Below are 66605 nucleotides of genomic sequence, written 5' to 3'. Positions count from 1 at the left end.
CACGGAAATATTTCGAATCTATTTTTAATTACTTTTCGTCTAGCGCGAGAGAGAAGAAATATTTTAAATTAAAATTTTTTTTTTTTTTTTTTATGGTATGAAATATATTTTTTTTTATCTTTTTATTTTATAAAAATGTTTTTTATTTTTTATAAATAAGAAGATAAAAAAGAAGTTATTAAAAAATATTTCTTTAACTTCTTATTTATAAAAAATAAATTTTTTTTTATAAATATAAAAAAATAAAAAAAAAGTTATTAAAACAAGGCGAAAATTTGAATTTTACTTTTCAATATTTTTTCATTTTTACCTGAACTTTACTTTAATTTAATAAAATTTTTTTTGGACTTTTTTTCCAAAAGAATAATATTCCTATAAAAACGAAAGTATGAGGATATTTATTTTATAATCTAGAGATATCGTATTTATTATTTTTAACAAAATTTTTTTTTTGTTTTCTTGAAATTATCCAAAACGATTACCGAAAGAGATAAATATTTAAAAGATTATGTAATCGAAAGAAGATGAAGAAGAAGAAGAATTTTGAACAGAAAATTTTCCGCAATTAGCGCATGCCACTTTCGGATCGTTCTCGGGCTAGTTTAGTTATTTTTGATACGGTATGATTTCATCGCTTCGCGCGCAGCTCATTTCATAATTCTCTCTCCCTTTCCGGAAATGCTGGACTTACCACTAATTTCAATAATTTAGATCAGTTGTCAGATATAAAATTAGTATGTCCATTAAAAATTGAAATTATTAAATTTATTTTATATGTTGAATTTTGAAAATTTTTTTTAACTTTCAATATCGAGACGGAATAATTCGAAAAATGTTTCTTCTAAAATTCTTTTATATTTTATTTAAAAAGCATTTTAATTAGCAAATAGAAAATTAAAATTACAATTTTCTTTGTTTTTAGGAAAAGTTAAAAACTTTTTTTTCTTTAGGTTAAATTTAAAATAATTTAAAAGTTATTTATAATTATATTCTTAATTATAACTATATTATTATTGATATTGAATAAAAATTAATTATTAAATACATATTAGTAATAAAATTAATATTTTATATTATATTCATTATATTCATAAAATATTAATAATTGTGACGCGCTCAGCGCTCCCAAGAAAGGTACCTAAGAAGCAAATCACTATTAGGTTATGTTCTTGTAATAATCGTGTTATAATTTAAAATATTACGTTATTTTACCTTAATTAAATGTTTCTTTTTAATTATATAAATTTGAAATTAATTTTTTTCATGGTATTAATTTTTCAATAAACTACAATAAATAATAATTACTAAATAATTTTTTCTTTAGTTTCAATTATTTATTTTCAAAATAGTATATTAAATTAGTAAAAATTTTCAAATAAAAACGTTTTTCTTTCATTTTTTTTTTTTTTTTTTGTAACTTTGAACGTTTGTCGTACAGATCGCGTACATGATAGAAATTTGAAATATTAATTTTCTTTTGAAATTGATGAGCGTCTGACACCAAAAACGAGAGAAAAATTTAAGAGCACTTAAAGTATTGATAATGTACTTTAAAATTCATTCGCAAGCATATTCTTCATGCAATTCTCTGCGCATTTATTTCCTACGCTAAAAATAATTTGAAAAAAAATTTATTTAAGTAAAATTTTTATTTTATTAATTAAATAAAATTTTAAAAAAATTTTTTAAAAATGTTTTTTAAATTTATTTCTGCAAGAGATTTTCTTTTGAATTCTTTTTCTTTAAAAAAAAAAAATGTTTTTTTGAACTAAAAAAATAATAAAAATCACGAAAACGTAATTTCGAATATTTATATTTTCGGTCAAAAATTATATAGGTGAGAAAAAAAATCATTAAAGAAGAAGAAAAAATTAAAAAATAATAATTTTTTCTCTCACCTATATTTTTATTTTTATTATTATTATTATTTTAAATTCTTCATGGGGCTCCATTTACTTTATTGTTGATTTTTTCGGTTTTTTTATGGTAGTTCAAATGAACGAAAGGGAGGAAGGAAATGTCGTCTGTAAATGCATTTGAAACTGTTTCTATATATAGTTAAGAGAGTTACCATTGGAAAACATAGAATTGTCTAGAAGTCCAAAGAACCTCTTAATAGAATCGTCGGCGTCAGTGGGCTTTATTTTCGGCGTCTTTCCCTTCATCCTCGACATTTATTATGAAATTCTCAAATATCAAATATTTTTTTTCCTTCTCTTATTTATGTATATATTATTTAAAAAAAAATAATTATTCTCGAAAAAGATAAATTTTATAACTTTAAAGAAAAAAAAAGCAGAAATCACTATTTCTAACTCTTTTTCTTTAAAGAGTTATAAAATTTATCTTTCATCAAAAGAAGAAAAAATTACCTGTCATCAACAAAACAAAAAATTTGAATATAACTAAATTTAAAAAAAAATTCGCCTAATAAATTACGATCAAAAAAATTATATATTATATAAATAAAAACTATTAAATAAAGTTATATAGAAAAAAACGGAAACATTAAAGAAAGTGTTTGATTTTCAATTAAAACTTAAAACAGTTTTAATTCAAAGATTGAAAAAAAAAAAATTTTTTTTCTAAAAATAAACACAACTGTTTTATTAATAGAACTTTTTTTTCTCTTTTGGATTTCTTTCCCTCAGAGAACAGTATATTTTTACCATCACACTTTTAAAAGACGTGATGTAACACTTGGGCTATAAATTTTTTTTCTTCTTCAAAAAATGACAAAATTTTAAGAAAAGAAAAAAATTTGCCAAATATTATTTTTATATTTCGCATTTTAAAAAGAAATAACAAGAAAAACAATTCCCCCGAGTAACAATAATAAGTAATCAAAAAACATCTAGAAAAATTTAAAATCAAAGTTTTGCCACATTTTGAATTTTGAAAATCCGATATAGCGGATCCGTAGAATCATTTTAATCGAATCCAATGAATTTTTATAAATTCGTCCGCCATTTTGAATTTTTTTTTAAAAAGAACATCGGATTTGTAAACAGTGACCCTAAAAATCCCCGAGTAACAATTTTTAAGTAAATTTAATTAATATTAAAAAATTTAGCCGCCATATTGGATCCGCCATTTTGAATTTCGAAAATCTGACATTATATTCGTAATTAGCGACCCTTGAAACCTCGAGAAATCAAGTTTCATAAAAATCTATTAATTAAAAATAATATTTCCGCCATATTGGATCCGCCATTTTGAATTTTTTAAAAAGGACATAGGATTTGTAATCAGTGACCCGAAAAACACCCGAGTAGTAATTTTTAAGCAAATTCAATGAATATTAAAACATCGTTCGCCATTTTGAATTTTGAAAACCGATCCTTATAGGGTCAATGAAGAAAAAATAATTTTTTTAATTTATGAAAAAAATAAGATAAAAAAACAATTCAAAAATATCAGTAAAAAGTTTAACTAAATCTCAGATTTTAACACTGCTTAAAATATCTTATTGCCCTTCACTCGACAAATAAATCATTTAAATCTAATTTTTAAGAAATTAATTAATTAATTAATTAATTAATTAATTAATTAATTAATTAATTAATTAATTAATAATTAATTAATTATTAATTAATTATTAATTATTTTATTTATTTATTAATTTATTTATTTTTTTCATGGTATGTTTGTATTATTACATATATATGTATATAAATTGATGTGCGCATATCAATATGTTATCATATATATATACATAATGTGTACAATAAACGAATCGTTTTTCTAAAAATAAAAATTTAAGCACAGAAACTATTAATAGTCGATGAGTGTTCCTTAGCGCACAGTACGACTATGAATCTCCTCCCTTTCCATGATTATGTCTCTTCTCTTTCAGATGTTTATCTTTAACGACGCATATCTCACTTCTTCATGTCTGCACACGACAAGCGTATCTCTCACCCTCCTCCCCCCATTCCATCACTACACCTCTTCTCTAACCTCTCTCTCCAACTTGTTTTCATCACATTTTGTGTATTATATGTCTTGTGAATGTTTCATATAGCTACCAACTATTCTTCAATGTCGCTTATATCCCCCCCTCCCCTCTTCCCACTCTAGAATTTTAAAGTGTTAACTCACAACTATGTAAACAAATTTACCATAATGGTTCAAATTTTTATTTTCAACACATTTTATTTGTAGTCGAATTTTTTTTTAATCGTAGATTTTTCAATAGATTTTTTAATAGACTTTTTTAATAGATTTTTAATAGATTTTTAATAGACTTTTAATAGATTTTCAATAGATTTTCAATAGATTTTCAATAGATTTTCAATAGATTTTCAATAGATTTTCAATAGTTTCAATAGATTTTCAATTGAATCATAAGGTTGGTTTTTAAAATGAGCTCCTTGGGTTGTAAATATAAGGGAATTTAATTTTTTTTGTTATTTTAGATTGATAAGGAGTTCATTGTAGACACGGCCTAAGTCCTTTTGGTCTAACGGTATTTTCAAAAGTCGAGTCATTTCTATAAAATTTTTTTAGTTCATGACGTATGAATCAGCATTCGTACGTCACGAACTAAGAATATTTGATAGAAATGACACGACTTTTGAAAATTTCGTCAAATCGGAAGGACAGTATATACATATGCATTTCGGTGTACATATACATAAAAATGGTATGGGGCCGTCCATAAACTACGTCACGCCTTAGAGGGGGGGGGTGGAATTCATTTTTTGTGACGTTCTGTAGAAAAAATGGCGCTAAAGCAAGTAAAATTTGTGACGTTTGTAGGGGGGGGGGGTGGAAAAATTATGCAAAATAGTGTGACGTAGTTTATGAACGGCCCCTATAGGGACGGAAGGGACATGAAAATGGCGGTAAATTTATAAATTTTAAACACAAAATTTTTGTGGCAAAATATAAAAAAGTGAATTAAATTGTAATTTAGATATATTTGGTAATATTTCTAAAAAATAGAACCAAATTGGAGAAATTAAAAAAAAAAAGCAAATGAAAAAAAATTTTCTAGTTTATAGTAAATTTGATATATTGTGGCATGTAACCAGACAGGGGAACCCCCGACTATTTTACTATTATTGTTATTATTGGAATTTATGTCACGTTACCATATTCTTTCTTGTTCTACTTTTTATTATATTATTAAAAGAAATTTATTGAACTGTAAATATGAAATTTTGACAAATAGTTTTTTTTTTGAAGAAAATTAATGTCACGAATACATCAGACATTACTTCCTTTTTTAATGCCAAAATATTACGGAAAATCTACAAATACGTTGCGAGATTAGTCATCGCGAGTTTCGCTACAATAACAAGATGACTTTTTGGAATCTATCCAATTACACAATGTATTATCATATAATGAATTCGAGAAAATCTGTACTTTAATTAATAATACTAATTGAATTACACGATTAACAATACTTTTTGTATGTTTTATTATTTTTCGTTTGTTTTATTATTTTGAGAATATTAATATTTATTATAATTATAATATGGAAATAATTGGGAAAAATTCAATTATTTTGATAAATAAAGATTTTCACAAGAATTCAATTATTTAAAATAAAATTTTCATATAAGATTTATTATGTTTCAAAATAAAATTAATTATTTAAAAACAATGTTTATAAAATTCTTTTGAAGAATTCTATTATTTTCAAGAATATCAAAATTGTAATTATTCTTAAAAAATTAATTTCAATTTCTCGAAAAAATCAATTATTTAAAAAAGTGTTTTTTTTTTTAAATTCATTGGAAGAATTCAATTATTTTCAAATATTTAATTAAATAAAATTGTTCGAAGGTATAATCAATTATTTTAAATACAATTTTAATTAATTTTTTTTGAAATAATTCAATTATTCTTTTAGATTTTAATAAAATTCTTCTCAAGAATTTAATTATTTTCTATACAATTTTGATAAAATATTTCTAAAGAATTCAATTATTTTTATAAACAAAAGAAAATTTTTCGCAAGAATTCAATTATTTTCTTATGAAAATAGAATTCTTCTGAAAAATTCAATTATTTTCTTACAAAGTAAAATTTTCCTCTAAAGAATTCAATCATTTACAATAGAATTATCCACAAGAATTCAATTATTTTCATAAAACAAAATTGTCACAGAAATTCAATTATTTTCTTCAATCTTGAAAAAATTCTCCATAAAAATTCAATTATTTTCTCATAAAAATAGAATTCTTCTGAAAAATTCAATTATTTTCTTAAAAAGTAAAATTTTTTTGAAGAATTCAATTATTTTCATAACAAAAAAAAAATTGTCACAGAAATTCAATTATTTTCTTATAAAAATAGAATTCTTGTGAAAAATTCAATTATTTTCCTATAAAAATAGAATTCTTCTGAAAAATTCAATTATTTTCTTAAAAAGTAAAATTTTTTTGAAGAATTCAATTATTTTCATAACAAAAAAAAAATTGTCACAGAAATTCAATTATTTTCTTATAAAAATAGAATTCTTGTGAAAAATTCAATTATTTTCCTATAAAAATAGAATTCTTCTGAAAAATTCAATTATTTTCTTACAAAGTAAAATTTTTTTGAAGAATTCAATTATTTTCATAAAAAAAAATTGTCACAGAAAATCAATTAGTTTCTTACGAAGTAAAGTTTTTCTTGAAAAATTTAATTATTTCCATAAACAATAAAAATTAGCCACAAGAATTTAATAATTATTTTCATAAAAAAAATTATTTTCTTCAATTTTGAGAAAATTCCCCAAAAAAAAAAAAAAAATTCAATTATTTTCTTATAAAAATAGAATTCTTCTGAAAATAAATAATATTCTTTGATAAAATAATTCTTAAGAATTTAATAATTTTTAATACAATTTTAATTGAATTTCTCGAAAAATGTAATTATTTTTAATAATTTTTATTAAAATTCGTCGATACAATTAAATTATTAAAAAAATTTGTTGATTAAATTCTTTATGGGAATTGAATATTTTAAGAAAAAATTGAATATTACTTTTTTGAAATTATTTGAAGTTTTTATTTTCTAATTGTATATTTAATTGAAGAATTTACGAATAATTGAAATTTCGGTTATATTTTTGACAGTAATTGCCGTAATTGGTCAGTATTTTTTTATTTTTGTTCCTTACTCTCTAAATTTGAATTTGTAGAAAGGTTTACTAATTTAAATTAGTGACTGACTTTTTGCTTTTGAATTAGTGAATTTTACTAATAAATTCGTAGAAATGAATTATTTATTAGTAAAATTTACTAATTTAAAAGTAAAAAAGTCAGTCACTTTGAATTAGTGAATTTTACTAATAAATTAGTAGAAATGACTATTTATTAGGAAATACTAATTAGTAAATAGTATTTTACTAATAATACTAATTAATACTAATTAGTAATTAGTATTTTACTAATAATACTAATTAATACTAATTAGTAATTACTAATTTAAAAGCAAAAAATCAGTCACTAATTCAAATTAATAAAGATTTTAAAGTATTTTTACTAATTTCAAATTTAGATAGTGAAGTCCGTATTTTTAAATACTTTCACTGGTTGCGAGCCTTTTAATAATTAATTAGGTTAAAATTGTTACTAGGTTTAATTAATGTAACAAGAGGAAGAAGGAAGGAAGAAAGAAAGAAGGAAGAAGAAAGAGAGAAAAGAAGACTTGATTCATGACACGAGAGAGGTTGAGTTCAAAAGGGAAGTCCCCTTCCTCGAATATTTTCGTATGGAGTAAAGTACCAGTCGCCCACACGTAGCTTTCCCTATTACCAGCCGCACAGTTGCTCCTTTTTCTTCTTCTTCTTCTTCTTCTTCTTTGCGACGGGGAAATCCCCCCGAGGCCCCTCTACAATAAACCCACCTTGCCCCCCGTACTTCCCCTAAAATCCCCCATGAAAATCCATTGCAGAATGGCTGAGACGCATCTCCCCGCCATCGCCACCAACATCACTGACGTTCCGATGCACGTGCCGTGTGCAAACCTCTGTATGACTAGGACGTGCCCGCCACCGTGAGGGCCATTCGAATCCAGTATTAGTGCGGTGTAGATTGTGCGGTGTTTTCCCTTTAAAAGAAATCACCTTCTACGAGAACCACCCCGTCTCTTTTTTTCCGCCTTCGATCGATATACACACAATAAGTGGTGAGTACACCTGATCAATGGAGAAAAGTAAAAAAAAAAAAAGAGAAAAAAAAACTTTTTCATAGTGTCAAAAAAAAAAAATTGTGTCACATAATAAAAATGTTCGAAGTGATATTTTATATAATTTTGAAAAATGTGAATTGTGTGCCTCATTTACCGAGCGAGTGTGAAGCTGCGTCGCGCACTTATAATGAGGGATGGGTGGTTTTTTAATTCCCTTCTCGTCACTCTGGTTTACTCTGGTTTACTCTGGTCATTAAAACGAAAATACAAGTTTTTAACCTCCCTCGAGATTGAAATGTTCCAGTAATAAAATGTGCGAAATATTAACGCGAATGTTCGTCAGGCGGCAACGAAAATGCCAAGTGGAGGATAACCTCAAAAAAAAAAAAAAAATGGAAATCTTTAATGTGGGTACAAGTTTTCTGATCAAAATTCTTTCTGTTAAAAAAAAAGACAAAAGAATTATCAAATGTGCTGGATTTTAGTTCAAATACTTTTTCGAGTATTTTATCGGTAATAATTACCAAGTATTCTCCTCAAAAAACTCAAAAATACTGAACATGAGTTAAGTATTTTTAGGTTAAATATAAATACCTAACAAGAGTTAAATATTTTTGAGGTTAAATAATAATATTTAACAAGAGATAAGTATTTTTGAGGTTAGTTTTGTCAGACCTAGTTTTTCAGTTTGTTAAATATTTTACATATTTTCAAAAGTTTCGACTTAAAAATTGTAAACTTTTCCTGTTAATTTTCTAATTAAAAAAACAAATTAAAATTAATAAAAAAAATTTTTAAAGAAAGTTAACTAAATGAAACGATAGTTTTCAAATTTTGCCCCAATTTTCAAAAAGGCAAAAAAATTACCAAAAATTTTTCTACTTTAAAAATAATTTCCTCTCAAAAAAGTTAAAACTTTCTCTCTTGATATTTTTATATATAAAAAAAAAAAAATTAAATTTCCATATTTTGAACAATTTTTTTTCAAGTCTTGGAAATGTTTCTAAAAATTATAAAATATAAATGTTTAAGTATGTTGAGATACTTTTTGGCAAAAAATAAATATTTTTCAATTTTCTTTTTAAAATTTAAACAATTTCTCGAGTTCTGTAAATTTTGCTAATTTTGATTGGCTGAAAAAATACTAGAAAATTTTCTCTATTCTGATTGGCTAAAAAAAGTACTAGACAATTTTCTCTATTCTTATTGGCTAAAAAAAGTACCAGACAATTTTCTTTATTCTTATTGGCTAAAAAAAGTACCAGACAATTTTCTCTATTCTTATTGGCTAAAAAAAGTACCAGACAATTTCCTCTATTCTGATTGGCTAAAAAAAGTACTAGAAAATTTTCTCTATTCTGATTGGCTAAAAAAAAGTAACTAGAAAATTATGTTTCTTCTGATTGTTGGTGAAAAAGTACTAGAATTTTTTTTTTTTATTGGCTGAGAAAAAAAGTGGAAAAATTATTGGAAATTTTTGAATTTTTATCTTCTGATAGCAGAAATTTTTTTCATCCAAATTGTTAACAAGGCAAAATTAATTAAATGTGTCAATTTGATTGGATGTCGAGAATAAAACTAAAAAAAATACAGCAGATATTCTATTTTAAATTAGTTCTGGAAATGGAATTTTTTTAATAGAATTTGTATTCTTTTGTTGTTCACTAGTGATTTTTAATTTTTTTTACATAAAAAATTATATTTTTAAATTTAATTATTTTTTTTTCGTTAACTGCCCAACCTTGCTGAAGGATTTTTTAAATTTTTTTGCTAACTGCCCAACCATGTTGGATGCAGTTTTCAGAAATTTCAATAAGCAAGGTTGGGTAGTTCGCTAAAAAATGGCACATTTGTTAACTTAAGGCCTGAGCAGAATAAAACGGGAAGCGAACGCAAGCATGAGATAGAAAAGGACAGAAGTTGGTCTGTCCTTTTCTATCGCATGCTTACGTTCACGTTACTTTTTTATTCTGCGTTAGGCTTTAGCTGTTACAAGCAGGGTTGAGTAGTTCATTTAACTGGAAGGGTTGTGTAGATAAATTAACTAATAGAGTTGAGTGATTACCCGAGTTGAGAAGTTCATTTATCTGCAAGGGTTGAGTAGGTAAATTTACAGGCAATAGTCCTTCCCAACCCTGACATTTTCGTATGCAATTGTTTAAAAGTTTTTATAAAAGAAAATTTACTCAATTATTCAGTCAATTAAAATGATAATGATTAAATTATAAATATAATAATTAAATTGTAATTATTATAATTAAATTATAATAATTATAATTAAATTATAATTTTAAAATTCCTTTAATTTCGAATTATATAATGTTTACCAAGTGATACATTCTTTTAAATATATAATAATTTTAATTATAATTATTAAAAAAAGATAAAATGAATTCAAAATGATTTAAATTTTTTTCTCAAGAAAAAATTGTTTATTTTTAATCAATTTGTAAAGGAAATACTTTGTATTTTGTCAAGCAATGCCAATAGTGGTTCAAGGTTAGAATAGCAGGGCTGGGAATGTATCTGTAGTTAATAGCTTTTTCCATTTTAGTAAAACAAAAAATGTTTCAATTTTAGTATTTATTCGAATTGCAATATGTTTTACTCACCTTTTAGGTAGCGACCCAACCCTGTAGGGGAATCACATGTTCATAAGGTAGCGTTCATACGTTATGTGTAATAACCATTATTTTGTCTTTCTTTTTCTATTTTTCTTTTCGATTTCAAAATCGTCGAATATCAATCTCCAAATAATTTTTTATTTATTTAGTATTTAGTATTATTATTTATTATTATTTATTTACTATTTATTATTTTTATTTATTTAGTATTTAGTATTGTTATTATTATTATTTATTTACTATTTATTATTATTATTATTTATTTATTTACTATTTTTTATTATTGTTATTATTTTTATTATTTATTATCTTCTTGACAGAGAAAAAGTCTAAAGGTCCATCTACAATAATACAAATGCGATCCCTATACTTGTACTATTGCAAACGAACCTTAACATTTCTCCTCTATCAAGAAGCTGAAAACTTTCGAGAAAAAATATTTGTCGATTTTAAGCAAAAGAAAGAAAATAATTTTTATTTTTCAATCCTGATGATTTTGCCTTTATTGTAGAAGTTCCTTAAGAAAGAACTAAATCCATATTTTTTCCAATTTGTTTCCATTCGGCAGGTAATTTTTACACTTATTGTAGAAGTTCCTTAAAGACAGTCCATGTCACACAACCAAAAACTGTCAAAGATAGTTTTACCAAGTACCTTAGGCCCGTTTCACACTTCAAAATAACAATCCAACAAATTTTTAAAATTCCAAAGCACAGTAGGTAAATAAAAGTGAAATATAGTGGGACAATTAAAAAAGACAGTTTTTCATGTTCAACTACAAACATTCAAAATAAATTGAATGTTAATAAACAATTATTATTAACCCTCAATTCATTTTCAACAAATAAATTTTTTTAGACTCGAAAACGATTTTTTTTGTGTTAAAATATTTTTTTTCGATTTCTTCAGCTCATTATTAAGGGGATAGTAAAAGAAAAATTTTTTAAACTAAAAGTGTTAAGAATAGAATGTGTGGTTCAATTCGAGGAAGGTTAAAGTGCCGGTTCTTCTTTGGGTGTCGATGTTGAATGAGGTGGGAGGTGTGGGAGAGGCATAAGGGATAAGTTAGGGTGGGGGGGAGTGAGTGAGTGAAAGAGAGGGTGTTGAGAATGTATATATATATATATGTATTGAAGAAGGCGGAACGTGGAGAATGAAGGAGAGAAAGAGTGAGTGAGAGAGAGAAAAAAGAAGGGAGAGGAAAAGCGACGAGGCGCCTTCGTCTAGAACTTGCCTTTCCTAATACGGCGTCGCTGGGTTCCTGAAGATGAAGCGGCCTACGCCTGCACGGATATAGAACCTGTACTTCCCTCTTTTCCAGGCCTTCTCCATTTGCCACTTTTTCGACATTTGACCGCTGATTACGGAAATAGAATCCGGTTAACGACTAAGATGCCGATTCTGTTTACATTCTCCTCCCTGCCTCTCCCCCCTCTTATCACTAATCCTATTTTCTTGAAACTGACTTTTTTTTATTAATATTATAACAAAGCGGATCAATTTCCAATTGTTTTCAATGGAAATCCCCTAATAACATTAGGACCAATTCACATGTACAGCAAAATTTGCAGAAGTATTCTAAAGGTGTATTCACACGTCTAGTGGCAAAAAATCATAGTTTGCATTGTAATTAAACTTTTATTTAATAACTTCTGTTTTTAAGTGGGGGGGGGGGGTTGGAATTTAAATCAGTAAAACTAAAAAATAATAATTAAACTTAATTAATAATTAATATTAATATTATAATTTTATCTTATTTTTATAATTTTGTAATACAAATAAAAAATAAATAAAATTTAATAATAATTTAATAATTTATTTAATAATAATAAAATTGTTAATGAATATTGTTAATATTAATTAATATAATATTATAATTTTATCTTATTTTTATAATTTTTGTGATACGAATAATACAAATATTAATAATATTATTAATTTAAATGAAAAATATTTAAAAATAGGTACTTTTTAAATAAAAAGAATTTCCTCTTTCAAAAAAGTGAGGTTTAAAAATCTAACTTCAAAATTGGGAGTAAAAAGAAAATTTTTTTAAATAAACAAGCTCGGGAGGGGGGAATTAGAAAATACTTTTCAAATGCGTGCCGTTTAATTTTTAAATTTAAATTTCTAATTTTTAAGAAAAAATATAAATTTTTAAAATTAAAAAATTCGGTAAATGAAAATCGGTGCAATGACGCAGCTTCTTATATAAAAACTTATAAAAAGATTTTTTTTTCCTTTTTCTCCAAATTTAAATTTCATTGTAAATATATTTTTATTTTGTGAATTAATATAAAATTTTTCATATTTTCAGTATAAAACAAAATGCCTTTCAAACCAGTCGAACATCCAAAATGCCCGAAATGCGGCAAATCCGTTTACGCCGCGGAGGAACGTGTCGCTGGTGGACTCAAATGGCACAAAATGTGCTTCAAATGCGGTAAGTTTTATTCAAATTTTTTATTATTCGTAATTATTTTATTATTTTTTTTTTTAATTAAATTTTGTAATTAATTTAATTTAGTTAATTATTATTTATTAATTTATAAACGGGGCCAAGCCTCTTCGTATATAATTATATATTATTAATTTAAATAAATATTTAAAAATGTTGATATATAATTGAATATAATAATTGAAAATATTAAATTAATTTAAAAAAATTATTGATTAAGGAAAGAAATATTTTTTTATATAATATGAAAGTGAATAAATAATAATATAAATAATAATAATATTGTCCGTAAGTAGAATATAATTATGATTAAAAATAATAAAAAATAATTATTATAAAATTATTATAATTATTTTATTATTATTGTTATTGTTATTGTTAAGATTATTGTAATTATTATTATTATTATTTAAAGTTATTTCGTTAATTTTTTTTTTTTTTTTTTTTTAAACGGTTAAAAAAATTTTGATTGTTTCGTAAGAAGAATAATAAACTGTTACGCCAAATGTGTAATACTTTATGAATAGGGAAACTATTTTTAACATACACTTTTACTGTTCTACGTAAGAGTTTGAGGGAGAGAGGAGGGGGAGGGGGGAGGGCGATGCATTAATTTGAGACGCGTCTGACTCATTGCGGTATATTCCACTTGTAGACGTGAGAGAAAAGTGTAACAGACACTTGGCTGACTAAAAATTAACGTCACCACTGAGAAATTTCATATACTATATATATATATATATAAAAATAGAATCATTTTCTATTTTTTGTCTTTTGTCGGGAAAAAAAATTTTGCTTAAAATAAATCAGTACTTTTTATTTTTAAAGAATTTTTTTCCAATATTGTATTGTTATTTGTTTATTTTATTTAATAATTGAAAAAAAAATTTGTTAAATAATTAATTTATTATTTTATTTATTTATTAATTTATTTATTTATTTAAAAAAAATTTTAACGTTATTTATATGAACTTTTTTATTTTCTCTTCTTTATATTAGTTTTTTCATATAAAAATTCAAAAAAGGTCCAAAAAAATTTAAAAAAAAACAATTTTAAATAAATAAACAATTTATGAATGAAATAAAATAAAAAATGAAAAATTTAATAAATAAAATAAAATGAAAACAATTTATTTTAAAAAATTTTTCAACAATTTCTATAAATTATAAATTATTACTTAAATTATGAAACAGTAATTTATATAAATAACAAAAAATTTTTTTAATTATATTTATTTAAACAATCTTTTTTTAATATTTCTTCTTTATATTATTTTTTTTCGTTATAAAAATAATGAAAAAACTACAAAATTACTTTAAAAAAATGAAAAACGCAAGAGTTTCAATGACAGGGATGGGTCACTAAAGTTTATTAAAAATATTCCTGTAAGCAGAATTGTAGAAGTACCTTAAAGGAATTTTTAAAGTAAAAATACATAAAAGGAAGAAGTTTTTTTTATCGTCTCTTGACAAAATTGACAAAAATATAATTAAAAATTGATTTAATAAAATTAACTAAACGAAAATTACATAAAAATTTAAAAACTAAATTTATTAAAAAATATAAAATATTTCTGCCGTGATATTGTAATTAGACTCAAATTTAACGATTTTTTAGCATTATAAATAAAAAAATATTAAATAATTGAATTAAAAATAATTAGTGTGAATTATTTTATTATGTACATAATAAATTACTGTAAGATATTCAGATCGCAGGGAAATTTTAATTAAATCAAAATAATTATGCGCTTAATGAGATTGTTTTATAATTAAACATTGAATTCATGTAAAAAACAAATTAAAATTTTATAATAACTGTTTTCAAAGAGGTGACGAAATTACAAAATTAATATATTAAATTATCATATTTTATTTTATAATTTTTTTTTCTCTCATGTAGTAAAAATTGCGATTTAAGGTTATGTTAGTGCCAAATAAATAATATTTACTTGACAAAAATAAATATTCGTTGAAACCAAATAAATATTCGTTGAAACCAAATAAATATTCGTTGAAACCAAATAAATATTTGCTTGAAACAAATAAATAATCTTTGGAACAAAATAAATATATTTACTTGAAATAAATCAATATTTGCTTGAAACAAATATAAATATTCGTTGAAACCAAATAAATATTTTTCTTGAAAATAAATAAAATAAAATAAATGAAATTTTTGCTTAAAAAAAATAAATATTTATTAGAACTCAATAAATATATATTTAATTTTCTTTTCCAAGTAAATAAATATTTTTCTTTATTGTAAATAGGCCTTAAGACTTGTAATGATGAAATTTTAAAAAAAATTAAATTAAAAAAATAAAAAAAATAATTCTATTATGTAACATAAATTGTTAATTTAATTAACACCAAGAATTTACATTTCTATTTTTAATATTAGACAAACTAAATTTACTATTACTCGTCAATGTCTTCTTACATATAATATGATTGATGTTCGAATAGTTATAAAAAACGAATTTATTTTTAATACATATTCATGGAAACCAAATGAGAAAATTGATTGAATTTAATTATTAAAATTAGAATTATTATCTTTTATTGGAAAATTTTCTCTCCTCTCTTCATTTAATCATAAGTTTTCACAATTAATTTATTGTATATTTACCTTCAGTGCAAGAAAGTCGAGAGTCAGAAACTTCACTTTTCAAATAAACCAGAATAATTAAATATTATCGTAATATATTTTGTAACTGTTAAAAATATTATTTTTTTTTCCTTTTTCAATAAGAGAACTTTAATATTTTCCCTAAACCTCCCACCACTTTAGAATTTTCGAAATAATTTCTATGCACATTTCTGAATTTAACCTCCAAATTGGAAGTCGTATTTTTTACGTGCGAGAGAGAAAGGGATAGAAATATCGTTGGACTTTTTCTAGAAAAGGACCGAAGATATTTCTATCATTTTCTCTCTCATGTAATAAGAAATACAATTTAAGTTTTTCGGGTCTAATAGGAAACTTATTAAATTTTAAAATACAAATTTTTAAATTTTTAAATAAAAATAAAATAAATATTTAAAATAAAAAAATAAATTAAAATTAAATTAAATAAATTTTTTAAAATAAATTTTAAAAATTTTAATATTTTTTTTTTTTTTTTTTTTATAAATTTATTAAATACAAACAAAGACAAGATATTAAAAGTAATTTTCTGATTTTATCACTTTTTGTAGTCATAATTTTATGTGAATAAAACTTTGAGGTTAATGATCACTTCGAGTCAAATTGACAATTGAAAATTGTCAATTTGACTCGAAGTGATCATTAACCTCAAAGTTTTATTTATAAAATAAAAGTTTATTGACAATTGTCAATTGTCAATTTGACTCGAAGTGATCATTAACCTCAAAGTTTTATTTATAAAATAAAAGTTTATTTATAAAATAAGAGCTTATTTATAAAATAAAGCTTCTATAATAAAATGACCATATTCGATATTTATATAACAAAAAGTGAAAATGACTCATAATAATTGAAAAATAATGAAATTCAAATTTAGAGAAAATTTACTGGACCTAAATTTGTCTTTGAGAATTAAGGGACAGTTTGTTGCCAAGAAAATTTGTTTGCCTATATAAATATATATAGTTATACAGTTAGTGGGTCTCTAAAATTAGAGGCAATAGATTTCTCGATAGTTTAGAATGTGTGCTAGTTAAAGTTTCCTTAATCGCCGTCAGATGGAGAATAAGACGAACTCTCTGGGGCGTTGGTTTTCTCGACTTTCTTACATTGTGCAATTAGACACGCGATTGTTAACGTTCTTTTTTCTTAAACTGCAGTCATTATTGTTTTTTTTTTCTTTCACATTTTTTTCGCAGGTCTCTGCAGTAAACTTCTCGATTCAACGAACTGCTCCGAACACGAAGGTGAACTTTTCTGCAAAAATTGTCACGGACGTAAATTTGGACCCAAGGGATACGGTTTTGGCGGTGGAGCCGGTTGCCTGTCCATGGATCAAGGCGAGCACCTCAAGAGTTCCGAGTGAGTGCACCTGCGGTCGTGCCCCCCAACCCCTTTAAAAAAAACCCCCTTTTCACTATATTTATATATTTTACCCACACCACGACAAAACCCCTTTAAAAAAAATAGAAACGAACTTTTGTTAGCCGTGCATGATTCCTTCCTGGTATTTTTTTTAAAAATTAAATAATAACTGTAAAAACTGCGTTATTTAGTTACCAGGAAGCCATCTTGTGTTCAAATCTATAAATTCCTCTTCTCTTTTGTGTATTTGATATGGATTTTTTGTAATCATACCTTTTTTTGATACCCTAATCGGAAATGGGACTCACGTCGTTGGTAATCCAGTTCTTCCCTGTCCCGTTTAATCTCGGTCTTAATTGGCTGTCGGGGAATCCCTTCCACTAGTGACCCAACCCTGACACTACTACTCCATCGAATTTCAAACTCGGGTCGTTCTACAATAAAACTTTTTTCCCCATCCACTGTGAGAAAAAGTCCTTTTATTGTAAAAGTACCATTAGTGGAACCATTTTTCCGACCGTCAATCACTACTCGAGATTTCTCCTTTTTCTCTCTTACTCAGTGATCCTCAAAAAACATCTTTTTTTTTTGCTACATAACAATGATATTAATCCCATCAGCTCTTTTTTGTAATTATTATTATTGTTAAAGAAAATGCGAAAGATGATGCAAATGCATCGACATACAAAAAATGTGAAACGAGTCAAAATTTGATTTCAAAATTTGATTCGTGACAGAAAAAAAAAATGATCTTCGCTGTGTAAGCGTGCAAAAAAAAACACACACACACATTTTTTTTAGTTATAGGAAAAAAAAATATTTGTACCATCTGTATTAAGTGCTATACTTAAATGAGAAAAAAAATTATCTTAAATTAATAAATAACACAGTAAAATGTGAAAAAAAATACGCTGCCCATAATTAAATCGTTTTGTGGAAACCTTACACCCCCCACCACCACCAAAAAAAAAACACCTTTTCCCGCCAGCCCCGCCGAGTTCGAGCCATTGGAGGCCGATTGATAAATCTGATCACACACCCACACACAGAATTTCTCGAAAATAAACATGGTGAGCACCGAGTATTCCACCCGCGTGAAGTCGCTTCCTTGCGTATCCTGCACGGCCTCTCTTCGTTATAACATCTTAACCCTGCTAACTCCTAACCTAAAAAAATGGTACTGCAAGCTGTGTCCATTTTCTCGCAATAAAAAAAAATACTGAATAGTCTCGAGATTAAGAGAATACGATTGTCAAAAGGTTGAAAAAAAGGTCTTGATAATTATTTCTACAAAATTCCGTTGAGAAAAATTTAAAAATAAAATTGTAGAAGGACCTTTAGGGGTTAAAAAGGAAAAGTTGAATAATAATTGTAGAAGGACCTTTAGGGAATAAAAAGGAAAAAATAAAAAAAATTGTAGAAGGACCATTAGGGGATAAAAACGAAGAAATAAATAACAATTGTAGAAGGACCTTTAGGGGTTAAAAACGAAAAACTAAATAGTTGTAGAAAGACCTTTAGGAATTAAAAACTCTTCGTACAATTCTACATCACAAGTGTTTCATCATCCTTCCAAAACAGAAAGCAAAGAAAGCTACTTTTGCATTTTTTTTAGCGTTCCCAAAACAAGTAATTGTAGAAGTGCCTTTACGATTTAAAAAATTTTTACCACTTCTACTACTACTTTTTCTAAACAGAAGGCAATTACTGAAAATGCATTTCACATTTTGCATATTTTTGCGCTGAAAACAAGTATTGTAAAAGTACCTTTAAGAGTTAAATAATGCTAACCGTCCATAATGCTACTTTTACAATAAATTTTCAATCGACGCGAATAAAATGCAATCCAAGCTGAATATTGTTGCCTTCTGCATATTTTTTTCCATAAAAAAATAGTTGTAGAAGTACCTTTAAGAGTAAATTTTTTCCTATCTTGATACTTTCACCAATTTTTTTTTCATCGACTTGAACAAAATTTGAAACAAAAATATTAGTTTAATTCGGCATTTCGTATTTTTACGAAATTGGGAATTAAACTAAATATTTTTGTATAGAATTTTATTTCTCTTTTGCATTTCCTATATTTCGATACAAAAAAAAATTGTAGAAGTACCTTAAGGGGTCGAAATTTTTTTTTCGTAATGGTACTTCCACAAGTTTTTTTTCACCTAACCGTCAAAATCCCGCAGTGAGAACGTTGTGAACTAAAAATTCTTGTAAATGCAGGCCAATATACAATTAAAATCTTCGAACGTAATTTGTAAAATTTACAAGAAATAAATACTCTTTTCCATTTTATGTAAACTTTACAATTTACGTAGTAAGATTTTCAATTTTTTTTAACCCTTATGATCAAAATATTCATTTTTACAGCCCTTTAAGGTGCTTTTACAATTTTTATTGTAAAAGCACCTTAAAGGGCTATAAAAATACTGATTGTAGAAACACCATTAAAAATTAAAAATATTTATTGTAGAAGTACCAGAAAGTGATATAAAAATGGTTATTGTAGAATCACCATAAAGGCTAAAAAGCATTTTTCAGAACAGTCAAAATGAGGGGAAATCCCTTTTTATAGACAGGGTTGGGTTGCTATCGTAAATTTTGCACTATTTACAAAGGCACTTCTTTCCAATCGTAGAATTAGTGTAATTGATAGAAAAAACGAAATAAAAAAAGTCAATTATTTTTAACAATAATTAAAATAATAAATAATTAAAAAATAATTTTAATAAATGTTAACTAATTCAATTAATAATTAAATTATTACTATTAATGAATAATTTAATTAATAATAGTAATTTAATATTAGACAAAAAGTGTAAATTCCGAAAATAGTGACCTTAGTGAAATAGGGGGGGAGAACCTTGTGAAATTGGGCCACCTGCACTGTCAAGAGTCAATAAATTGGCAAATTGCGATTTAAATTTACAAGCAAGCGCTAAACTGGAATCGATCCAATTTTAGCAGAAGCTGCGTGAATTAAATGAGGTTCATGAACACATTTTGAAAATAACTCTCATGACATTTATATAATACGCAAAAAGAACTAAGAAAAAAAATTACTTTCTACTCATTAACATAACCTCAAAAAAAAAAATTGCTCGCTTTTTTATAAATTGTTTTTTTTTTGAAGTTTTTGTGAAATTTTGAGGTTATGCGAAATGAGTATAGAACTCAGAAAGGCAAAGCAAGAAATGGTACAAGAAAATTGCAAAAAATGTTTATCAATAAATAATATTTGACAATAGTTGAATTATTCTCGAGGCTCTCCAGCAATCGTTCATTCTTATCTATCTATCTGTTTCTTTTTTTTCTTTTTTTAATTGGACGTACCAATTATCTGCTTCTCGGCTCTCCTCTCTCGGGGCTCGGCGGAAGCCACTCGTGTGGTTGGGGATTACTAACCTTACTAACATGTGCCTAACCACTGTCTTATTTGATAACTCTATAGTGTCTATAGTGTCTCGACCCACTTTACTAGTGATTCTACGGGTCTTTTTTTTCTTAATTTCTCTACATTTTTTTTTTGTTTTGTTTTTTCTGTCTTTTTTGAGCCTATTTTTATTGTAGTGCACTTTTATTAAATGCTGAAGATGTACAAACGAAAATGGTGAAAAATTCCAATACGAGATATGTTCGTGAAAGTGATGCATGAGATAGTGAAGGACACAAGTACGTCGCTGTCCTTTTCTAACTCGTGTATTTTGTTCGCGAGAAACTATTGTGGAAAGGGTTTGATGTTAAGAATGCAGAACTGTGTGAATAGGGGAATACCATAATTTCATGAGTGAAGAAGGATGCAAGATGGCACTATCCTTCACACTCTCATGGAAAATTTTGACTTAGCTTACATATGTCTGCAGTCTTAATAGTTAAAACAAAATTTAATTTAGATTTTGAAATTATTTTTCGTTACCATAAAAAAATATCTGTTTTGAATTCATTTCTAAATCTAAGTTATGGAATTCCAAGTGGAATTGGAAACAAATTTCTTTGTCATCCAAAGCATCGTCTTTATTTGTGAAAGTCTGTCTAGTGTTTTCTATTGTATATTTTTTTTGAGAGAAAAAAACCAAAATACACGTGAACAGTGAGCAATAAACTTTTTACAATTTTAAAAATTTTTGGTTTTTAAACTTTTTTTAAAAAATTTTTTTAATTTTTCTTCTTCTGAATATGAAATTCAAGTGATTCTAATTCTACACAGTTCACGTGTGTTTTTTTTAAAAATATAAAAAATTAAAAATTTTACATTAATCCCGTATTTTCTAGTGAAAGAATATCGAATGCAGTGATGGAATCAAGAGCAATTGCAAAAGCTCCAGAGGGTCAGGGATGTCCCAGATGTGGAGGTTATGTCTACGCCGCTGAACAAATGCTGGCTCGTGGAAGGGTGAGTATTTTTAAGTCGCAAAAAAAAAATTACCGGATTCGCTCTAGTGTTCTAAAGACGGTAATTTACTTGAAATAAGTGGAAAATTACGGTAAATTACCGACTGATTTTTTTTTTTTAGAGAATTTATAAAAATTTCCAATAATTAGAATCTGTTAAAACCAAAATGTCGCATTCTGAAAAAAGGACTTTACTTTACGTGCAAAAAAAAAATATTTCTATTCTTTTTTATCTCACATAAATATTACTGATTTAGGATTTGGCAAACGAATTATAGGTTATGTTTGTGATATTTATTTCGATTAAAAATTTCTTTTTAATGTATAAATAAAATTTTGAGGTTAACGATCACTCCAAGTCATTTTGATTCGGAGTGATCGTTAACCTCAAAATTTTTATCATACATTATTATTATCATGACAAATAGTAGCAAATCGTAAAAAAGCTGATAAATACTTAAAAAAGTATCATTGCAGAATCACCATTAATTTAAAATACACAAAAAAAACCGTTAAACAAAAACTATACACGAAACAGAAGAGGACGAGTGATAATTCTATCCTTTTCTCTCTCACGTAAAGTGAGAGTTTACAATTTCATATAACTCCTCTTTGCGATATTTATTTTTAAACTGCATTTAAAAATAACATGAAAAACAAAAATTTTGCTATCGGTAATTTACCTTAATTTTCTTTCTTTTATACCTTTCTTCGGGTTTTTTTATTTTACCGGAAAATTTTAGAACACTAATTCGCTCTATTACATTTACCTTGATGCCACGATGAGAAATCACTTTTATTTTTTTTGCTTCATGTCCAGAAAAATATTTTCCAATATAATATAAATTATGATCATAGTTGAGAATTTCTAAAAATATTAATAACTAGTTTTATTGGATATCATATTCTAGGTAAAATTCCCTTTGACTTGATGCCAAGTGTGTGTGGTTCGTGACGCGACCGGTGATGAAATCCCTAATTTCATAACAATGGTGGCTTTAGTAGAGGGAGAGAGAGAGAGAGTGGGGAAAAAAGAAGAGAGAAAGATAGAGGGAGTGAGAGGGGGGGAGGGTAAAAAAGTAGAAATAGCCCCTTGTTGCCTTTGGTAGCGTCCCAAAAAGTAACCCGGCATTACACTTGGCACTCATGCCAACACCATTCTCGCCTTAAAGAAGTTATGATGTAAAATAAACTGTCCGCATATACTATGAAATTAATTTCAAAATGACGCTAATTACCGCACATATATAGCATCAGCTAACAAATTTCCTTCATTTTCCATCAATATAATGATGATTATTATTGGTATTATCATCAAAAGCGGAAAACTCTTGTCGCAATAAATGTCCCATAATTTAATAACAAAATAATTATTATTCAACTTTGGAAATAAACTCTTCTTATTCTATATTAGTTATGAAATTTAAAAATTCACAACCTTCCACGCTTTGCCGATTCTCAGGTTGGAGCGTTTATATAATTTTCGACATTATCTCTTTAGAACAGATTTACTAATCCAAGTTTAATTCAATTTTCCCCTCTAATTCAAGTTTCAATTTCCGTTACGAATGTCGGATTTATTCCCAAATTTAGTGTGAGATGTACGGATTCTTAGAGAAGGTGGTGGGAGAGAGAGAGAGAGAGAGAGAGAGAGAAAGTTACCTCCAAAAATAGTTATCTATTCCTCTATCTAATGTAATCCCCTTCCCCCTCTCTGAAGGGAGAGTGACTAATTTTATTTTTTGTCCAAAGTATTATAATTGTGGTACTAGTGGTTAATTTCTTTAGTTGGTAATAGTGGGGGAAAAAAACTAGATCGGAATTCTTAATTATGATCAAGGCGTTTTTTTCTATTTCTTTGGCGAGTTTTCACGAAAGTATTGTCCATTGGCCTTTACGTCTGAAATGCATATATGCTGTCCTTCCGGTTTGACGAAATTTTGAAGTCGTGTCATTTCTATCAATTTTCAGTTCGTGGCGTAACAAATGTTTACTTACTCTTATGTTTTGAACTAAAAAAATGCTTTGACAGAAACGACACGACTTTTGGAAATTACGACAAGCGATTTAGGTTAAAGTCTCCTCGAGCCTTTTCTTCTAAATTGGACTGCTGGCTACACACCCCTGATCGAAATTATAGAGGTCAATTATTACTTTTGGAGATATATACAGGTAACTGCATATATGCAATCCTTACAGTTTGCCAACGTCATTTCTACTATAATTTTTAGTTCATGGCTAAAATAATAAACAAGTTTGCCACGAACTAGTAACAGTAGAAATGACACGGTTTTTAAAAAAATGTATGCAAACCAAGAGGACAACATATAAGCAGTTACCTGTATTTTTTTTCTATGGAGACTATATTATATTCTTTAAGAGAAATTTTTCCTAATTCTCAAATGAAATGAAATAAAAATGAATAAATTAAAAAAATAAATATATGAATGAAAAATATACATGAATCGTGGCATCAGGGTTGGGAACGAAAAAAAGAAATCCGGTTTCCGTATTAGAAGGCAAAAAAAGAGGCAAGGCGATCAAAGCTGCCTGTAGTCATTGCTGCTTCTTATGATTAGGGTTACCATAAACAATGCTACAAGTGCAAACTTTGTCAGCGGACCCTGGACTCTACGCTTCATTGCGATGGTCCCGATAACCAAATATATTGTCGAGGTACCTTTCGTCTCAAAAATCTACCTTTAGTTTGTATTTTCAATGAAAATCCACCATAATTTCGTCCTTAACTCTTGTCTATCCCTTCTGATCCACTTTCTGACATTGTGGATTCATTTTGTTTCACCACTAAATTCTATATTCTCCCTGAAAGAAAAAAAAACAAAAACAGACTAGAAAACCTTAAAAATGATTCCTTTGGGAAAAAAAACCCCTAGTTCTTGTACTGCCATACACCTAGTGTGCCACAAGCGCAAAGTGTTTATTTTCGTATATATTTCGACGCCTTCCCTCATTTCCAGTAAAATTAACTTTTGTTGGTTATAAATTCAACTCTATGGATTCTAACTAGAACTATTAACTTCTTTTTGGTGTTAATAAATGTGTTTGGGGTTCAATCCACGATGGAGACTCTTTAGGTTATGTTGACCCGTTGACTAAAAGACTTCATTGTAGACTCAGCCTTAAAGGGATTCCACATTCATACGCCTATGCAGAATAAAGACCAATGCACAATAGCTTCGCGAAAATCGTTCGCGAACGAGTATGAGATAGAAAAGGACACAAATATACATCTGTCCTTTTCTGAATGCCTTGTCTTCGCGAACGTCATTCGTGTTGTGCGTTGGCCTTTAAACCTAGATTGTAATTTTTTCCATTGCAGGGAAAAGGAAAAGAGACAAATATCCTTTTCTCTCTCAAGTAAAAGTTTACGATTAGAGGTTATATTCTGCTTTGGCCTAATGGCAATTAAGTTAATTAATTTTTTTACAAAATCCCCTCCACTTAATTTTCAAAAATAATCAGATTGTTGATTAATTTTTTAATACCGGTATATGTTTCGTAATGATAGTAGGAGTTGTTTGATATTGATGATTGTACATTCCTAATATGTAGCATAAATTGAAAATTCATTCTGAACTGTTAATAAGTGGGTTAGAAATAAAAGAATGTTTATAAAAAAAAATTCCCTTCACGCCAATTTCCAAAAAAAGTTTCAGTGACTAACAAAATTACCCCTTTGTGTCTCGTGTAGCAATGGCACAAGGAATGTTTTAAATGTGGGAACTGCAACAAGCGATTAGACTCGGTTAACTGCTGCGAAGGGCCTGACAAGGATATCTATTGCAAAGGTGAGATCATCCTAAGGCTATTTTCCAGGAAGATGTGATATGCCGATTCAGTTATTTAACTTATTTTTTATTTATATATTATTATTAATATTATTATTATTATTATTATTATTATTACCTATTTAATAATATTTTTTCTTATTTTGATACTGGGTAAAGTTTAGAAATGACTATCGTCATCTATAGTCCCCCTAGAGTCATGAAAGTTACCATTACACCCAAATGTACATATTCTGTCCTTCCGGTCTGACGGAATTTTGAAAAGTCGTGTCATTTCTGTCTAAAGATTTTAGTTCATGACAAATGAGTAAACATTCGTACGCCACGAACTAAAAAGATTTGATAGAAGTGACACGACTTGAAAATTCCATTAAAACGAAAGGACAGCATATATGCACTTGCTTGTACATTAAGGGGTTGTCACACTTGTAAAAGTACAGGTAACTGCTTGTATGCCGCCCTTTCGGTTAGCGCCTTCTTTTCGTAGCATTTCGGTTACAAACTTATTAGTTCGTGGCGAATAGGCAAACACCTAAAACCACACCAAATTTGCCATGAACTAATAGGATTTTTATAGAAAGGCTACGCTTTTGAAATTGTAAAGCCAGAAAGACAGCATAACCGGAAGGACAGCATAACCTCAAAATGGGATATCACATCTTTGATGGCGTTGTAGCTGATGATAAGCGACGATTAGTTAATGTATATTCTCTGCAGTATGTTACGGAAAGAAGTTTGGACCTAAGGGTTACGGTTACGGCCAGGGTGGTGGCGCCTTGCAGAGCGATTGCTACGCCAATGGGTGGGTTTTTTTAAAAAGCTGAGAAATGGGCAAAAAAAAAAATGATGAGAAAAAGAAAATAAAACCCGTCTCTCGGCCTTTCTACGCTCTCACTATATGATGCGCTTATTTGCTTAACAGCTTGCTATCCAAAGAAATTCGGTCCGCGAGGTATTGGCCACGCCGGTGTCATGTTCATTGGGCTGCAGTGCGATATTGACGACGAGGGGTACGATCCCCTAATTAATCTTTATTACAAAAAACCTCTTTTTTTTCTCTCTTCTAATTCAGCATAACGCTTTGCGCTCTTACTCACCCACTCCTTATTAATCAGACATCCTATTTTAAAATTTTCGAACTGTTCCAATTTTTCTTATTTTTGAACACCCAATTTCGCATGTTTTGATTTTTTACAGTTTTCACAGTGGAACTATTGATCTTTTTTTTTTGTCAAAAACTTAGAAATTTTATTTTGGGATGAATTACTGTTTAGTTTCGTTTAATGGAGAGTTGACGATCGGATTTTTTGATTTTAATTAAATATCTAATCCCTAATGGTATGGTCATGACTCAGCATACAGGTTGCCATGGTAAGGTAGAAGAGGAAGAGAGATAAAAACAATTTCCTATATCTCTCCCTCTTGTAAGTTACCATGGTAACCTGCAAGCAGAGCTTTAACCGTAACCTAAAAGATGTGTTTGCATGCAGTGAGACTGTTTGGATTTTTACAATTTTGTTAATTTGGAAAAGTTCAGAAAAACTTTGGTCTCTTTGTACCGCTTGGTACGAGAGAAATTTTAGAATAATAGAGAAATTTTGTAGTCTTCTTGACCCAAAACCGAAATATGAAATGAGAGTGTTCATAAAAGTTTTGAACTTTTCTAAAATATTTTGATATTTTTTGTAACTTTTGGAAAAGGATAAAGATTATGGTATTAAATTGCTTGGAATTCTGCAGTGATGCTGCTCCTCATACGACTGTTGTCGATACTGCAAGTATCAAAGCCCCTCCTGGAAAAGGGTGCCCTCGGTGTGGAGGTGTAGTCTTTGCAGCTGAACAAGTCTTGGCAAAGAGCCGTGAATGGCACAGAAAATGCTTCAAGTGTCGGGACTGCAACAAAACACTAGACTCAATTATCGCTTGCGATGGTCCCGATAAAGATGTTTACTGCAAAACTTGTTACGGAAAGAAATGGGGACCTCATGGTTATGGATTTGCTTGCGGTTCTGGATTCTTGCAAACCGATGGACTCACGTGAGTTTTTATTTTAGTTTTGTTGTTGTTATACTTTAGGAGAAACCTTCTGGAATTCCAGTCCTTTTAGAAAACTTGCAAGTCTTCCAATCCTTTAGGAAAACCTGCAGGACTTCTATTCCATTAGGAAAACCAAGAAGACTTCTATTTTTATTGAAAGACCTGTAAGACTTCTATTCCTCCAGAACAACCTAGAGGACTTCTATTCCTTCAGCAAAACCTAGAGGACTTCTAATCCTTTAGAAGAACTTGCGGGTCTTCCAATCCTTTAATAAAACCTGCAGGACTCCTATTCCTTAAGGAAATCCTAGAGGTCTTCTAATATTCTAGGAAACCCTGTAGGACTTCTATTCTTTTAGAAAAACCTAGCGGACTTTTGTCGCTTTTGAAAAACCTAGAGTACTTCTAATCCTTTTGATAAACCCGCACGATTCTAATTCTTTAGAGGAACCTAATGGAATTCCAGTCCTTTTAACAAACCTGCTGGTCTTCCAATCCTTTAGGAAAACCTGTAGGACTTCTATACCTTTAAGAAATCCTAGAGGACTTCTATTTCTTTAGGGTAGCCTAAAGGACTCCTAATCTTTTAGAATAATCTGTAGGGCTATTATTCCTTTTGGAAATCCCAGAGGACTCCTATTCTTTTTGAAAAACCTGCAGGACAAACCTAGCAGAACTCTAGGTTTTTCAAAAGCAATAGTAGTCCAGAGGACTCCTATTACTTTCAAAAAACCTAGAGTTCTGATATTCTTTTAGTAAAACGTGTCATAAGTGGAATCTAATGTTTTTGAAATTCGCCTTGCAGTGAAGATGAAATTTCGTCCAGCCGCCCATTCTGCAATCCCGACACGACATCCATCAAAGCACCAGCTGGTCAGGGATGTCCACGATGTGGCGGTATGGTATTCGCCGCAGAACAGCAACTCGCCAAAGGCACAATGTGGCACAAGAAATGTTTCAATTGCGCCGAATGTCATCGACCATTGGACTCAATGCTAGCCTGCGATGGTCCAGACAAAGAGATCCACTGCCGTGCCTGTTATGGTAAATTGTTTGGACCCAAAGGTTTCGGATTCGGTCACGCTCCGACTCTTGTCTCAACAAACGGTGATCAATGTCCCTCATAGTGAGTATTTGCCAATCCTCCTCTGATAAAAATATATTTCCTAAAAAATACTATACTTTCTCTATCACAGAAGCAAAAGAGAAAAAAAATTCAAAGATGAACGTAACATTTTCTTTTAGTATCGACTCAAAACCACAACTCGGTCAGAAGCGAAACGATGGTCATGGATGTTCTCGCTGTGGCTATCCAGTTTACGCCGCTGAGCAAATGATCTCTAAAAATAGAGTTTGGCACAAGAGATGCTTTAGCTGTGGCGATTGTCATCGTTCACTTGACTCGACGAATCTCAACGATGGACCCGATGGCGATATTTACTGTCGCGGCTGTTATGGCAAACATTTCGGTCCAAAGGGAGTTGGATTTGGAATGGGAGCGGGTACACTAACGATGGCCTAGTTATTAAGCTACACTGTAAGATTAGATTAGACCACCAAACAACGGTCTATTCAGACGACGAAACATTAATTAACTTCATCAACTTTAATCATTTCGACAAGCGTCAAAAAGAATGAAAAATCTACCAAACTTATGCTTACGAAAGACGAAAACAAAACGAATAACAAATTCCTTCTTTCATAATTCTATTTTATTCTGCAGAATATGACGCAGTAATTTTTAGAAAATAATGTAAAACTTCTAAAACTTTTTGAAGTTTCTGAAAACTAGTAGTTTTGCATTATTCTCATATTCAGGTAAATACGATTTTTGGTATCGCGAATTATTTCATTGTTTCACTAATAGGTATGGTGTATATCGGAAATTTTCTGATTCAAAATTTCTGATTTCGCGTATTTTCACTGTACCACTTATTTTAAATTCTTTCACAGGGAATAGAATTCGCGATTCAAAAGTACGAGATCAAATTTACTTATTCAAGATATAGGATACTATCATGTAACTACGTAACGAGAGCGATATTATTTTAAATAAATATATCATTAAATAAAATCTAAATGACTGACAATCCCGTCGAAAATATGCGAATCCTGCTTTTGATAATTAACTTTTTTTCCAATTTAATTTTAATCTTCCGCAACAATATATTTGTTTTGGACATCAATGGAACACGAAAATGATAAACATTTGGTATTTTGAGTTTAATTGCTTGTTGGACGTTGCAAATTGTTTATAGTTTCTAGAGGTCCTCGTCTACAAATCCGATACTTTCTTCAAAATTCAAAATGACGGATCCAATATGGCGGAGGAGTTTCAACAGAAATACAGCATGCGCCAGAGTTGAGATAGTGTCGTTTGGAACCATGGATTGCTTGCTTGCTTTTCAGAAATAAAAATTTTAATTTTCTAAAATAATCGATTTTTAAAAAATCTTTTGTAACGAAAAAGCAAAATAAAAAACTAAAATTTAATAAAGGAGGAACAATAAATACAGTTATGATGTAAAACACTAATTTTATATATTTATAGCAACAACTGTACAAGTTTCGGTCACACACAATGATATACTTAATCATAGGTAACCTTATTCGGTTTATCATCAACGGGGGAGTAATTCAGCGAATTGTTAATTTTCTGATTTTAATTAACAATCTTAATGATTTTAATTTCCAACTGTCGCGCCATTGAAGCAGTAATGTTTGTGATAAATTATATCTAGATTATAAAATTATTTTTCTTTGGTTATACGTCCTTTAGCATAGTAACCGAACATTATAAATAAATAATAATAATTAATGATACTTTTTGCCTTGCGGAAAAAAGTGACTTACAATTACCTGTTTTAGTGATTTTTATTTCGCCGAATACTCCACCTTTGATGGTACAAAATGGATAAAATTTAACTAAACAAAATTTTCTGATGCTTGCTGGTTTTCAAAATATTGTATTCGATGATAAAAAAATCAGTTGGGAGTGTAACAAAACATTTGACTAGTCGAAGTTTCTTTGGAGTCACTGATATTCACGAATTTGATATTTGACTTTAGGATTTCAAAATGGCGGACTCTCTAAAGGTCTGAACACAATAAGTTCGCAAAAGTCTAAAGGCCAACGCACAATAGACTTGCGAATACGATGCATGAAATAGAAAAGGACACAAATATATGTCTGTCCTTGTTTGACTTATTGCTCACGTGCGCGAACCATTGTGCATTGGCCTTAATTCTTGGTAATTACAGGTAACTGTATAAATGCTATCCTTTCGGTTAGTACGTCTTTCTGAAAACCGCGTGTCATTTCTATCAGAATCTTCTTAGTTCGTGACTAAAATTATAAATTCTGCCATGAACTAATAACATAATGTTAGAAATGCCACAGTTTTCATAAAAGTATGCAAGGAAGGACAACAGGAAGCAGTTACCTGTGTCCCCTGTATCTTTAAACCCGTTTCTAAAGTAACAAAATTCGTCGAGTTAAATTCCATTCACAGCAACCAACCATACACAGTATTCTATTTACACAATGGGTTTAAAATCGTCGGGTCGATATTTTAATATAAATTCGCAGTTTTTAGGGGTATGGGATCGAGTAAGTAGGACGGCAAGGCAGCGGAAAATGGTCTTGGACTGCATGAGCCCCATGCAACTCCGCCGCCAGTGCTGACGATCCCCCTGCCATTAGGTGAACTACCCTCACCATGTCCATCTGAATGTTTTATATTAACTAAACTATGACTTGTGATTGGTTTGACCTCTGTCGAGGAGAGAACACTATTTGAGCCACCTGGCGGCGTCTCTGGACTTCTCGGTGAGCGTCCCTCAGTCTTCACATTACCCGCAACTGGACTCGAAGCGCCACTGTCCACTCCCACTCCGCCATGCGACGTCGATTTCTGCTGGGCAAGTCTCTCCTGTTTCCTGAATTTCGCTCGACGATTTTGAAACCACACCTGCAAACAACAAATAATTATAATAACAAACTAATTTTAATATCAAACAAATGTCTAACAACAATTGAGAAATTCAATAAAATTGTAAACTTTTTAAAAAAATAAAAGCTTCAGGTTATGTTTAAAGAGGTAATAGTATTTATCTTGATAGCAGTCAGTGTCATCATGCGATAAACTATTAATAAGAAATTAAAAAATTACTGTCAGATATTTCTACAGAAATACTAAATAAGTGTAGATGAAGCTGGTTATTAATAGTAATAAATTTTTTAGAATCAAAAAATTTATCGATTAATCTTATTGTCAAGTAATAAAATAATTCGCAGCCTGTTAGATATTTCTACCGAAATACTAAATCTGGTTATTATTAGTAATAAATTTTTTAGAATCAAAAAATTTATCGATTAATCTTATTGTCAAGTAATAAAATAATTCGCAGCCTATTAGATATTTCTACCGAAATACTCACATTACATGACAAATAATAATAGTTGAGACTATAAAAACAATAAAAGAGAGGAAATTAATTCTGAAATAACAGAAATTGTAGATTATTGAATGCAGAATGTTTAAAATATAAGTAACGTCAGAAAAATTGCTCCATTATTTATTCGATCGAATAATTCGTGTGTTTAAAATTCGCTTTCCGTTTTGTATGTATATAAATATATTTATAAATGGAAAGCGATATACAGATATGAAGTTCGATTTCTGTTCGTTAGTTTGTGATCAAACAGATAGTTACATAATTTTGCGCATCGCTTCGATAAATTGCAACGAGCTGTGTGTAATTTATTATCAAATTCGAATATATACTTTCGCGTAAATTAATTTTCAATGGATAGAGGGAAAAAATAGAAATTTTCGATTTGAAAAAAGTATTTAAATTTTTTCTACAAGTTATAAAATTAATTTTTCTTTTAACTGCTGGTCCTAAATGTTAATTATCCGAATATTCACATAGGCTAAAGTTCGTTGCTGAAATTGTTTTTTGGCGGACAATTTGATTTCGAAATCTTACGTCGCATAGAGGACAATAATCAGGAAACTTGCAATACAAGCTTCTCGAGAGCCCAGATTTTTAATTGGACGATTAAATCGGAAATATATTTAAAATTAGCTATATCAACCGGAACTTGTTATATATTTAACTCGAAAATGAAGCAAAGGGCGTTTATTTTCCATCCAAATAAAATAAAACCTTTATATCAATTTCAGTGCTAATGAGGCAATTTGTGAAAATTTAAACGTGAATCAGGTCCGATCTTTTTTTTCCCTCTCATTTTGTTTGCTTTTCGTGTTTTCACTATATTTTGAACCAAAATACCATGTCCAATCACTTGTCGTCCTTCTTTCTCTCTCTCTCTCGCTCACTCTATTTTATCTTTTTTCCGCTATATAGGGCTCTCGTCAGAGCGTAAAATCTGCGATCGTAATTGGCTGAAGCCGGCAAATGAAATATTTAACAAATAAAACAAACGGAAGCGTGGTGACCTGCATGTTAAAGTAGCGGATTTATTTGCTTTAACGTTTGTCTGACCAGTGGCGTATTTGCACGTGAATTCTCCCGACCCACCCTCTGCAGCACATGGGCGGCTACAGAGTTCAACTCTGTCGACTATGGAATCGAGAGGAGGAATCGAGGGCCAAAGGGATAGAGAGGGATGCTTTCAAGGTGGAAGGGGGGGTTTAGAACGTAGGACTCCATGATGAACGTGATTGCCCTTTCCGGACGACAAACACGGCTATTGGATTTTTATCAGCTGCCACACTGCTGCCGTTGCCTCTGCTCTTGCCGTACACACACACACATCACGGATCAGAGCCAACAAAATTTTTATCGAAATTCTTTTTTTTTTACGCTAGACTAAATTTTTTACAATTTTTATAATTCACACGCCTTGGGAATATTCATTCAGAAGTTGAAAGAGGTGATTTTCTGTTTTTGGATATAGAATTGTCATTTAATATATAATAAGATTTTTTTCTCTAAAGCCGCAAAAGCCTCTAGACATCAAAATTTTTCAAATGCCTATTTTTTGAAAGACGGAAAAATTAATTCACCAAAAAAGAAGAATTGAATTCACTTGTGCGAATCGATCCAGCCAATTTAGAAAGCTGACAATATAAGGGTCTTGTGAAACGAACAATTTCCTTCTCCCTCTGGAATTGAGATTCACTTGCCATAAAGAAAAAGATCCTGTTTGACATGAAGACAAATTTTTCAACCACCTAAAAGAATTGACTAATATTGCAAATCTAAATGCGAAATTATTTATGGAACCTAGAAGTATTTCTATACGATTTCTATTTTCTATACGATTATGAAAAATTGTATCACGGATAAAAATAAGGTTTACAAGTAACACTATACCCAAGTTGTGATCACCAATTGTTATAAAACTTGGTATACCGAAATTCTAGATAAATTAAAAATTGCTTGTTAAATTGAAAAATTTGATTCAAGGAAAGGTATAGATAAAATAACAAATTTATAAAAAAGAAATAGAAAAAAAATGTTTATAAATAAATTCCCTTGAATTATAAACTCGGAGGTTTTTGAGATCGCTGATTACGAATTCGTAGTCAGTTTTTCAAAATTCAAAATGTCGGATCCAATATGGCGGACGATTTTTTAAAAACTTTTTGCTCGGGGGTTTTTGGGGTCGCTGATTATGAATCCGGAATTAGTTTTTCAAAATTCAAAATGTCGGAACCAAAATTTTCGAATTGAAAAAAAAGCCGAGGAAGAAGAGGAATAGCAAGCGAATAAGGTATGAAAATAGAAAAAAAAATCAAAAGATAAGTTATAAAAGTGGAAAAAGAAAAAGAGCATGGAGTGGAAGTGTGTTTAATGTGTAACTAAAGGAAAGCGAGGAAATTTTTGGCGGATTGCTATACTAATACCGTCGTATTGTAGTAGAAATATGAAACGAAGATGATTTTCGACGACTCTATATAGCAACAGTTTCAGTTTATTCTCGGTTCTGGAGAGGCGCATGCGGCAGTTGGAGATGATGCTCAGCAGGACAGTTTTTAATCACTGTAAGTGGATCTACATAGAGCTCGCAATTACCAGAGCATACACGACCATGGGCCCCTTGTGTATCAACCAACCTCCCCCTCCCCCCTCAAACCAGTTTCACTCACCAGCCACTGTTTTCCCCATTTTCATCTCCCCTTTCCTCACAAAGTCTCTCATACCACCCTTCAGAAAATAGAATTGTATATATAAACTATAGTGTACACACACATACACATAGGAACCTGTTTCCGAAAATTTCTCTTCAAACCTCTCTTCGAATATATTCTTCTAATTATTTTGCGCATTCTCTGTTAGGTGGTAAGATTATTTCCTAAATTTCAATTATATTTATATACTTTTCATTTAACGAAATTGTTATAGAATTAAAGTGTTTAATATATATATAATAAAATAATCAAGTTTTTAAAGAATTTTAATTGCAAATATGAAAATTCATGATTCTGCGAAAAAGTTGAATTTTTTAATATAATTTAAAATTTTTAAATAATTTTTATATTTTTATTATCTTTATATTATATTAATTACATTTATAATTTATAACTTTAATTTGTAATGTAATAGAACTATCCAAGGCCTGTACGCGAAAATTTACATAATTTATAGATGTATATAAAAAATAAATTTCATTTTCAATGAATAGAAACGATTTTGAGTGACATGTTTTATAAGAAGTATTTAGCAATAGGAAATATTCATGTGTGGGACGTTCGTATATAGATATAATAGTGTTGCTTGTCAGCTTTCGACATTTAATACCAGGACTATAGAGGGTGAACAAATTCCTGATGGCTAATTCCCTGAACAAACATAAACACGCCTAAACTCCTTTTCTGCTCAGGGGTTAAATACAGTTTTTCAAATGAAAATGAGACATGTTGACAAGGTTAAAAAAATCCACCCTTAAAAAGCACTTGTTACGTAGAAAAATATACACTTTCTTAATTTCCCAAAGTTTTCTTTATAGCCCTCTCTTCGTATTCACATGAAGTTAAAATAAACTAAAGAACATTTTTCTTTATTTATGTTTCTTTCAAATTTCTGTAGTTGTTGTCATTACAATACTTTTAGTAGTCTCTAAATTTGAATTATAGTAAAAATATTTACTAATTTGATTTAGTGACTGACTTTTTGCTTTTGAGTTAGTAAATTTTATTAACACATTGTAATTTCTACGCATTTTATTAGTAAAATTTACTAATTTAAAAACAAAAAGCGAGCCAAAAAGTCAGTCACTATTAATTACAGTTAAAAATAATAAATTTTATCAAAATCAAAAGAATTTTTTCTAATTAATTTAAAAGAATTGCAGATAATATAACTCTCGTTTGGTAAACAGATTCATTTAATTCCATTACAATTTCTTTAATTGAAAAGTTTCACCCGAGTTTGAGAAAAGTGCATTTCGACGATTGCACTTTAACGAGTAATCAGGGAACCAACACATTAAAGGCAAATGGAACATAGACATGGAAACCTTGTTGTTTTAATTGGATTGATCGTTTTCATTGCGATTCGTTGCTGAACTGGGGGGTTCGAGAAAGAGAGAGGTCAATCCAAATCTATTATCAACGAAAGAGAAATTAATAAGATCAAGGCTATTTGTTAATATAATTTAATCAAAATTAATTCAATCTCTTTTACACCCCCAACCTCCTTCTCTCTCGATGAGTATTACTACTCAAATCTAACTTAAATAAAATTTAAGTAAACCTAAAAATCTCTTAAATATTCAACCTAAAAAATTAATTACTAATAATCAAATTCATTTACGCCTATTTAGTATTTTGGTAGAAGTATCTAATAGATTGCCGATTATTTCATTACTTGACAATTTGTATTTTTTTTAATTATTAATTCTAAAAAATTTATTACTATTATTCAAATTCATCTACGCCTATTTAGTATTTCGGAAGAAATATCTAATAGACTGCGAATTATTTTATTACTTGACAATAAGATTAATCGATAAATTTTTTAATTATTGATTCTAAAAAATTTATTACTAATAATAACCAGATTCGTCTAGACCTATTTAGTATTTTGGTAGAAATATCTACACTGTAAAAAATTTGGGGATTTTTCCCTGAGGTTCCTTGTGGAATATTCCACAAATTCACGGGGAAAAGTATTTTCACTACGATTTTGGGGAATTTTCCACAAATTAGTGAAATTTTGAACAAACTTGGGGAAAAGTGATAAAATATTAGGGAATTTTCTACAAAGCGAAGGGGAAAAAATTTTTCACTACAATTTTGTGCAATTTTCCACATAATAGTGAAAATTTCAACAATATTATAGGGAAATTTGTATATAATTTTAGGGAATTTTCCACATATTAGTAAGAAAATGTCATTTTATGAAAGCTTTGTGGAATTTTCCCAAATTTAATAAAAATTTCCACAAAGTTGAAAAAACTTTTTTAAATTTTATAAAATGGGTTAATTTTTACTAAATTGCATGTACAAAATTATTAACATTTTTACAAAATGTATGATTTAGGGGCTAAAAAATTAATATTTATATTACAGTGAAATGTTTTTTTATAATACTTCATTAAATTAATGTTTTAAACAAATGAGCTTTGTCTAATTTATAATTTAAATAACAATTTTTACTAGAAAAAGCATTTAGAAGAAATGAAATTAATTAAACTTTACAATTATTATAATTTTAATAATTTAATAATTATATAATAAAAAATACTTTCACTATGAACTACATAAATTTTTTGTTCTACTTATAGTAAAAATTTTATCTTAAAAATACAATTAATACTTTGGTAAAAAATTTTTTAATAAAGCATGTTTAACAAACAATTATAAACTATTTTTCACTTAAAAAAGCATTGCCATAAATAGTTAGGTTTATTGAAAGATATATACTATGGGGGGCCTTAAAATTTTTTTGCTCTTAGTCAAAAGTATAAAATGTTTTGAAGCATTTTCTCATTTTGAAAGATTTGGCACATCTGGTTTGTCTTTGGATGACCAACAATACCTAAGGGTTTCTCGTTGCAAGGGGACGTATTTTATGAGTTTCTCGCAGGACCCGTTTTTTTCTTATAAATTTATTTAGCTAGAATGTTTGAGAAATTCTCAAGAAGTCTTCTTCGAAAAGTCTTTCAAGATGATTTTACATGTTAGTTGCTTTTCAGCCTTCGTAAGAGTAAAACCTTGAGTGAAAAAAATATTCAAAGTTATTAAATATATAGTGATGGTTATATGTATAATAGTAAAGTGGACAATTCGACAATATTTAATAATATTCTAGAACGATATTTAAGGATTATTTAAAAATTATTAAAAAGGTAAATAATATTTAAAGATATATTATAATTATATTGTAAGTGTAACATATTGTATTGTAAAGTTTTTTAAAACTATTTTTGGTTTTATCAAAAAATTTAGTTAGTTATTCATATTTTGCCATATAATGTTAATTTAACAATTGACTTATAGAATTTAATTAATTTTTAATATTTTAAAAATAAAGTAGTTTAGGTATTTTTTATATTTTAATCAAAATAAAAATTTTTTAATTTATTTTAAAAATATATAAATAAAAATATGAAATATAATATTGAATTAGAAAAGTCATAACCCTATTACTACTATATATTCATAGTTTTTGGTAAATATATTATTGTTCAATCTAATTTTTATGTATTTTTTTGTCAATTGTAAAAGGTAAATAATAATTTATTTTTACAGTATGTTGTTGGACAATCAACCCCCTAAAGGCAATATAAACGGAGAACTTTCGCATTACACAAAGACTATTTGCGATCCGAAAGCAAAAAATTAATTATTAATGTTGTAAAGTTCAGATGTAGTACTTTTAATTGAAGTACTTATCGTTCACTGACAGTACCTAATATAATAAACAGTATTTAAAAAATTTGTTCAAGATTTATTCAACCTTACAAACCAATCTTCCCAAATATGAAAGGATAAAATTTACTGAAAAATTCTGTACTATTTTACAGTAAAAATATCCCAACGTTCGAAGAGAAAAATTCCATAATAAGTAATTTAAAAGAGAAATTTTCTAAGAATTTACAAGAAAAATTTTCCAAGGTTGCAAAGGGAAGATTCCCAAAGATTTCAAAGGGAACAGTTCCCAAGGATGCAAAGGGAAAATTCCACAAGATTTTAAAGGGAAATTTCCTCGAGTTTCTTGGGGAAAATTCCCCAAGATTTCAAAGGGAAAATTCCTAAAGTTTTTTGGGGAAAATTCCCCAAGATTATAAAGGGAAAATTCCCCAAGGTTTTAAAGGGAAAATTCCACAAGATTTTAAAGGGAAAATTCCTCTAGTTTTCTTGGGGAAAATTCCCCAAGTTTTCTTGGTGGAAATTTACCTTTTTTGGTTAAAATTGCGTCACCAAGATTTTGGGGAATTTTCCCCAAAAATTTTTTACAGTGTAATAGACTGCGAATTATTTTATTACTTGACAATAAGATTAATCGATAAATTTTTTGATTCTAAAAAATTTATTACTAATAATAACCAGATTTAGTATTTCGGTAGAAATATCTAACAGGCTGCGAATTATTTTATTACTTGACAATAAGATTAATCGATAAATTTTTTGATTCTAAAAAATTTATTACTAATAATAACCAGATTTAGTATTTCGGTAGAAATATCTAACAGGCTGCGAATTATTTTATTACTTGACAATAAGATTAATCGATAAATGTTTTAATTGTTGATTCTAAAAAATTTATTACTAATAATAACCAGATTCGTCTACACCTATTTAGTATTTTGGTAGAAATATCTAATAGACTGCGAATTATTTTATTACTTGACAATAAGATTAATCGATAAATTTTTTAATTGTTGTTTCTAAAAATTTTATTACTAATAATAACCAAATTCATCTACACTTATTTACTACTAGCTGTCGTACCCGTCTTCGACGGGTTTTAGTTTCTACCAATACATTTAAGTTTCTACCAATCTGGAAAATCAGGAAATCCCTAGTAGAAATTTGTCGTGGCATGACTAGATTTATTCAAGTTACTGTACAGTTTTAGTCATGGAAGTTTAATCTAGCTTAACTGGCGAATTACTAGACAGCTACTGCATAACACTGTTAAAGAAAATATAAAGTTGAACTTGATTATTACTGCATAGAAGTCCTGTACAGTTATTTTCATGGCACTGTCGAGGCGTTCCGAGAAATGATGTTCCAAAGTTTGTCGTGGCGTTAGCGCTACCGCCAGTTTCAGTAACTAAACAGTTGTGTATTGACATTTTCGAAATATTTTCTATAAAATAAATCTTTTGGTTTTACAGTTTATAGTTTTTATAATTTTAATTTTGTTCTTTTATTTTACTGTTGACAACTAAATAACAAATTTTTTAAATTATTTAATATTAAAATTTTGATTTAATAATAAAAATTTCTTTTCAATCAAAATTTATTTTTAATGACAATTCCTTTAGAAAAAAAAATTTTTTTTAAAATTTGCTTCAATTAATTGAGTTAATTAAAATAACTAATTTTTTAAATTCAGAAGACAATTTCTTTTCAAGATTATATACTCTTATTATATGTATAAATATTAATTTAACAAACCTGTTACATACAAAAAGTTAGAATTGGTCCAATAAAGTGAGGTTATGTTTTACATTGATGAATTGACGTTGACATATGTATAGCTCTCCGATCTGAATAACAGAACTGTCTATAATTAATGACAGTAGACAGTAACAATTTATTACTAATTCCTTACGGAAAAAATAGACATAATTCTAGTTACACCCGCGAATTATTTCTTTCAGTGTATACTCTGATGTATTTATGGAAAATGTCTACACAACACTGTTCAGTTGCTGGACTGACGGTAGCGCTAACGCCACGACAAACTTTGAAACATAATTTCACGGAACGCCTAGACAGTACCATGAGAATAACTGGACAGACAGAACTTCTATACAGTAATAATCAATAAGTTCAACTTTAGAGTGTTATGCAGTAGCTGTCCAGTAATTCGCCAGTTGAGCTAGAAAAGATGAAAAAGGGAACTGCTTTACCTGCCGGTAGAGTATGGTTCTTATTTTTCCGGAATCGTCCATCGACTAGAACGGCCGTGATGCGTAAAGCGTGCGTTTAGGTATTTCGTCCCAGTGTGACCCGAGTTCGCTCCCCGAAACCGCTAGATATTTTTCGTTTGAACTGAATTAATTCTTCATATTAGGGTTTACTTATAAGTTTGTAGTGTGATAAAATAATAATATTTATTTCAGTGTTGTGCTTAATTAAAGGAAAAAGTGAATGTTGTTTAATGTAAAAAAATGACATGTGTTCAAGAATCAGTAATTTTTATATTTTTTTTTAATTATGTAGTTATTTAAAAATAATTTTACAGATAATTTATTATAAATCATTTATTATACGGAACAATAGATACACCAACAGTAAAAATATAGTTTCGTAAAATTTTAATTTATTTAATTTGTTGACAAAAAAATTTAACGTTATATTTTCAAATTTGTACGTGTTTAATACGTAACGTCAATATAAAGAAAGTTTTGACATTTCCAAGTGAATTATTTTGTATAGTTTTTCTACAGGACTGATGATCAGAAACTGTAAAATTTGACTGGACAATAACTTGAAGAAATTAGCGTGACATCACTTTATAGTTTTTAGCCAGTTTAACTGTAAAGTGCCTCGAAATTTTCCAGTGGAACTGTCCAGTGCCCTTAAAGATACTATGACAAATTTCTACTAGGGATAGCTAGGGAATTTAATTTGACCGGAAAAAAATAATAATTAGTTACCATTATAGCTATTTTAGTAGGAAAATATTACTATTTGAATCAGTGATTGACTTTTTGTTATCAAATTAGTTATTTTAACCAATTCAAATGCAGAGAACAATATTTATCAATTTGTAGTACTTTAATTAATGTATTAAAAAAATTAAATTTTCCATACAGTTTTTGGAGTTATAGTAGAGTCTAATTGGAACTAATTGTATCGCAAGTAGACCCTACGTTACGACTGCTAAAACCTAACATAAGACCTAAATTTTAGGCTGAAAGTAGGGCTTAAATTTTGACTCGGGTCTGTTTTCATAAATATTATACATCAATAAAAATTGAAGTAAAAAGCAATTTTTTAAAAGCGAATTAATATAATGAAACTTTTTCTTAATTTGATAGGAAAATTCCCGGTTCGGCATATTCCCAGCTTTTTACAGTTTTTCCCGTTTGGTAGATACCCAGTTAAATGTATTAGTATAAACAGAAAACTGTACGACAGCAAGTAATACAATCTATATTTATATGAACTTAAGAAACAGTATTTTCATAAAATAAGTAAATTTTTATAGCCATTTGTAGATTTATTTATGGATAAAATCAAGTAAATTTAAATTTGACAAAAAAGAGATAAACCGTGAAAAGTTTGGACAAAGCAGGGAATTTTGTTAAACAAAAATAGACACCGTGTTAACTTTTGTCTTTACATTGCTCAAAACATCTCTTAAAGTTAAATCTAGAGTTAAAATGAAAAAACGTTTTAACATGTAAGTTTTTGCCTAGTGGCATAATATGCTTGTATTGTATCACAGGTGACTTACAATTCTTGACATCCTGCGAAATCATTTTAATCATAAAAAATTTCCATTTTCAATATTTCTGAACTTCTTGAAAATATTAGATTGATTTGATAAATAATTTTGAATTGCACTATTTTGACATCAAAATATTAATCAGAGACTCCAAAAATACTACTGAATTATACTTCATATAGTAATTAGTATCGATTTTTTGATATATTGAAAATTTTTTTATATTTCTTGTAGGATAGTATTTTTTGCAAAATTATGATAAAATCTGACTAAATAACATATAATATTCATTTTTAGAAAGTTTAAAAGCTATCCATTAAAAATTGTGAAATTTGGAAATTTTCCATTTTTCAAGTTTTTGAAAATATTTTTATATTTACATCTTAGTTGTAGAATAGTATTTTTTGAAAAATTATGCTAAAATGTGACCAAATAACATGTAATACTCAAATATAGAAAGTTTAAAAGCAATCCATAAAAAAATGTAAAATTTTGAAATTTTCGATTTTTTGAAAACATTTTTATACTTACATATTAGTTATAGGACTTTATTTTTTGCAAAGTTATGCTATAATGTGACTAAATAACATATAATACTCAAGTATATAAACTTCAAAAGCAATCCATGAAAAATAAAAAATTTTGAAATTTTCGATTTTTTGAATTTTTTGAAAAAATTGAATATCTCCCGTTCTAATTAATATTTTTTAAATCTGTAAATTTATAAACCTTCCTTGGGTCAATACCTAATAACCTACCAAGTTGGACTTAAATCGATTCACATGTTTTTGTGTGATTGGGGTACAAAGTTTTTGTGACAGACAAACATACATACATACATACATACATACATACATACATACATACATACATACATTAAATTTTTTAAGAACATTTTTGGAATCTCTGATGTCCATAATAACTAATCATGTTAACATTTTGAAGTTTTAAGCAATGTACAGACAGACATCTGATTTTATTAATAAGGATTTCGGTATAAATATCTAATAGACAGTAATGTTTAATTTCTTAATAATAGTTTATCGTATGATAACAGTGTTATCAAGAAAAATACTATTATCAAGAAATTAAATTCTATTATCAGAAAATAATTTTAAGGGAAATTATTATTTAAAACTATTTTCTATGTTTAATTCAATTGCTAGCTTGTGGAAATTGGAAATACATGTTTAATTATCGGGGAATAAATTTGTAAATTCCATTAAGTATCAAGAACGATTAAATTTATGTGATATATTTGGTGATTTGTGCTTCTTATTAGAAAATGTAATGTTAGGTCTAAAATCCACATTTATTTCACTATTTTTCCCGATTTAATTTAAATTCCTGGGAGTTTTACTGGACACAGCCTTAGACTCTAAATCTCATATCTTATTAATAATTAATAAAGCAACTAGAATTTGGTCACCGTACCAGGACTATCTCATAACTGAATTGAAGAGATTACAAAATTTGGTTTTGTTGCAAAAAATGAATAAAATAAAAGTAATAAATAATAATTTTATCGGGACTGACAATAGGCACAATTTATGTCAGGAAGAAACTAAATGATAAATCCAACTTCTCTTTCGAAGTCTATAGACTTTTAATCAAAGATTTGATTCTTTCGTATATCTGATTGTTTTCTGTAAGGTAAATCACTGTAGGTTTGTGTTTAACGGAATGAATACACCCTGAGGGGGGGTGGTGGAAATGGACATATAGACGAACCTCCACTGAATTCCTGATGATCCTGCGGCGGGTGAATACCAATAGGTATTGTATGCAGTTCACAAATATATATAGAGAAACAAGAAGGAAGTGTTTTTGGTATATATATGTGTGTGTACCTGCAGAATGGATGAATTTTGTACAGATGTTGCGGCGTTTGCTTTTGTTCAAATGCGGATCGCTAAGGGTGCGACGGCATAAAGCGACGATTAAATATTTATCCCGTCATGGTGACATCTGTCGAGTCTTCTCTCGCCCGGTTACATTTTATTTAGCCGAGTGTATTTATTTAACATTAACGCTTTCACACTATCCGCATCATACGTATACACACTCTGGACAAACATCGAAACACATGTCACCCTCTTTGAGGTTTGGTTCCGAGCCAAGTGCTCCGTTTATTAGCTTCGCTCAATTCTATAACAGTCTCTATTTTATACTCTTTAAATTCTTCGCAACCTGTGTATTTCTGTTTATAGTCTGGGAGACACTTATTCTGATTTGAATGTAAATTTTACTTTTGTTTCTGTATTTTTGCCGATTTCTTTCAAATTCGAATTTTCTAATGCACTTCTTAGTTCTTGGCGCGAGTGGCAATTTTTTAAAACCGTGTTGCGAATTCTAATATAAAAATTATTATTTGACAGTAATTGTTATTGACACCTTTTTTTAAATTCTATAATGAGATATTTATAAGCGATCTTAGGCAAAATAATATGCAGCGGCTGAAAAGATAAAAATTTGAATGACCTTCCTAATAAAAGATTTAATAAAGCTTTTTTGAAATATTCCTCCTTTTCCTAACTCCTCTTTTCTCGATGGTTCAGCTGTAGAATTCCTTTTGCGATTATTTATTTTGTTATTTATAAATTTATTTATGGCACATTTTTAAAATTTTGTGGCTGATGGCATTTTCTGATACTTTGTTCACCCAACCTTAAAATATATGGTTTAGCTGTAGAATTCCTTTTGCGACTATTTATTTTGTTATAATTTATTTACAGTAAATTTTAAAATTGTGTGTCTGATGCAGAGCTCGAGCCAGTAAAAGAATTTAAAAATACGAACTTTACGGAACAAAAATAAAAAATTATTATTTTCTACAATTTTTAACTGAAATTTTTCTCTAAATCAATTATTTTTAATAATTTTCGAAAAAGTTTTTTTTGGGGAATTTTCAAATTTATTTCTTTGCAATACAATTTTACGTGTCGACTATTCGGAAATTCTTTAATTAAATATATTGTAGAAAATAAAAAATTCAAATAATTTTAAAAAAATTTGATTAAACTTTTTAAAAAAAATTAAATTCACAGCATTGTTAGTTAAAAATATAAAAAATTAAAATTTCAAAAAACTTTAATTTGCAACCAATTGAAAATTCAATTATTGCTAAAAATTCACGTAATAATGCTTTTAATATTGTGACTGCGAAATATTTTATTACTTGACAATAATATTAATCGATAAATTTTTTAATTATTGATTCTAAAAAATTGATTACTAATAATAACCAGATGCATCTGCACCTATTTAGTATTTCGGTAGAAATATCTAATAGACTGCGAATTATTTTATTACTTGACAATAAGATTAATCGATAAATTTTTTAATTGTTGTTTCTAAAAAATTTATTACTAATAATAACCAGATTCATCTATGTCTATTTAGTATTTCGGTAGAAATATCTAATAGGCTGCGAATTATTTTATTACTTGACAATAAGATTAATCGATAAATTTTTTAATTATTGATTCTAAAAAATTTATTACTAATAATAACCAGATTCATCTATGTCTATTTAGTATTTCGGTAGAAATATCTAATAGGCTGCGAATTATTTTATTACTTGACAATAAGATTAATCGATAAATTTTTTAATTGTTGTTTCTAAAAAATTTATTACTAATAATAACCAGATTCATCTATGTCTATTTAGTATTTCGGTAGAAATATCTAATAGGCTGCGAATTATTTTATTACTTGACAATAAGATTAATCGATAAATTTTTTAATTATTGATTCTAAAAAATTTATTACTAATAATAACCAGATTCATCTACGTCTATTTAGTATTTCGGTATTTTGTTTTTTTTAAATTATTTCTAAAAATTCTCGTTATAATGCTTTTAATATTGTGAAGAGGAAATTTTTGAAATAATTTAATTTCTAATATGAATTTTGTTCTTTATAAAAACAATTGAATTCTTGAGAAGAATTTTGTTATTTATGAAAAGATAATTGAATTCTTTCCCAGAACTTCATTCGAAAGTTTAAAAAATTATTTAATTTCAGCGAGAAATTTTATGAAATTTTTGAAAATAATTGAATTCTTGCTAAAACTTTTGTTGTTTTTGAAAATAATTGAATTTCTACGAAGAATTTTGTAATTTATGAATAGATAATTGAATTCTTTCTAAGAACTTTATTTGAAAGTTTTGAAAATAATTTAATTTCTATGAACATGTTTATGAAGTGTTTGAAAAGAATTGAATCATGTTAAAAATTTTGTTTCTGATACTTTGTTCACACAACCTTAAAATATATATGGTTTAGCTGTAGAATTTCTCATGCGACTGTTTATTTTGTTATTTAGAAATATATTTGTTTGTCAGTAAATAATTTTTGTGTTTAACCAACCATGTTTCTGACCAATTGCATCCTGTTGCTCGCTAGTGACAAAATTTTTATTCTCTTTTGAGATATGTTTATTAATTCGTGTTTCTAATGATCGTTTAGATTGACCAAAATACGTTTTTAAATTCACTCGAATAATTGACTTTTTCTGAAACGAACTTCACGTTTCCTAACGCGTCGAACGTCATTTTCAGTCTGAGAGTTAATTATTATCAAATAGATGGTAAACTTGTATAGTAAAAAAAAATTCAGAACTGTTAGACCGAGTTTACAATTCAGAAAGAACTTGAGCAGGGTTGGGAAGTTGCAGTTCAAGTAGGCCTCAAGGTATTTTTTCAATACATCAAAAACCTTTTTCAAAAAAAAGAAAAATCACCAAATGATTTATTTTCTACACATATTTTCGGACAAATGTGTATCAGTAAAGCAAAAAAAAAAGTTTAATCGACGATGACCCACATCGCTCGATATCTAATTGGATCGGAAGCACTTTACAGTCCCGCACCGGCTCAACATTGTATGGCATGCTATCCGACGGTGAACGCATTATGAATTTACCCCCCGTAGACTTTTGGGATGTTCTCTCTATGGCATACACACAGAACCCCCTCTTCCCCCCATCCTTTTGCATCATGACATTATATATCCCATTGACATCCCGCTTTTCTGTCGCGTGGCGGCGTATTGCCTCGTGATTCTGAGTCACATGTCAAGATCGTGCGAATTACAATTCCATTAATGCGCCCACACTGCAAAACGCCACTCTCTATGCATAACATGTCCGGGTCATGATTTACTTCGGCGACGCCAAACTAAAGGCGATGATTTATTAATCAATCCAGATGCACGATTAAGAAAATGAAATTTTCTCTAATTGAAAATTTTTATCATTTCTTTTTATTGACTTTGTGTAATTTATAATTTCAAAACCTATCACACTGTTAGAAATTCATCAAATTTCAATTTCATAATTTTCAAAACATCGAAATGTCATTATCATTTCACATAATTTTCATCTCTATTAATATTTCAGGACAAATGAAATTTTTGCGACTTGCATCGTGGGTTAAAAAGTACGTAGTTCGGAAGTTTGAAAATTATATCAAATGGAATTTCGGACAAATAAATTTTATGTTAAATGGTTATATTCGAATAAATGAAAATTATGACAAATTAATTTTCGAAAAATTAAATTTCTTGAACATGATGTTTAAAAGATTTGAAGGTTATGTCATTTTGGAATTCGGTTAAAAACACTTATTATATCATGTGAAAATTATTGAGTAAATAAAAATTATCACAAATAAAATTTCTATAAATTAAAATTTCTGAAATATGATATTTCGAAGTTTTAAAGGTTATGTCACATGAGAATTGGGGTAAATACGTATTATATTATTTAAATATTCGTATTTCGTATGAATGCGAAAATATGGCAAATATAATTTAGAAAAATGAAATTTATTATTTAACATAATATTTCGAAGGTTTAAAAATAATGTCAAATGGCAATTCGGCGGATTAATAATTAGGACAAATATAGTCATTTGGAATAACAAAAATGTCAAAGAATTTTTCGATTTATTAGCAGTCACTGTTTATTAGAAATGATGTCAAAGGATAATTCTAATATTAAAATATTATAGGATAAAGAATATAATTCTAATAATTAAAAATTATGTTCAATGGTATTTTGAAATAATGAAAATTATGTGAAATGACATTTCGATAATAAAAATTTCGATGTTTTGAAAATTATAAAATTGAAATATTCATCGCCGAAATTCAATTATGTTTAAAAAATTTTTTTAAAATACCACGTCAAAATTTCAATTCTCTTTAAAAATAATAAAATTCTTCTCCAAAATTCAATTATTTTTAAAAATTTTTCAAACATTTTTGGCAAAATTTTAATTATTTTCAAAAAATTTCCTCAATTCAATTATTTTCAATATCTACTATTTTATAAAAAAAATTTTCAAAACATTTCAATTATTTAAAAAAAAGTGCGTTGATAAAATTTAAAGCAAACATTACATTATTTTCAGAAATAATAAAATTTTTCACCGAGATTCAATTATTTTCATGAATAATGAAACTATTATCATAGAATTTCAATTATTTTCAATACAATTTTAATCGAATTCCTCGAAAAATGTAATTATTCTTGCAAATTTTATTAAAATTCGTAGAAAAAATTGAATTATTTAAAAATTTGTTGATAAAATTCTTTATGAAGGTTCAATTTTACAAAACATTGATTTATTCAATAAATTATTTATTTTCATTTTATTTGTATAATTTAAATAATTGAATTCTCGTAGAATTTTCTAATAAAAATTGATTTAAAAATGAATTTCAGTTAAAATTTTACATGATAATTGAATATTAAAAGCATAATATAGCATAAATTTTTGAAAATAATTAAATTTTGAATATTTTTGAAAATAATTGAATTTTTGATATATTTTTGAAAATAATTTCATTTTTCGAAGAATTTACTTGAAAAATTGTATTAAAAATAATTGAAATTTTGTGAAGAATTTTATTATTTAGGAAAATAATTGAATTCTTGTCGCAAGAATTTAGAATTTTTATTACATTTTTTTTTAAATAATTGAAGTCCTGTAAAGAATTTTATTATTTATGAAAATAGTTCAATTCTTGCAAAGAATTTTTATTAAATTTTTTCTTAAATTATTGAAATTTGAAATACTGTAAAGAATTGTATATTATTTATGAAAATAATTGAATTCTTTCAACGCATTCAATCACAATTTTTAAAATAATTGAATTCATTTAAGAAATTTTATTAAAATAGTAGATTTAAAAAATATTTTGGTATTTCAGCCAAGAATTTCATTATTTGTAAAATGAAGGTAATTGAATTCTTGCAAAAAATTTTCGATATATAATTAAATTTTTTGGGGAATTTATTAAAAATTATGTATATTAAAAATCATTGAAATCCTGTAAAAAATTTTTATTATTTATGAAAATAATTGAATTCATGTGAAAAATTGTATTATACTTGTAAAAATAATTGAGAATTTTATGAAAAATTTTTGTAAATAGCTAGTTTTAATTTTTTTTTTTTTGAAAAATTTAATCGAAATTTAAATTATTACAATAAAACATGAAGATATCAATAACTCCGAGTCTTCGACTCGGAGTGATCGATATCTTCATGTTTTATAATAAATATTCTTATAATTTGTTAAATTTCATAAAAGATTGAATTTGAAATTTTTTGAAAATCTTAATTCTTAGGGAATAATAGTAATGATTAAATATTTATTTAAAAAATAATTTTGTGGTGTTTTGGAATAATTTTACAATTAAAAAAAATTCGTAATTAAATGTAATAGAACAGTTTTTTTTAGTATCTAATCATTTTTAGAGTGAATCGCAGAATATTCTTTAGAGTTAGGGAAAAATTCAAAATTTTGTCCGACGTGGGTTATATAAGTAACGTAAAATTGAAAATTCAATAATATTAATATGAAAATTAAGTAACGTGTAGAATTGAAAATGCAATACCATTAAATTAGAAATTCATAACCTTAAAATGATTTTCTTCTTAGGTATCTTTCTTCACTGCGCGTCACATTATTTTTTCATCAAAAGATCAAAAGATAAATAAATATTCTAACATGACATATTCCATTATACACAGAGGGTAAAATTTCTTTTATAAACAAATATTATTTTAATATTATTTTAATATTATTTAAATATTATGTAATTTATTTTCATATGATTTTTTTTTTATTATTTAATTTAGAAAAAAATATAAATTGCGATAGGAGAGATTTTTCTAATATTGTTCATAAAGGTAATTATTTGCTTTTCCATATGTATTTGGCAAAATGGTAAGTTTTGTGGCCACATGGTAATTAAACTGGTAGTAAGGATCAATTATCCAGTAGGTTGTGCGGTTAAAGTGCGACCGCCATTCTCGTGAAGGTTCTCCAGAAAAGGGACGTCCTTTGTCGAAACAATTCTCCTCCAAACGACCCTTGCCTTCTTTAGTTCTTCATTCGTGATTCGCTCGTTTCAAACTCCTCCACGCGCGTGCCATTGCGTTTGCTCAATAAAATTCAACTGCCCCTTCCTCTAGATCCTCCCTCGACCCTTTTTTTTTCTAGAAAACTTTTTTTTCACTTTCTTTATATAAATTCTCTTTTTCTCTATTTTCTTTTTTCCTTTCCAATTCTTTTCTTTTCTTTCTAGAAAAATTATCACATATACCCAATTACATTCATTTTCTTCACATAATTATACCATAATTATCAAAATTTCCCCTAATGGGTATATAATTAAACCCAACAAATTAATCGGTTATAGGCTCAATCAGAAAAGCAGAAAAAAAAGTTTCTTCAACATTTCAACGAGAGCGGAATATTGATATGTACATTGAATTTATATCCGATTGCGAGCATATTGTGGATAGATTGGAAAATCATTGAAATAATGTAGTGCTGTCAATTTTTATTAGCAATATAAAGTGTAATTATGGATTCGGAGGTATGCGATATGAGAAATAATTGTGAACTCCACAATTGTGAGTGGTGATAATTTTCCTTTATTACAACAAAATGGAAAATATTCATTTCGTGAGTCTCGTATATTTTTCCACTAATTTGTATATATCATCCATAGACACATATATGTATACGAATACGCATCAGGATTTGTATCTATATGGCATTTTAAAAATGTTCTCTCTTGATTCACCTCCTGATTCACTGAGTGTAGGAGAGAAAAATATTTTTTCACCGGCATGTGACAATAAATTGAAATATGCGCGCACATTATTTCCGTCCTTTTCGATTTATTGTTATTTTTGTCAATTTCTATTTATCTTACCACTACTTTTAAATTCACTAATACTAGAAATCGAAAAATTATTCTTAAAAATTATAATCAAATTCTTTCAAACGATTCAATTATTTTCAAAAAATATTCGAAAATTCAATTATTTTCATAGTATTTTCATAAAAAGCAAAATAATTCTATTATTCAAAAAAAAAAAAAAAAAATGATCCAAAAATGATCCAAATTCATCCAAAATCAAATTATTTTCATAAATAATAAAATTTCCACAGGAATTGAATTAATTTATAAAATATAGCATTTTCAAAAAAAATTCGAAAAAATGAAATTAATCAATTATTTAACAAAATTTTTATATACAATTCTTCACAATAATTCAATTATACTTTCACAAATAAAAACATTTTTCATAGAGAAATTCAATTTTTTTAAAAAATTTTTTTGATAAAATTCTAAGCAAGAATTCAATTATTTTCATAAAAACAATAAAACTCATCGAAGAATTTCAATTATTTTTAATACAATTTTAAATTAATGAATTCGAGAAATTCAATTATTTTCACAAATAAAGTTTTCCACAAGAATTCAAATTATTTAAAATAAAATTTTCGTAATATTTATTATATAATTCGAAAAAATTAATTATTTAAAAAAATGTTTATAAATTATGAAGAATTCAATTATTTTCAAAAATAACAAAATTTTTCACAGAAATTCAAATTTTTTAAAACATTTTAATCAAATTTTTTGCAATAATTCAATTATTTTTATAAATAATAAAATTCTTCTCAGGAATTCAATTATTTATGAAAATTCTAATAAAATTCCTTTCAACTATATTCAATTATTTTCATAAATAACAAAATTCATCGCAGGATTTCAATTATTTTGAATATACAATTTTAGAGAAATTAATCAAAAAATTTAATTATACTTAAAAATTTAATTTCAATTCTTCGAAAAAATCAAATATTTAAAAAAAAATGTTTTTCAAACATTCTTTAGAAGAATTTAATTATTTAAAAAAAATATTATAATTTTTCACGGGAATTCAAATTACTTTCATATATATTTTCAAAAAAATTGTTCGAAAAAAATCAATTATTTTAAATATACAATTTTAATTAAATTTTTTAAAAATAATTCAACTATTCTTTTGGATTTAATAAAATTCTCTTTCCAAAAATTTAATTATTTACATAAATTCAAAAGAATTAAAATATGACGATAAATAACAAAATTATTTCCGAATATTCAATTATTTTGTGGCATTTTAATAAAATTCTTTGCAAAATTCAATTATTTTCATAAATAATAATTATTTTCATAAAACTTTCAAATATAGAATTCAATTATTTTAAAAAGTTTTTGGAAAAATCTTCGTAAGAATTCAATTCTTTTCATGAATATAATAAAACTCATCAAAGAAACTCAATTATTTTTAATTCTATTTTAAATTAATTATTCGAAAAATTCAATTATTTCCACAAATAAAGTTTCCCAAAATAATTCAATTATTTAAAATAAAATTTTCATAATATTTATTATATTTCGAAAAAATGATAGTTATTTAATACAATATTTAGAAAAATTCTTATGAAGAATTCAATTATTTTCAAAAATATCAAAATTTTTCACAGAAATTCAATTCTTTTTAAACATTTTAAAAACATTTTTCGAAATAATTCAATTATTTTTATAAATATTAAAATTGTTTTCAGGAATTCAATTATTTTTATAAATATATTAAAATTCTTCTAAGAAATTCAATTATTTTTATAAATATTAAAATTCTTCTCAGGAATTCAATTATTTTTGAAATTTTTTTTTGTAAAAATCTTTGTAAAAATTCAATTATTTACAAAAATATTAAAATCTTTCACAGCAATTCAATTATTTTCAAAAATTCTATAATAAAATTGTTTGAAAGAAATCAACTATTTTAAATACAATTTTAGTTAAAATCTTTTTTAAAAATAATTCAATTATTCTTTTCGATTTTAATAAAATTCTTCCCAAGAATTCAATTATTAAAGATAAATAACAAAATTATTCCCTAAAATTCAATTATTTTGAGGCATTTTAATAAAATTCTTTGCAAAATTCAATTATTTTCGCATAAATAACAATATTCATCACAAGAATTCAATTATTTTTAAAAGTAAAAAATTTTTTTTGGAAATTCATTTACTTTAAAAAATTCTAATAAAATCGTTCGAAACAATTTAATTATTTTCATAAATAATAAAATGCTTTTTAGGAATTCAATTATTTTCAAAAAAAAAATTTAATAAAATGCCAAACAGACATTCAATTATTCTCAAAAATTTTAATAGAATTATTTTTAAAAACTTTTTGCAATTCAATGATTTTCAATATCTATACTATTTTCATAAATATTTCCAAGCAGAATTCAATTATTTAAAAATTTTTTTTTGTAAAAATCTTCGTAAGAATTCAATTTTTTTTTCATAAATGATAAAATTTCTCAGGAATTGAATTATATTTGAATTTGAATTTTCATAAAATTAGACGAAAGTAATGGAATTATTTAAAAAATTTTCATAAAATTCTTCGTAAGATTATGTAATTATTTTCATAAATATTTAAATTCTTTGATGAATAATAAAATTCGTTGCATGAATTTCATTTATTATTCGTAATGAGAAAGAAAGAAATATTTTTTAATGAAAATTAGAAAAAAGTCTGGAAAATAAAATACAGAATGGAATTTTCTGTCAGTTTTGTCAAGTGTCTAAAACGAGTTTTTTTCGGTCATCAAAGTTTAATTTTTAGATAGCTATACTTTTCTATACTATTTTTTCTAGTTCGTAAGCGCTACTTTTTCCTACTTTTTTAAAAAATTATCCAGTACGAATTAATTATAATTATCCAGTACGAAGTCTGAGCAAAAAAAATATTTTTTCCTTATAAAAAAATAATTACCTTATATTATTATTAACATAAATATTTTTAATCTCTAATAATTTGAATATATATCTTGAATGAAAATTTGCTTATAGTATTCTCGACATTTGCAAGCGTGAGACTTGATTTTCCATTTCGCTTAATTATAACGATAATTGCATTATATATACAAACACTTGTGTCCGCATCACGAATTATAATAGCTCTCTGATCAACTCTGATCTCTTTAATATGTTCGTCTCCTTCATAGATTTCCTATTTATATAATTAATTCATATCCTGTATTCCATTCATAACCGATAGACAAGTATCGAAGAAAAAATATAATTTTTTTTTTTGCGGTTATTTTTAAAATTCTTCATTTTCTTTTTACAATGAATATTGACTGCGCGTAATTTGATTCTCGATAATAAAAATTGATAAAAAATTATCTATTTGAAGATGTTCACAATGTCTTCTTTTTGTATGCAAATATATATATATATATGTATATGGAGAAATTATTGGCGCGTAGATATCGAAGGAATATATTAATCGACTTTTCGAAAATGTTGATTGACATAAAACTATTAAATATTTAGGAAAATTTATTCTTGTTTTATAAATTAAAAAAAAAAAATTCCAGATTATTTAATTTTTACTAATACCCTGTGAGTGTAATTTAATTTTGTATCATGTGATATCAGAAAAATGGTTTATTGCCCTTTTTCTCAAACTCCAATTTTAAGATTCTATTTTTTATTTTAATGTTGTTAAGCAGGATGTTGAAAAATTTAGATCTGCAGACAGTGGTGTGAATAATGGATATAGAGATGTGTTCTGTGCTCGCTATTTAAAGACGTGAATATATATAAATTTAAAAAAAAAATTTTTTTAATTTTTTTAAAAAATTTAAAAAAAAAATTTTTTTTAATTTTTTTAAAAAATTTAAAAAATAAATTTTTTAAACCTTACAATTTAAATAAAAAAAGACAATAAGGTTAAATATTTCTTTAAAAGCGATAGTTTTTAAGAAAATTTCAAAAAAAATTTGGTTTTTTTTAAATTTAAAAAAAATTTTTTTAAAAAATTTAAAAAAACAAATTCTTTTAAACCTTTAAATTTAAATAAAAAAAGGACAATAAGGTTAAAAATTTCTTTAAAAAACAATATAGTTTTCAAAAAAAATTTAAAAATAAATTTTTAAAAAAAATTTTTTTAAACTTTAAAATTTAAATAAAAAAAGACAATAAGGTTAAAAATTTCCTTAAAAACGATAGTTTTTAAGGAAATTTTTAACCTTATTGTCTTTTTTTATTTGAAGTATTTAATATATTTAAGATTAAAACAAAAAAAAGGGACAAAGTTAAAGAAAAGGAGACAAGCCAAAAAAAAGGAAGGAAGAGATGAAAAAGTTCAATTTAAGAAGCACTTTTCTTGAATGTATCTATATCTGGCCTATGAATTACTAAAGTCCCTCCACGTATCTTCTTTCCAAGGAAGAAACCAACCGACCCCTCACCCCTCTTCTTTTACAGGAGAACTTTACGATAATCCGTCAAGTGTACATGGCTATGTAATCCATCAGGTCGCACGACTGCAGGTGGCCATGCGAAAGAAGAAGGGACGCGCAATTAAATTATCCTCAAGAAATGTCTGACTCTCATTGTCGGGAGTAACCGCACAAAAAAAAAAAAAAAAAAAGAAGTTGAAATTTCAAAAATGCACAAGATTTTCATGTGACGTATATATAAACAATGTACCTTGTATACTATTCTTTATTTCATGAGACTTATGTCACCGCAAAAGGGATACTAATATTTCACGCATATAAAATTTTGAAAAACTACCGAATAATACTTTCAAGCTTTTTTTTTTTTATAAGAAAATAAAAAAGTAAACGTTTTTATGCAAAATCACTTTTCAATTTTTTTACGATGCAATATTTATCAAAATATATTATCAAAAATGTAAATTTTATCGATTTGGAAAATTTTATAATTAATAAAATAATTTAGTTTTTAATGTATACATATGAAATAGAATAAAATAATTATTTTTGCTTCTTATAAGCAAAAACAGTTTGCAACTATTGATTTCTGTGATTATAAGCCAAAAATCATAAATTTCAAATAAAATTACTTTAAATTGATTTTTGCAACTATTTAAATGGCCTTAGGGCCACTTTTTTAAAAGCAAAATTTCAGCTGTTTGAAATGCAATTTTTATTAATACAATATTCTCAACAATTTTAACGAAAAATTAACATATCTTCAGGTGTAAATTTAAACAATGAAAATATAGCTTCTAAAAATTATATTAAAATTAATTAACTTAAAATTAGAATTTATAATCTTAGAATTTTTTCATTCTAATTTTTTAAAATTCAATTATTTTTTATATTTTTAATTATATATATAAGAAAACTTAAATACATAGAAAAAATAAGAAAATTTAAATTTTTAAGAATTATTTTTATTATTTTTGCGAGAAAACAATCATGTTCAAAATTTTTAATTAAAATTCTTGAAAAAATGAATTTGTTTTTTTTTTAATTATATGCGAAAATTCTTGTAAGAAATTTTATTATTTTCAAAAAATTACATTGGAATATTTTTAAAGAACTAATTTTTAAAATTGTTTTATTATAATTTTTTAAGATTCAATTATATCTTTGAACAAAAGTAAACTAAAATTTTTAAAAACTTATTTCTTTATTCTTTTTAAAATTACAGAGAAATCATATGTTTAATATATTTATAATTAAAATTCTTTGAAAATTTAATTTTTTTTTATATTTTTCAAAAATTCAAATTTTTTTTTCAATTTTTCAATTTAATTCATTATTTTTAAAAGATTTTACAAAATTTTCAATTATTTTTAAGACTTTACCAAATTCACATTATTTTTTAAAAATTTTACCAAATTTCAATTAGGGAGCGTTCACAAATTACGTAACATTATAAAGGGGAGGGGGGGGGTCTAGCTATTTGTTATGTACAGCAGAAAAAAATGGCGCTAATGTATATGTAACAGTGTATTACATCCCCAAAATTTTCAAAAATTAGCGTTACGTAATTTGTGAATATTTTTAAAAAAATTTTACCAAAATTTAATTGCTTTTCAAAGATTTCACTGAATTTCAATTATTTTAAAAAGATTTTAATAAATTTAAATTGTTTTAAAAACATTTTAACAAAATTCAATTATTTTAAAAAGATTTTATCGAAATTACAATTACTTTTAAAGGATTTTACTAAATTTCAATTATTTTAAAAATGAGTTTACCAAGTTACAATTATTTTAAAACGATTTTACTGAAATCCAAATATTTTTAAAAAATATTTGACTAAAATTCAATTTTTTTAAAAAGATTCAACCAAAAATCAATTACTTTTGAAATATTTTACTGAATTTCAATTATTTTTAAAAAATTTTATTAAAATTTAAATATTTTTAAACGATTTTATAAAAATTCAATTATTTTAAAAAGATTTTATCGTAATTCAATTACTTTTAAAGAATTTTACAAAATTTCAATTATTTAAAAATGATTTTACCAAAATTCAATTATTTTAAAAAGATTTAACCAAAATTAAAATATTTTAAAAAGATTTTACGAAAAATCAATTATTTTTAAAAAATTTGACCAAAATTCAAATTTTTTTAAAAATATTTTATCGAAATTAAATTACTTTTAAAGGATTTTACTAAATTTTAATTATTTTAAAATGATTTTACCAAATTTCAATTATTTTAAAAGGATTTTAATAAAATCCAAATATTTTAAACAATTTTACCAAAATTCAAATATTTTAAAAAGATTTTACGAAAATTCAATTACTTTTTAAAAAATTTTACCAAATTTCAATTATTTTTAAAACGATTTTACCAAAATTTCCATTATTTTTAAAAGGTTTGAATTATTTTTAATTAATTGCAAATTTTTTCAATGGCATATAATTGAAAGACTAATATTTATTTAAAAAAATTAATTTTAAGAATTTCTTTATTGTAATTTATAAAAATATTATACTTTACTAAACTTTAAAAAAAACATGATATAAGTTAAAGTTACAAATTTACAATTATAAAAAATTAAGTTTTTGTATTTAAATAATTGAATTTTCGAAAAACTTTTGGAAAATTATTAAAAATTTTAGATTTATAGAGATGAAGTTCAATTAAAAAATGGTAGAAAACAATTGAATTTTGGAATAATTGTAATTTTTAGATATTATTAAATTTATAAGATTTTAGGTTGAATTTTAAAAAAATTTTATTTTCCATTGAAAAATAAATAAATATTTTAATATATTGATTTAACAAAATTATTCAAGTTTCGAATCACAATTAGAAATCAGGAAAATAGAAAATAAAATTTTGACTCGGGTCAACAAAATTGTTACAAACATAAAAAAAAAAATACAAAAAAAAAGAATAAAATGATTAAAAATATCTACGAAAGTGCAAAATAATTTAAAATTTAATTTAAAATCCATCAAGTTGAGAAATTGAAGCTGATTGAAGTTAAATTCCCGCATTTATCGAGATGACTTATTTTCTCCGCAGAGAAATTTGCTCGCCTTTAATATTTCTGATAGAAAATCATTAAAATCTTATACTTGCGATATCTCAAAATTTAAACGTTTCTCTTGCGCGGTTCGAATATTGAATTTTAATTTAATCTCCTTAAAAATTAACATTTACTGAAATACTTATAATTTTGTTAAAAAATTGTAATTTAATTTTCCTTTTTTAACGCGGTTGAATTTTTTTCTGTTTTTAAATCGAATCTTAATGTTTAATTTTCAAAATTTATAATATAATAATCTCGAAGATTATTAATATTTAGTAAATTACATTATAAACTTATAAAGATGACTTAGGATATTTTTATTATTTGTTATTGATCGTAATTTGGAAATTATTATTTTTTATTTTATTTTTTATTCTTTTCTATTTTTTTATTATATTTTCAATTCTTTTCTATTTTTTTATTATATTTTCTATTCTTTTCTATTTTTTTTATTATATTTTCAATTCTTTTCTATTTTTTTATTATATTTTCTATTCTTTTCTATTTTTTTTATTATATTTTCTATTTTTTTCTATGGTTTTTTTTTCACCGAAGGTTTAGAGGGTAATTTAAGAAGTGTTTAGTAAATTTTGAAATATTGCAAATCGAAGGTAATATTCACGTACCTGTACTCTGGCCTCCGTCAAATCAATTTTCATTGCGATCTCTTCTCTGGTGTAGATGTCAGGGTAGTGCGTTTCCTGAAAGGCACGCTCGAGTTCTTTGAGTTGCGCAGAAGAAAACGTCGTTCGTATCCGACGTTGTTTTCTTTTTTCCGCTAGACCATCATGACCGGAATATGCTTTATAACTTAAACCACCTGCAAGGAAATAAAAATCATTATTTAAATATTATATTATTTATTGTATTATTTTTAATTTTTACAAATTTACAAATTTTTAATTTTTACAAATTTTCAATTTTTACAAAGTTTCAATTTTTAAATGAAAATTTAAAAATGAAAAGATAAAAGTAATAAATCAGGTTCAGATTATTATCAATTTCCCTGCCAATTTACTGACATTAAAATTATTTTTCCTGACAAAATACTTTTTTACAGGAAAATATTTTATGAAAGTATTTACGAAAAATGAGTAAAATTTATGAAATTTTAATAATTTCTAAAAACTAAAATTATAACCCTTTCTGAATTCAATTATTTTCTACAATTTACAACTAAACTTCATCTCTACATCAATTATTATTATATTAAATAATTTAACGAAAGTTTTATTAAAATTCAATAATTTAAATACAGAAATTCAATTCCTTATAATAACTGTAATTGCCCATATTTTTTTCTTAAGTTATTAAGGCATAATATTTTTAAAAAATTATAATAATAAAGAAATTCTTACAATTCGTTTTTTAAAAATATGGTAAAATATTTTAAAATAATTTTTGAAAGATATAATAGTTTTTTAAATTATATTATATACAATTGAAAAATTTCCAATTAAATGAAATTTGGTAAAATCGTTTTAAAAATAATTGAACATTGGTAAAAGTTTTTAAAAATAATTAAAATTTAATAAAATTTTTTTTAAATAATTGAATTTTTGTAAAATCTTTTTAAAATATTTGAATTTTTGTAAAATTTTTTAAAAATAATTGAATTTTGGTAAAATTTATTTAAAATAATTGAAATTCAGTAAAATCTTTCAAAAGTAATTGAATTTTGGTTGAAATCTTTTAAAAATAATTGAATTTTAGTAAAATCCTTTTAAAATAATTGAAATTTAGTAAAATCATTTTAAAAATAATTGAAATTTGGTAAAATCCTTTAAAAGTATATAATTGAATTTCGATAAAATCTTTTTAAAATAATTGAATTCTGGTAAAATCGTTAAAAAATATTTGAATTTTGGTAAATTTTTTAAAAATAATTAAAATTTAGTGAAATCTTTCAAAGTAATTGAATTTTGTTTAAATCTTTTTAAAATCATTGAATTTTGGTAAAATCTTTAAAAAATATATTTGGATTTTAGTAAAATTCTTTTAAAATAATTGAAATTTGGTAAAATTAATTTTAAAATAATTGAAATTTTGTAAAATCCTTTAAAAGTAATTGAATTTTGATAAAATCTTTTTAAAATAATAATAGAGTTAAAGTTATCGATCACCCCGAGTCAGGTTGAAAAAATATAACAAAATTATATTTTTAACGTTTCAATGGCACGGCCGCTTTATTTTTATTTTTCTTTTATTTATTTTTATTTTTATTTTTAAAATAATTGAATTTTGGTAAAATCTTATAAAAATATATTTGGATTTTAGTAAAATCCTTTTAAAATAATTAAAATTTCGTAAAATCCTTTAAAAATAATTGAATTTCAATATATCTTTTTAAAATAATTGAATTTTGGTAAAATCGTTTAAAAATATTTGAATTTTGTTAACATTTTTTAAAAAATAATTAAAATTCAGTGAAATCTTTCAAAACTAATTGAATTTTAGTTAAATCTTTTTAAAATAATTGAATTTTAGTAAAATCATTTAAAAATATATTAGGATTTTAGTAAAATCCTTTTCAAATAATTGAAATTTAGGAAAATCCTTTAGAAGTAATTGAATTTCGATAAAACCTTTTTAAAATAATTAAATTTTGTTAAAATATTTTTAAAATAATTTAAATTCAGTGAAATCTTTTTAAAATAAATGAATTTTGGCATAATATTTTTAAAATAATTAAAATTTTAAAAATATAGAAATAAAAATAATCGAATTTTTAAAGAATTTTATTTATAATCTTAAGAAAATTATGATTAAAAAATTTTAAGAATTAGTTTTTAAAAATATGTTAATGCAATATTTCTAAAATAATTGAATTTTAAAAAAAAAATTTGTATAATTTAAAAAAACTAATTAATTTCATGAGGAATTGTAAATAGTTGAAAATACTGAAAATATTGAATTTTAAAAAATTAGAAGCTAATTTTCATTAATTTTCATTTTTAAATTTACATTTAAAGATTTTTCATTAAAATTTTTGATAATTTAAAAATTATTTTCAAATTTTTCTATTAACACTCTTTAAAAAGTTAATTTTCAAAAATTGTAACAAAATAGTTGAAAACAATTAATTATTTTCAATTAAATTTTACAAATTTTCAATTATTTAAAACGATTTTTATTATATAGATAAATTGGAAAAATTTAATCATCTTAAGAAATTGTCCAACAATCTCAGAATAGTTGGTCTTTTAGAAAATAGTATGTAAAATATGTATTATTCTTTTTTAAAACGTCATTTCTAACTTTATTTATAAAAAAATAATTAAATTTTTCTTTTCTAAAATTAAATAATAAGATAAAAATTTAATTTAAATTTTATTTTAACATCATTGCTCATTGCCAGTATATATATATTTTTTGTGTATTCGTTATGGAATTGCATTTTATGAAATATTAAATATCGTAAACTGAATAATTTACAAACAGAAACGACGTTTCATAACTAATAAATTTCGTTACAGATATAGAAATTCTAATTTTATTAAAGATTTTTATTTCTAATTTAATTATTAACGAGACCGTAAAAGAATACGTCAATTATTATATTTTTTTTTCTTTTTAGTGCGATTTTCATTAAATTTCAAGCTAATTCAATGAATTAAAAAAGAATGTTTCCCATATTGGATCCGCCATTTTGAATTTTAAAAAAACAAACCTCGAATTCTTAATCAGCGTCTCTATAAAAACCTTTAAAAATAATTATTTGTTTTTAAAATTTTCCTTTCCCCTTTCGCGGGGTGTTAAAGGGTTAAAAAAACAAGTAGTTTCATTTTCTTTGAGTGAAACTTTTAATTTAATGAGGGAATCCCCATGGTTAAGGAATGGTGACAAGAAAAATTATTTTTTTTTATTAAAACAATTGAAATAAAGACAAAAACTTTTAATTTTTAAAATTTTTGTACCAATAAGCGAAAAGTATGACAGAGCAAAGGTGCCATACTTTTTCCATAGTACAAAATTTTGACAATAAATTTTTAAAATATAAAAAAATCTTCTTTTCTTCACCTCCTGCTTTACCATCTTTTACCCACACTTTCATTATGGTTATGTATAGATTTTAAAGAGTAATTTATAAAAAAAAGATAAGTATAACGTACCATAAAAATGAAAGAATAGAATATAAATTTAGGAAAATAATATTTTCTTCTTTGTAATTGTTCGGGAAGAAGAAATTCGATGGTTGGCGAGGATGGCTGCTTGGTACAGTGAGGGACGTAACCATAGCAATGACTGAGTGAAAGAGGGAAAGGGAGGAGGGAGGGAGGGAGTGTACGGGATAAGAGGAACACCAAGAGCGACAGAAAGACAAACACAAAGCGAAAGAGAGAGGGAAAGAGGGAGAGAAATACGAGAGATAGATATACGATATAGGGATATGATGGGGGTAAAAACGGATTCGAAAAGGGAAGGATAAGAGAGAATCCGTCCATCGAGAGGAATATAATATGTGTAGGAAGAAGGAAAGAGACAAGAGATTCCATCCATTGATTTTCAGTGCCATCTTGTCGTCGCGCTTCAAGCCGACGGTTACTTACAACGTCTACTGTATGTATGTATGTACACACAGACAAACCAGACACGTCTCTGATGCGACATTCTGTCAAAAAAGAATTTTTTTTTTTATTTTTAATTTTTCTCGGAATTCGACTTATTATATATTGCAATCGGTCCATTAATTCATGAATTTGATGATGTTTCACCAAACTCCTTTTCTTTTTAAATATATACAATTTTTAATTTGAAATCATTTTCCTAATTTCATTAACACCGAGTCAGAGGTGCCCGTAATGAGAGAGAAAAGGAAAACATATATTTCTATCCTTTTCCCTCGCATTTAAGATTCAAACGAATCACAGTTCTAGAAACATTAGGGCCAATTTGCAATAAAAAGTGGTACGCTTCCCATGAGATAGAGAAGGATATATACACAATGGTGCAGGACTAACAGACATACATGATTTTTTTATTTCTCGTTTTGCAATCGTACGAATTTGGCGTAAAAACAATGAATTTATTCAGTTTGTTTAGAATTTTCAATGATGAAAAGTGTCAACAAATTATTTATAAAGATTTTTAGAGATAATCTAGCTTTTTAGTCTTTTCGAGTCAAAAACAGTTGATAACGTTTTGACGGTAGCGCCGTCCTCGTCAGTGTAAAGAATTACGTTAAAAAAAAATATATGTGAAGCTTTGCGAAAAGTGTCCTAAGAAGCAAACTTTTATAGGTTATGTTTATTTTAAATGGAAATGCCCCTAAAGTTAAAAGTCTCAATCTATGTACGCATTTAAATCTTCATTACGATATTTACACTTTTTAGATTTCCAAACCCCCCTTCCTTCACACATCCTAACTGCAATCCCACACTATTATTACTCAAGGGTTTTTGGGGTCTAATGTCAGATTTTCAAAATTTTCAAAATTCAAAATGGCGGATCCAATATGGCGGACATTTTTTTTTTCAAAATTTCTCAAATTTACAGCAATCTTGTTACTCGGGGGTTTTTAGGGGTCGCTGGCGAATCTGAAGTCAGATTTAAAAAATTCAAAATGTTGACCCCGAATAACAAGCTTCAAGCGAATTTGAGATTTGAAAAAAAGTCCACCATTTTGAATTTTTGGAAAATTTTTAAAATCAGCTTTAGATTTGTAATCAGCTACTCCGAAAACCCCGCGCGGTGAAAGAAGTTTTAAGCTTCTGAAAAATTAGATTTCGCTTTTTTCTAATAAATATTTTAACCTATTTGTTTATAATAATTATAATCGTAATAAGTAATTTATTATTTTTTTAAATTATAGCAGCAGTCATTCTCGGAATAGAAAGAAATTTACCAGAAATTAATTGGTTGACTCTTATAAGAATAACATAAATTTTTCTAAGTGGGACACATAATATGTCCCGAAGGCACGATAGGGTTATAATAACAGTTATAAAAAAATTATTTTTTAAAATCTATTAAGGTAAACTAATAATTATACTCGAACAATTGATACGCAACAATAATTTATTTATTACAGAAAATTTATATCGTTATTTAAAGAAATCTTATAAATTACTGGGACATTCATATATGGTTTTCTGAATATTCTCGTACTATGAGTTATATATGAGAGAAAAAGGGGAATCCCCCTTGGTGTAAATTTAGAAAGAATGCAAAAATATCTTTCGAACAAGAAGTAGTACTTGAAGATACTTAAGGAAGGTAGGTAATAATTAATTATTTTGGAATTTGCAATTAAGTCATTATGTATTAAGATTACTTGTCCCAATTTCATAAATGTCAGTCAAAATATGAATTAAATATTTCTAGTGCGATGTCAAAAAGTCGTTGAGCAGAGGGATTGTATAATTTGTTTCATAAAGACAGTTACAATATATGTTTCCTTTTCGTGAGAAGTTAAATTTAATGTATATTAACTTTTAATTCCAAACTGTTAATTTTCATCCATAAACCACGTAGCCTTTTGGGGGGGGCAAAATTTTAAAAAAATGAAGCTACGTGGTTTATGAATGACCCCTAATAGTAGATGATTTTAGGAAGTTCTGAAGAAAAGGTAAAAAAAAAGTAGATGATTTTAGGCAGTTCTGAAGAAAAGGTAAAGAAGTGATAGTGCAAATACCTTGAAGATTGATAGTGGACGGAAAGATGGCAGCGGCGTGACGATGAACTTCCTGGGACCGTGCGGCCATGACGGAGCAGGTGGTGGCATGGGAGCCATGATGCGCATGAGCGTGAGAATGGGCCCCATGATGGGAACCCAGTGGATTACCGGCGCCAGCTCCAGCGCCACCACTATTGCTAGGATACCCAGCCCTGGCGGCCGTGTACCGATAAGCCGCTTGGCTCATTTGCGAACACGAACTCAAGTCCCCGTAACCACATTGCATCTCACTAGCCGCTAAGGCGCAACTTGATGCCTCAAAACCGGCCGCTGCTGCAGCCGCCGCTTGATTCAAATAAGAGTAGTCCATTCTCACTTGCGGGAGAAACGCACCTCCCCCGCCACCTGGTGCTCACTTTCCTTAAAATTCCCGATTCCACTGCATCAAAGAATTCGAAAAAAAAATAATTCTCCCAAAAACAGTGTGTGATTACCGAGCGCACGCGCGCGCGCGTGGCCCTCAACTGAGCCGATTCTGAATGTTTTAGAAAAATCGTGCACCGGTCGTCTGAAGAAGAAGAAGGCACGAGATTTGTTGCTCCTCAATAGAATATAACTTCTCTCCACCTCTCTCTCTCTCTCTCTCTTTCTCTTCCAAACGCGCGGGCGAGGAGGTTATGAAAGTAATCGGATCAGCGATATCAAATTATTGCGATTATCCCTGATAGGAAAGTTTTTCGTCCCGCTAAGAGCGGCTGAGACGACCGACTGGTGGGTCTCCTCAAAATCAAATGATAAGCTTAATTCAATAACGGATGGAGGGCGCACAAGGGCGTGGCCTCCGGGAGAGAGATGGCTTCGCACCCCTTGCGAATCAACCCTATTGGCTGAAGCGCAGCATCCCCGCACAACATCCACAACTGCCATCCCTCTAAACGACTCCTCCTCCTACACCCTCTCAACCCCTTCGCAAAATTCTCATTCCATTCCAGACACCCCGCTCTCTCGCTTCACTACTATACCATCATGCTAAAACGAACAACACTCGGCGAGATCTCTCTCTCTCTCTTGCACCGATGATGCCTAATGCTTCCCAGTATGCCTTCTGCTGCAAAAACGGAAAAACCTCCTCTAAGAAAACTGATTTTAACGAAATTGTTCTTTCTACGAGTTTCCTCATCTTTTCCCCGCACTTACACAAGTGTTAGTTTTATGACTCCATTT

The 66605-nt window shown here is 26.7% G+C and overlaps 2 protein-coding genes across 2 annotated transcripts; one reads left to right on the top strand and one right to left on the bottom strand.

Annotated features, from left to right (window-relative positions):
- The first annotated feature begins 7974 nt into the window (after positions 1-7974).
- LOC122509589 (muscle LIM protein Mlp84B-like) lies at positions 7975-29545 on the top strand. The gene is made up of 9 exons (XM_043623765.1): positions 7975-8130; positions 13075-13200; positions 17065-17227; positions 21506-21626; positions 25338-25434; positions 26152-26236; positions 27175-27471; positions 28277-28597; positions 28717-29545. The coding sequence occupies exons 2-9, from the start codon at positions 13086-13088 to the stop codon at positions 28991-28993; spliced, it is 1476 nt and encodes a 491-aa protein (XP_043479700.1). The 5' UTR covers positions 7975-8130; positions 13075-13085; the 3' UTR covers positions 28994-29545.
- Positions 29546-29995: 450 nt separating this feature from the next.
- Positions 29996-66124, bottom strand: LOC122509590 (paired mesoderm homeobox protein 2A-like). The gene is made up of 3 exons (XM_043623766.1): positions 65400-66124; positions 59392-59585; positions 29996-31442 (listed from the first exon to the last, which is right to left on the bottom strand). The coding sequence occupies exons 1-3, from the start codon at positions 65749-65751 to the stop codon at positions 31044-31046; spliced, it is 945 nt and encodes a 314-aa protein (XP_043479701.1). The 5' UTR covers positions 65752-66124; the 3' UTR covers positions 29996-31043.
- Positions 66125-66605: the final 481 nt, after the last annotated feature.

Source organism: Leptopilina heterotoma, unplaced genomic scaffold (assembly GCF_015476425.1).
Source record: "Leptopilina heterotoma isolate Lh14 unplaced genomic scaffold, ASM1547642v1 Lhet_61, whole genome shotgun sequence".
Lineage (NCBI taxonomy): Eukaryota > Metazoa > Arthropoda > Insecta > Hymenoptera > Figitidae > Leptopilina > Leptopilina heterotoma.
Note: the sequence above shows the minus strand (reverse complement) of the source record. Positions and strands in the feature narration are given on the sequence as shown.

Coding starts and splice junctions, on each gene's coding strand:
- LOC122509589 (XM_043623765.1), top strand. CDS start 13,086: ATGCCTTTCAAACCAGTCGAACATCCAAAATGCCCGAAATGCGGCAAA. Junction 21,627..25,337: donor AAATGCTGGCTCGTGGAAGG/GTGAGTATTTTT, acceptor TGTCTCGTGTAG/CAATGGCACAAGGAATGTTT. Junction 26,237..27,174: donor AGCGATTGCTACGCCAATGG/GTGGGTTTTTTT, acceptor GGAATTCTGCAG/TGATGCTGCTCCTCATACGA.
- LOC122509590 (XM_043623766.1), bottom strand. CDS start 65,751: ATGGACTACTCTTATTTGAATCAAGCGGCGGCTGCAGCAGCGGCCGGT. Junction 59,586..65,399: donor GTCCACTATCAATCTTCAAG/GTATTTGCACTA, acceptor ATTTCCTTGCAG/GTGGTTTAAGTTATAAAGCA. Junction 31,443..59,391: donor TGACGGAGGCCAGAGTACAG/GTACGTGAATAT, acceptor TGTTGTTTGCAG/GTGTGGTTTCAAAATCGTCG.